Source organism: Convolutriloba macropyga, chromosome 5, assembly GCF_964194025.1.
Source record: "Convolutriloba macropyga chromosome 5, txConMacr16.3, whole genome shotgun sequence".
Classification (NCBI taxonomy): domain Eukaryota; kingdom Metazoa; phylum Xenacoelomorpha; order Acoela; family Convolutidae; genus Convolutriloba; species Convolutriloba macropyga.
The window spans coordinates 64912467-64973466 of NC_134472.1; the positions used below are offsets into that span (position 1 = coordinate 64912467).

The 61000-nt window shown below is 36.2% G+C and overlaps 2 protein-coding genes across 2 annotated transcripts; both read right to left on the bottom strand.

Annotated features, from left to right (window-relative positions):
- Positions 1-9119: 9119 nt before the first annotated feature.
- On the bottom strand, positions 9120-19675 carry LOC142340167 (uncharacterized). The gene is made up of 4 exons (XM_075390671.1): positions 19471-19675; positions 18275-18464; positions 10313-10498; positions 9120-9465 (listed from the first exon to the last, which is right to left on the bottom strand). Exons 1-4 carry the CDS (start codon positions 19543-19545, stop codon positions 9131-9133), a joined length of 786 nt encoding a protein of 261 aa, XP_075246786.1. The 5' UTR covers positions 19546-19675; the 3' UTR covers positions 9120-9130.
- Positions 19676-24020: 4345 nt separating this feature from the next.
- Positions 24021-53374, bottom strand: LOC142339547 (uncharacterized). Its single transcript, XM_075389674.1, has 4 exons — positions 52960-53374; positions 45798-48564; positions 45044-45504; positions 24021-37251 (listed from the first exon to the last, which is right to left on the bottom strand). The coding sequence occupies exons 1-4, from the start codon at positions 53119-53121 to the stop codon at positions 24271-24273; spliced, it is 16371 nt and encodes a 5456-aa protein (XP_075245789.1). The 5' UTR covers positions 53122-53374; the 3' UTR covers positions 24021-24270.
- Positions 53375-61000: the final 7626 nt, after the last annotated feature.

Genomic DNA, 61000 nt, shown 5'->3' on the forward strand with positions numbered 1-61000 from the left:
AATTTTTGTTTTTGACTTTTTGAACCTGAAATAGCCTCAACTTCAAAACTAAAACTGCTTCAGAGGAAATGGATTTTTGCGAAATGCTGGCACAAGTATAGGGGCATGTGTCAGTGAATTACATTGATACAAGAAATCGGAGACCTCATAACCTAACCAAACTTTTGTCTAAAGAAGAAATTAGCGCAATTCGAGAGAAAGATAAGAAATTGCAGAAGCTGTTTGACGATTTTGAAGATATGTACTCTGCGGCATATGAAGCTGGCATCCGCATAGAGCCTGATAAGTTCGGCGGTTTTTGTTTGGTAAACAGAACAGGTAGAGTTATACGGATTGGTGAAATTGTCTCTACTGTTGGATTGCTTGGTAAGAAAAAGAAAGGACAGGAGTTAGATGAGTGGTCGATGATGGAGGGAGAAAAGCTTTTAGTGGGAGTAGCTCGCTGGGCCAACCATTCGTGTCGCCCAAACTGCGACTATTATATGTCAAGTGGTTTCAGAGGGCGAGAGTGCGTGAGACTTCGCGCTCTTCATAAAATCGAAGTTGGAGAAGAGCTACTCACATTTTACAGCAAAAATTATTTCGGTGATGGCAACCGAAATTGCTTGTGTGGTTACAAAGAAACTCATGTAGATGAATCCCTTGAGCGGGAAGATGTGCTAGTTAGTGTTCAGCGACCCAAAAGGCGCAGAAAAGTGAAGACACTCATCAAAATTAGCTGTTCCGATGAACGAGCCAGTCAACTGTCTAGTATGATCAGGTTTTACAACGAGGAGCAAAGTGAATGCTCTGCTGCTGGTATTATATCTGACAATACAAGTCTATCAACATCGGCTTGTGACAGGTTTTTCGAGTCTGATTCTCCAACTGGAGTTGAACCTGATGCTTCTCTTGAGTCAGAGTCTGAAAGTTTCCACGAGGAAGAAGAATCTTTTGTCGAGTCGGAGAGACTATATGATTACTCAGATTACTCATTTTCGTCTGAGGGATCGAGTCAAGAAAACATATCGCAATCAGATACTAGACAGAGAACAAGAACTACTGAAGTATGCGAGGTTACACCTGTTAATCTTGCGGCAAGTTTAGTAGCAATTATTTCTAAACACAACGGTTCAGATTCTTTATTAGCTGATCTTTTGAAACGCGATCAAAAAATTTTTTCTAATCAATCCTTGCCACCATACGCTGTCAAAACTCGCATGCAAAAACTCTGTCTGCAGTACCAGAATGAAAAAAAAACCTAGAAAACGGAGAGCTTATTCTGCTCAATTTCAGATCTCTTCTTCTCGATATCGTACAAAAGTCACTGCAGGAAATTCTAAACTACGCTGAAATTAAATCTTTTACTAATGATATTCACATGCCGGCGCTAAAAGTATCAAATGGCGGCCTGACAATACGATTAATCTTAAATACGGATGGAGCTTTAGTTTGCAAGTCGCCACCTTACTCTGCCTGGCCAGTGTTTTTAGCGGTTGCTGACCTTCCGCCCAAAAAAAGGCAACTATTCCAAAACGTTGTACTTGTTTCACTGTTTGTTGGATCGGGTTATCCTGATTTCGATCTCATTTTCAACCATTTAAAGAAGGAGTTAGAAACACGGGAATTGATTACCTACAATAATCAAGATCTAGTAATTGGATTTGAACCGATTTTATTCATATCTGACCTAGTTGCAAAGTCAAAGGTGCTCAAAATGAAGCAATTTAATGGCTATTACGGATGCACCTTATGTACCCAGCGTGGAGTTCGGTTTAGCGGTGCTCATCATTATCCTCATACGGAGAAGTTTGTTATGCGCTCACCTGAATCTCATCTTTTGAACATCACTGAGCTAGAAAATGGGAGCATTGAGGAGATCCGTGCAAGGCATGGCAGAAAGGTTGATTGTGAGAAGCGAACACAAGGTGTTAAGGGAAGAAGTGTTCTTTTATCAGTTATCCGTAATCAACCTCTATCATCTCCAATCGATCCCATGCATCAGCTGTTTCTTGGTGTTGGTAAAGATCTTCTGTCCTTTTTTTATGAGCAGATGAAATCGGAGCATAAAAGTGAACTAAACAAAGTGTTGTCAGATTTGATCTTACCCATTGAGTTGAAAAATACTGTTCGCAGTTTGGATGTTTTGAGCACTTTTAAGGCGAAGGAGGTCAAAACAGTTTTGCTATACTTGTCTCCAATTCTTTTGTCACCCTATTTGTTAGGAGAGGACAAGAACAGTAATAGACAAGATTTGAATAAACTTGTCTTTGCTCTGCGAACAATTTTTGACTGTAGTGAAAATTCAGAAATTGCCGACGAATTGTTGTGTGAATTCTGTGTAAGCATGCATGAAAAAACGAATAAAATGGATTCCATCAATTTTCATCTTCTTCGTCATCTTGGCTGGCAGGCGAGAAATATTGGACCGCTTTTCGTGACTTCAGCGGCTATGTTTGAATCGGCTAATAGGCTTCTTCTTGCACCTCTCACTGGCACTGTGAACCATTGTGAGTTACTTGTCCAACGGTTCATTCGGGCTAAGTTGGTTCTCAAGATGGGCATTGAAAATGATTGCTTATCCAGCTTGCTTGAGAATTTCCGAGAGTCAAAGGAGTTCGACGATTCCTACAGCTTGAGTGAAACCGAAGAAGTACGGAATTTCCGACAAAATTATCCTGAATTTAGGGTGTTTTGTAGAGACCATGAAAATCTAAACTTGTCATCTGCTGCTTATGGAAGAGGATCTTCTGCTGATTGTTTCGTTGCGACTCATCGAGAGAATTTAATTATTGGTGAAATACTTTTCTTCTTTGCACGCCCAGAAAAAATGGTTATGTTGAAGCAATTCAAGATTTTGAAGAAGATCAAACTAAACCCAGGGATTCCCGATGTCATGCCTTATGGTTTTATTGTCGAGGAAACAGATGAAAAGGTAGAACTTCCCTTGACCAGTGTCTCAACAAAATTTTTGCGCTTCGAATTTAAGAGTGAGTTGTATTTCATCACTTTGATGCAGCACTTTGAACACAACTAAACCTAAGACCAGTTGCGCAAATGAAACTATGTTCCAAGTTTTTGTTAATTTCTCTATAGTTCTTATTTTGTTATTGATTGTCAGTTACTCTGCATAGTTGTTACTCATTTTCAATTTGTAAATTTTTAAAATCCATTCTCGTCTCAGCTAATGGCGTCGGAATTTAAATTGTCTGTTCTGCTGTTTTTATGCACAGAATGTTCCAATTTGTCAAAAAGTCAATCTTTCAATTCTTTCTTTGGCAGAAAAACCGTTCTGAGCACCATTTATATGCGTTGGAGTGAAGAACTTGTACTCTTAGGACCAAAAAATGCAGTCTTTTTTGGCAAACAAAAACAAAAATTCTTCACAATAATTTGGAAAGTTAAGTATTACAATTTTAAAAAAGAATAGAAACTGAAAAAACGCAAACGAACACTCACAACAAACTGAACTTGGCATCGGCTAACACCAGTGTACTTAGTGTGTAGAACAAAAGGAATTATTGCTATAGCTTGCCTAGGAAAAAGTGAGGTTTGCATAAGGAAGTTTTCAATTTTTCGATTATATTGAATTTTTGAGTAAATTATAGGAAAAAAAGGAATTTCATAGGGTCCGAAAGATGCTTTAGTTCAACCCAATTCAGTTTACAGTATCGCTCCAAATGTTAATTGTTAGGCAAAATTTTTTTGCTGCTCTTGCTTGTCTGAATTTCTTGTCCTAATTTTTCAGTTGTTATTATGCAGCAAACACAAATTGTTGTAACCAGAACTGGAAGACTAATCTGTAAGAGGCCCGGTTTGTCAACAGCAGAAAATAGAGAAGCAAAAGCTGAAAATGAACAAAGTTTAAAAGTGGAAGTCAATGAACTCAAAAAGAAAGTCGAAGCATTAAACGAGAGAGTCGAAAAACTTGAGAAGGCGAACATTGAGTTGGTTGACTTGACTAATGACGATAGCTTTGAAACTACGATTTCGGTAAATTCGGATGATTTAATCGAGCTTCCAAATGGTATACGAGAAATTAAATTGGTCAATTGTAGTTAATCTGTTTAGCCCATTGTTCGTGCAGAGCAGATTAAATTTATGGCTTTACTTGTATTAAAAATTCAATCATACCTTAAAACAAGCATTGTTTACTAATTGAGTTTGTTAATCAAGTTTCTGTTGTTTTTGGTGTGAAAACTTCTGCAGCTAACCTAAATCAAGTTTGAGTGTTGCACAAAGGGAATTTTTGCTATAGTTTGCCTAGGAAAAAAGTTAGTATTTCATACGGAAATTTCCTGTTATTTCCGAATAATTTTGATTAAGTGTATTTAGAAATAGATCTTTTTGATGGGGTCAAGGAGTGGTTCAAATCGAGCCAAACTCAGTATAGAGTATCCCCTGTGTATGTAAAGTCTAAATCGCCATGAATTTTTGCTATAGTTTGCCTAGGGAAAAAGTCGTTATTTCATACGAAAATTGCGAATTTCGCGAATAGCGAATTTTAAAAATATGTCTTTTTCATCGGGTCAAGGAGTTCTCCAAATCGAACCAAACTCGGTATGCAGTATCACCAGTGTACGTAAAGTCTACAACAAAAAGCATTTTTGCTATACCTAGCCTAGGAAAAAAGTTAGTTTTTTATTCGGAAAGTTGCAATTATTTCGAATAAATTGCGATTATTGAATTTTAAAAATAAGTCTTTTTCGTCGGATCAGGGAAATGTTCAAATCGAACCAAACTCGGCATGGAGTATCCACTGTGTACTTAGAGTCTAACACAAAACGAATTTTTGTCATAGCTTGTCTAGAAAAAAAGTTCGTATTTCAATCGAAAATATCGACTTATTCGCTTATTCTATTTTCAAAAATAGAGAAATTTTATCGGGTCAAGGAGTTGTCCAAATGGAACCAAACTCGGTATGGAGTATCCCCAGGTTATTTAGAAGCTAAAACAAAAAGAATTTTGGCTATAGCTAGCCTAGGAAAAAAGTTAGTTTTTCATACAGAAAGTTGCAATTATTTCGAATAAATTGCGATTGAATTTTAAAAATAGGTCTTTCGTCGGATCAAGGAGTTGTCCAAATCAAACCAAACTTGGTATGGAGTATCCCCAGGGTAGGTAGACTCTGAGACAAAAAGAATTTTTGGTAGAGATTGTATAGAAAAAAAGTTCGTCTCTTAGTTCAGGATTTTCGCTTATTTGAAAATTTCATTGCAAAACGTCTTTTTTTGCAATGGGGTCTTAGAGTTGTCGAAGGCTAACCAAAAGCAACCCTGGAGTCCCACTTTTTGTGTGGGTCCATGATCAAAAAGAATTTTTGGTTTAGCTTGTATAGAAAAAAAGTTCGTCACTTAGTTGAGGTTTTTCGCTTATTTGAAAATTTTATTTTAAAACGTCTTTTTTTGCAATCGGGTCTTAGAGTTGTCGAAGGCTAACCAAAAGCAACCTTGGAGTCCCAGTTTTGTGTGGGTCCAGGTGCAAAAAGAATTTTTGGTTTAGCTTGTATAGAAAAAAAGTTTGTCACTTAGTTGAGGTTTTTCGCTTATTTGAAAATTTTATTTTAAAACGTCTTTTTTTTCAATTGGATCTTAGAGTTGTCGAAAGCTAACGAAAAGCAACGTAGGAGTCCCACTTTTTGTGTGGGTCGTAGTGCAAAAACAATTTTTGGTTTAACAGTGGGAGAATATTTAACAGTGGGAGAATATTAAAAAAATGTTAACAGTGGGAGAATATTAAAGATCTTGAAAGTTAAACATTTGGAAAGCTATGACTCAAGTATCATAATAAAATTCACGTGTTGTCAATGGGGGACGTCAATTTTTTATCAATAAAGTGTAGGCAAAACAAAGTGTAAAATCGCATTGTCAACAAATTTAGTCCAATAATATTTGTAACACACTGTGTTTGGTGTCTGAGGGATAATACAAATGTGAACACGAAATAAAGTAAAGAAACTTGTAAATATTTTGCAATTTCTCGGGGTCAATAAAATTGATTTTACAGTTATTATGTTCTTAAGCCCTTTTTAGTCAAAAGAGACTATTCATGCGTTTCTAAAAGACATATAACTGTTTTACCTTTTCTTTAGTTGGGTTTTTCGCTTATTTGAAAATTTTATTTTAAAACATCTTTTTTTTCAATCGGATCTTAGAGTTGTCGAAAGCTAACGAAAAGCAACGTAGGAGTCCCACTTTTTGTGATGGTCGTAGTGCAAAAACAATTTTTGGTTTAGCTTGTATAGAAAAAAACTTAGTCTCTTAGTTGGGTTTTTCGCTTATTTGAAAATTTTATTTTAAAACGTCTTTTTTTTCAATTGGATCTTAGAGTTGTCGAAAGCTAACGAAAAGCAACGTAGGAGTCCCACTTTTTGTGTGGGTCGTAGTGCAAAAACAATTTTTGGTTTAGCTTGTATAGAAAAAAAGTTAGTCTCTTAGTTGGGTTTTTCGCTTATTTGAAAATTTTATTTTAAAACATCTTTTTTTTCAATCGGATCTTAGAGTTGTCGAAAGCTAACGAAAAGCAACGTAGGAGTCCCACTTTTTGTGTGGGTCGTAGTGCAAAAACAATTTTTGGTTTAGCTTGTATAGAAAAAAACTTAGTCTCTTAGTTGGGTTTTTCGCTTATTTGAAAATTTTATTTTAAAACATCTTTTTTTTTCAATCGGATCTTAGAGTTGTCGAAAGCTAACGAAAAGCAACGTAGGAGTCCCACTTTTTGTGTGGGTTGTAGTGCAAAAACAATTTTTGGTTTAGCTTGTATAGAAAAAAAAGTTAGTCTCTTAGTTGGGTTTTTCGCTTATTTGAAAATTTTATTTTAAAACGTCTGTTTTTTCAATTGGATCTTAGAGTTGTCGAAAGCTAACGAAAAGCAACGTAGGAGTCCCACTTTTTGTGTGGGTCGTAGTGCAAAAACAATTTTTGGTTTAGCTTGTATAGAAAAAAACTTAGTCTCTTAGTTGGGTTTTTCGCTTATTTGAAAATTTTATTTTAAAACGTCTTTTTTTTTCAATTGGATCTTAGAGTTGTCGAAAGCTAACGAAAAGCAACGTAGGAGTCCCACTTTTTGTGTGGGTCGTAGTGCAAAAACAATTTTTGGTTTAGCTTGTATAGAAAAAAAAGTTAGTCTCTTAGTTGGGTTTTTCGCTTATTTGAAAATTTTATTTTAAAACGTCTGTTTTTTCAATTGGATCTTAGAGTTGTCGAAAGCTAACGAAAAGCAACGTAGGAGTCCCACTTTTTGTGTGGGTCGTAGTGCAAAAACAATTTTTGGTTTAGCTTGTATAGAAAAAAACTTAGTCTCTTAGTTGGGTTTTTCGCTTATTTGAAAATTTTATTTTAAAACGTCTTTTTTTTTTCAATTGGATTTTAGAGTTGTCGAAAGCTAAGTTGTAGGAGTCCCACTTTTTGTGTGGGTCGTAGTGCAAAAACAATTTTTGGTTTAGCTTGTATAGAAAAAAAGTTAGTCTCTTAGTTGTTTTGGAGAGAGCTTTTCGAGCCTAGTTTTTTTAGCTAGCTCTGCTCAATTCTCCTATAGTTGTTTGTTTGTAACTCCGCCGTAGCCGGTCCCCAGCCCGGTTGAGAAAAGGAGGAGGGGAACACACCCAGAACATACTGGAAAATCTCAAAAAGTTGATTTTTTTAATCAACTTGAGACAATTTTCCGACAGTACTTCTATAAAAAGATGTTTAAAAAGTGTATGGTGCAGACTATAGCTCGCCTATGATAAAGTTTCTAGCTCGTCTATGTTGCAGAAGTGGTGCGTCTATGGGACAGTTTTTGGCTCGTCTATGTTGCAGAGTTGGTGCGTCTATGGGGCAGTTTTTGGCTCGTCTATGGGGCAGTTTTTGGCTCGTCTATGGGGCAGACTTTGGCTCGACCGTAAGTACTTGGTGCGTTTATGTTGCTCGTTCAAAAAAATTCCTCGCCTGTGTATGTTTGAACGCACCATACCCCCTGTGTGCGTTCAAAAACGGTCTGCGTCATAAACGAGCACAAACGATAACCTCGACCTGGGCTCACATTTATTTGGGGAACAAGGTGGAAATTTTATGCCAGCCCAACTTTTTTGTCTGAAAAAATATGGGGCATCGGTATATCTCTTTACGTTTTGGACCCTTTCACGTACACTATATCCTAATCACTCAAAACAAGCGTTAAATATTTATTACAAAATCAAATTGATGAAAATTTAACTAAGAAGTCAAACATAAAGCAGCATCACTTGTTATCGACATCGATAATTCTTTAACCTCAAGCCATAAATTTTAACCACTAAAATGTTGTAAACATTGATTGCCACCAAAAACGCAAATCATTCGAAACAAACAAATCAAGCAACCAAAAAAGGCACGTAAAAAACGGATAGATGAATAAATGTTGAATGCTGACTAAGTTTCTAAGAAATGAAAAGACAGTAAAAAGAAGAGCAAAACCAGCGGAACTCACAGTTAGTATCACGCTTTTTGTTATTATGACACTCCGTGGATGTTCGCCTTCAACTGTTAACTTTGTCCTTCAAAAATCTGCATCGCGTGAAAACCCGACTTTAAAAAATTAGTATACAACGGCTTTTACGTAGACAATTTAGTCTACTCATTCGATGCAACTCAAAAGGCTAAAGAAAACACAGCGCTGCTCAAGAAGACACTTTAAAATGGTGGATTGAACTTCAAATATTTGCTTCATACGACCACTCCTTCGTAAGAAAATCTTGACGAGAGCTTTGAAAACAATGAAGACTCTCATCGCTTACTCGGGGTTTATTGAAGGAAGTCAAAGGACAGAATTTTTCATCAACGACCACGGAAGTTTGAGTACACTGGAGGCAGCTGCACAAATAGAAAACTCTTGTCGTTATTTGCGGGCCTATTTTATCCAATAGGCGTTGTGGCCCCAATAGTTATTACACTCAGTGTTGTACTGCAGGATGCTTCGAAAGAGGGATTAGATTGGGTTGACCTGTTGCGGAAACCTCGAACCTGTTGCGGATATTTGATTTTGATTGCATCTTTTAAAATGCTCCGTAAAATTCTCTGGCCATGGTTGCAACTGAAATTATCATGGACCGTTTCACAGCAAATTTTGAGAGAAAATGAGATTCAAAAACGGAGATTAATTTTTAATTGATTATACTTCGTTGGACATGTGATCACCAATCGTAAGCCTGTACCACTAATTTAATGCTTTCCGACAAAATAAATGATGCTGTAAACAGCAAGCGTGGTTTCATTACAAGTTTTTGAGTGTAAGAGGTGGAGTCATAATCAGTTCTGTTTTGTCCTTTCGCCCCACTTGAGCACTGTCTATCCAGACGCATTCTACAACTTCGCCACTGTCCCTTTTCAGAGACACACAAAGTCAGAAAGTTGTCATTTGTGAACAAAGCACCTGTGAATGATTTGTTCATGGGTGGCCAATAGGAACAGGCGAACAGGTAATGGTACCTGCCACACTCTTTTACTTCACATCCGACCTTCTTCACGTCTGGTTCAAGGACCTGTTTTTCATTCTAGTCGCGTGTTAGAATATGACTTATTATAACATAATTATTATTATATGTAGAACTTGACCGAGATGAGACCTTTGTTCGAAATTAAAATAAGAAATCGTCGGTTTTTATCGCTTTTGCCTCACCAAAACGGATCAAAGCCCGGATGTTTTTGTGGCTTTCAATGTTTTTTGTCGATATTAAAGAAAGAAGCTTCGGTTTCAGGAGTAAAAAGTTCTCGGCAAAGGCTATCGTAATCGTCTGCACGCTGATTATATCACGTTGTGGACAATCATGCCTAACCATTACTGACATGCGAAGATTTTATCTTAAAAGACAAGATAGTTTAAAAAACTATCACTCAAAAATCTACTGTTCTGGTTATCGACTGAAAAAAAATGTTATCTCGTTCGACAAAGTTGCATAATTGAACCTTAATCAGAATAATTCCTAGCGATGATACTAGTCAGATCTTGTGAAAATGTTTCCAAACTTGTAAGATTATTTCAAGAATCTTGAAGGATCATGATATGAATCTTTGATAAAATATTAAAACGTACCCTATTGCTTTAAAATTTATCTAAAATGTCCAAAAGCTGGTAGACTCTGATTCACGCAAAAAATGATTGTAAAAAAATCTAAACAGAAGCCGTAAGAGAATCGAATGAATCTCGCAAGAGGACTGAAATATTTGCAAAAATCTTTCGATAAGATGGAAGCTGTGTGCATTCTGCTGTAAAATCTTGTAAGATGACCTGCAAAATACGAGAGTTTTGATATTTTCAGTTTTTCGATCACAAAGGATAACAATGTTCACCGAAGAACAGAAGGAAAAACAGATCCCTGGTCTAATCCATTTGACCAGAAATGCAGCTCCCTGTTCAAATGAGGAGGATTTGTCGGAGCAGTCGTAGTAAGGAGCATCTTGACCTCCAAAACTGTAGGACCGTGTAGCTTTATAGTAGAGGTCAGACAGAATGTCAGTAGCTACTTGCTCGCTACTAGTCGACTCTTGGGTTGTTACAGAGCCTAAAGGAATAATGGTTATTAACCAATTTTCAACTAGCTCCTTAAAGATAAGTTGAATTGTATATTGAGTAGATAAAGTTTGATAAAAAAATGTTGATGTTCTTGAGAAATTTTTAAAACGTTTTAAAGAGGTGATTTCATTTTTTTTCAACTCAGGACAAATTAAGCATAATAAATGTAAACTAGAAAATCACAAGGCTCTACTGCTTGACATGAAATTGCAAATTTTGAAGTTTAAATTGAACAAAATATTTTGTGGAAAATGATCAGAGTTTCTTTTCAAGTTAATTGATTCGATTTTCTTTTGTCTGGAGTATCCGTGGCCTCTTTTGGGCATACGTTTCAACTATATTAATGCTGTTATTCTCTTCATTCAGCATTTGATCGCTACTCCACTTCAAATGTAAAAATTTTGTCAATAAATTTTTTAGACAAAAAATATATTCGAAACTTTCAGATTTCATCAGCAGTTAAACAAATAAAATGCAGGATTTAGGTGCAAAGTTATGCCATTATGTGAAAAAGAACCGCAGGTACTGACGGCAACAGACGTTACAATCAAGGAAATTGAAAATTAGATCGACGCAGGGCTTAATGTGAGCCAATTTCTGAATGCTGATAATAATAGTACTAAAAATTCTAGATACTGAAAATAAGTTTAAAACTTTTTGTTCCGATCCCACTTGTGGGGGGAGGAACTATATACTCAAATGGTTTTTTTTTGTTCAGTCAATTTTGGCCGATCGATATATTCATCGCAGAGAAACGTGAATGGTATCATAAAAAAGCTCGTCCAGCGTAAAATTCAAAATTAAAAAGATTTTTTGATTTTCGTATTTTTCGAGGAGTTATCGAGGTTTAAAGTTTTGTGTGAACATGTGATATTTGTTCACTTTTAGCATGATTTTGTTTAATTTAGAGTAATTTTTGTTCAAATAAAGGCTTTTCTATAAAATTTTTTTTACAAATTTACATTTCATGCTACAAAAAGAAACAATTTTGTGTTACTAGTAGATCAATAAAAAAGGCTAGTTCTGGTCTCGTGAGGAAGTTTATTATAAAAAAACTCGAACTCTATTTGAGAGCTGTTTTTTTGGAAAGTTTTCCCTATTTATTATTGTTTTTTTGGTCACGTACAGACTTGTCATTTTCATATCGAGGTTCCATTAATAACAAACTTCATTTACAGTCAAATGATGCCCAATGAATGAAAAATCATTTTTAAGGCATCGCTCATGTCTTTTATGTCTTCGACTCTGATTTTTCAAAATTTTTATTGAAATGTGATTTTCTTTTTGAGATTTTACTTAATTTTGGTAGTCCTGTTGCAGAGTTTTGACAACTAAAAATTCATTTGGTTTTCTTCTGTGCAATAGATAAACCTATATAGTGCTTTGAGGTGACAGCTAAGGGCTGTCTTGACTTTAAAAAATAATTTTTCAAAAAATTTTCGATTAACCGACATTAAACTAATTTTCATGAATAGTAAGTCAGTCTCAGTAATGACAGCAACCCCTCCTTTTTACTGCCAGCAAAATCTGGTAAGTGGTTTTATCTGCTAACTTTCGGTTTAATGACTTCGATAACACGAGTTTTCGTAATTTTAAAAAAAGTATGTTTTTTGTAATTTTGTTTCCTTTTGAAATATGTTCTCATTATCTTCGTATTGGCAGCTCCAATTTACTTAAAATAGACGTCCAAATGATCCTAAGTAAATTTTTCAGAGAAAAGATTAGGGTTTAAATGGCTTCGACACTTTCTTCTCAAATTTCTGCTGCATTTTTTGGTTTTTGCTTGTGTTTATTGTTATTTTCAAAACCATAGAACTTATTGTGGTGTCTTATTGATAACATATTGATGACCAACATCCATGTTCTCTCATCAAGGCATATAGTATGTTGTTTTTTTACTTCCGTTGAAAGCTCTTGAATTTAATGGCTGTTAAGACTTTAAAAATAATTTTTAATTTAAGAGTTTTTTGGACATTATCCAATCATAAATTAGTTTTCATGAATTGTAAGTCAATCTCAGTAATGACAGGACCTCCATATTTCCTATTGCAACTGAAACGAATCTGGCTAGTGGTTTTATCTTCTAACTATTGGTTTTTTGACATCGCTGCCACCAGTTTACATATTTTTTTATTAATTTTTGGATATTTTTTTAAATTTTGGTTCATAGTGAAATTTTATCACATTATCTTAATATTGATGGTTTTCACTGGCTTAAAAAAGGCGTTCAATGGGTCATAGATAAAATTTTTAGAGAAAAATTTGTGGTTTCAATGGCTGCTTCACTTTCTTGCACTTTTCTGCTGAATTTTTGGTTTTTGCCTGATTTTGTTGTTGTTTTCATAATCATAAGACCTATTTTGATGTCCTACTGAAGACATAAGAATAACAAACATCCTTATGTGCTTATTGAGGCATATTTTTCAACATTTATTGACTTCAGTTGAGAGCTATTGACTATAATGACTGTTACGACATTTAAAAAAATTTTCTGGACACCAACCATTATGAAACTTATTTTCATGAACTGTAAGTCAGTCTCAGTAACGACAGAACCCCATTCTTTTTAATTGGAATTTAAACAATCTGGTAAGCGGTTTATTCATAATTTCAAAAAAAAAATTCGGATTCTCTTTTGTGAATTTGGTTCCTTTTGAAATCTTATCTCGTTTTCCCAATATTGATAGTTCCCATTGGCTTATAGACGAAGTCCAATGGATTATAGATTAAGTTTTCAGAGAGACTCCTATGGTTTAAATGGCTTCGACACTTTTTTACTGAATTTTTGGTTTTTGCATGTATTTGTTGTTAATTTCATAATCATAAGACTTATTGTGATGTTCTTTTGATGACTTATGATTGACAAACATCCTTTCTTTCCCATTGAGGCCTAACTTAGTTTATTTTTATCTCCCGCTAAAAGCTATTGAATTTAACGGCGTTGATATAACGAGTTTTCTAAAAAAAATTTCGCGGTTTTTTTTTATATTTGTTCATACTTTAGCCATTTTGCCAATTAGTTCATCATGTAGTCGTAAAATGCTGAGTGATCTCATAGGCTTCTAACTGAGGGTTGAATGAATGATATGGCTCAATGTACTCAATTTTCAGCGAATAGTATTAAAGTATACAATATTGTTCGTTCTCAAACATTTTTTGAACATTTCAGTTTTTGTTCTTTTCGTCAGCTTGTAATTTCATCTCATCGTTGAGAGGTTTCATCCATTTTCTTGCAATTCAAAAAGTATTTTTCATTGATGTCATGTCGTCGCTCATGCTTTGTTTGTTGGACAATATGCGTTCTCATAAAATTTTGTGTGTTGTCAATATTTGTGTTTCTTTTTCTCTTCTTTTATCACATTCGCTGAAAAAATTTTGTTTTTGCTTATTTTGGCGCTTGTTTTTTTCTCGTAGTCTTTTTATTGGCAGATCTTGCGAGCACTTTAATGAGGCATCGTATTTTGCAATTCAATTAGTAGTTCGGTTTTGTAACGATTTTTTAAAACTCAAACATCTATTTTTAATTATCTCATAATTAGTTTGAAAATTTGAGTAAAAAATGTAGATGATGTCGGGTCGGAACATCATGTGCCAACGCACATTATCGAGCATCCTTGTTTAGATTCTGTTGCATGTGTCAGTAGCAAGTGTAGCGACGTGGATAGAGTTTTCTGAGAAAATGATATGCAATTACAGTAGTTTGCATTGAAAGCAAAATTTCTCACATGGCGTCACCACATGTTAAGAAAAGCGGTGAAATACATTTACCATTTTTTTGACCTCTTAACCTATGAAAACAACCTTTTCTCAATGTTCACAATGATTTGAGGCAAGTAATCCCAGTCCTACAACTATGTGTAAAAATTATGTTGTCAAAATATTTGAAAAGTGTCAAAATATACCACAATATAAGAAAATAACGGTTCTCGCAAATATTATTGTCTTAGTTGTTATTTCAAACTTTTTCTATGAAAATGTAATGAATCTTTCTAGGCCATCAATTTTGCGGACACGGGAGCTGAAAACTGAATTGAAACAGAAAATTCCAGTTAAGCTCTTACTCTTTTAATCTACTTTCGAAATATCAATCGATGTTTGTATTATGACACCGACTCATTACAATACCCTGCTTAAACATTGGATTACAACGCTAAAAATTGAGGACACGACTGGACATAGTTTACCACCAAAGTGGATTGGGGATAAAAGCGGAAGTCTGAGCACAGAGGATATACTCTTTTGAGTCTATTTGTAATTCTCAATTATTCAACCGTAATTTTATTATCAATCCCCCAAAAAATTTGAGGATAAGAGCGGAGAAGCGGAAACCACAAAAAACAACTATTATTATCCGCTCAATTACAACCTTAATTATAAATACATTAAAAATAATTCTGGTATAATTATTGCAAATGTATATTAGATCAGTGAATGTTTTTATGACATCTGTTCCGTACACCAAAGTTCGAATATCACTTCAGGCCCAATTACTTACGTCGTATTAATTATTTTCCATTCGTTCTACTGTCAGGCTAGGTAAAAACTTTACACATTTATTTTACTTCCAGATTTTGATTGTTTCACAGTCATTATGGTTCCAGAAAAAAATTTTTCGCCAGATAACTCATCAAACGTTTTCAAGGCTAACATTTTGAACTTAGGGTTTTAATCCTGCACTTATATACATTCAGCATAACAGCTGATCAACGCTTAATGTCTTTAAAATAGGAAATTTGTCGTTTGACGGAATAGACAAAACTTTGTTTTTGGAACTGATCAGCAGTTTTATAAAAAAAAATTATTACAAGACTTCAGAACAAATAATCCCTATTTAATTAACAACAGATATCGAAGGCAGTAGACATTCGAAGCAGGGAAACGGAAACCCTGGTAATTTTTTTTGCAAATTCCAATTGTTGGCTCAACGGTAATGGGTTTTCTAATTATCTAATTTTAAACATAACCGACTAAACGTCAGAAAAATTGCTCTCGAACGACTAGTGGGAGCTCTAATGAATTGCAGCCTACTTCAGTCGGGGGGAGGGAGGGAGGGAGGGAGGGGGAGCCTAAATGGGACTAAGAAGTTCAATAGTGCGCTTCAAATAACCACATTAGAAGTCATCATATAGGACTATTAAGATTTAAAGTAAAAAATGGCACCAGTTTTGGCGCACTTTTCTTTTGTTCCTTAGTATTAAGTTGCCGCCAATTGAGTTCAGCTGCTTGAAATTGTGATTGAGAGAGAATTTTAGATCACGCAAAGCGCAAAAAGTCAAAGGCGTAAAAGTCACTCGAAAAGTCAAAATTGTCAAGCAAAAATTTTGAATAAAAAAGACACACTCGTTTACAATAATTGCTATGAACTTCGTTCAAGAGCAACTATCAAGGCAGCACCAAGTTTGCACGGTGAACTAGCCTGGTCTATTTCTGTTAGTCAATCGAGAACTAATTTTTCATTAATACAGAAAAATAGAATCATTCTGAAATTCACAAGTTTGTAAGGCATTGCAGGTATATTTTACAGTCAGCAGCGTTCATAGTAATCTAGACCAGGGTTTCATGAGACGATTATCTGAAAGGGGCTGTTGATTGTGGCGCAAAAATTTTTTGTCCCCACATAGCGCCTGGATCTTTTACTCGTAAATGCGATGGAGGCAAGAAAAATTTGTATGAAAGACTGTCAATTGGTTTTGAGCTTTTGACACCTCTTAAGCGGTAAAAAATGAAACTCTCCGCATTTTTTACTGTCTATAGATGCATTTTCTGCAAATGTTCTACACAACTGAGTGAATACTAAAAGTCCAATTATTTTTCAAAAAATTTAATGTTTGTTTTATGAATAGGAATTAAGATTTTAGACACAAGGAACAACTTGTTGATCAACTGCACATTAATTCGACAACATTCGCGAATTTCCCATTGACTTGGGAACTGCAAAACCAAGCTTCGTGGCCAAGTATGAAGAAACATCCAACAACGATGGCGACGTTATTATGCCTTTTTTGCGCCAGGGAAACTTTAACTTTAAAGAAGCACCAAAACAACAAAGAAGAAAGAGAAAAGGGTCTCGCAGAGGTTTTTGTCTTCGTTATTAATTTCTAAATTTTTATGTCATTATTTGTTAAAGACACGGGCATACAAAATTAGGTTTTATTAAATATTCTAGTGAACTGCGAGCTATAATAACGTTTTATATTTTACAAAAGATAAGACTCTTTCTGATAAAGGGGTTGAGGTTTGGATTTCACCACTGACATTTTAGGAAATGAATGGACGCAAATTCCCACCATTAAAAATTAGGGACATAAGAGGAAGTGCGAACACCCGGGTTGATTATCATACAACAATCCCAGTAATCATACAAGGTCATATATGATCCCCGGTAATCATAGAAGGTCATATATGATTTGTATGATATCCTGGCAATCATAAAAGGGTCATACAATTTTTATAAAGATGCTAAAACAGTCATCCCCATTTCGCCATAAGTAAGTTGAATTATGATACCAGTTCAAATTATACCGAACAAGGTGATGAATTTTCTTGCTTATCATACAGGGTTATTAATGATATTATGATATTTATTACTAATTGTTTGAGTGAGTATTTCTTTCAGCAGAAATTTGTCATAATGTTTTTAAATTTGTATGCATTTGTAATTTTGAGGAACTTTTTGCATGAAGCAAAAACCTGGCTTCACTCCCGAGCTTAGTTCATAACTTCTTTAGTAGCTTAATAGATGTTTCCCACAATAGCGCTTATCGTTTAATTGGTGTATTTTCCCTGAATGGTGTCCCTGTTGTCATACAAGGATCATATATGATTTTCTAGTTAATATACAAAAGCATATTTGATTTCCTGGTAAGCATATTTGTATTTGATCACAAATGATTCCCCTGTATTCATACATTGTTCATAAATGGTTTCCTACTATTCATAAAGGTGTCATAATTGTCTTAACTTTTTATGATATTCTGGTTGTCGTACAAGGATCAAATTGATGTCCCGGTAATCATACAGAATCATTGATGATTTCCTAGCAATCATACAAGGATCGTAATAAGAAATAACGTATAATTTGTATGACATCATATATGATCCTTGTATGACTACTAAGAGGTAGCAACCCGGGACAGTGGAATTGCATTTTGAGTCCACTTGTATTTCTCAATTATTGCACACTAAAATCGTCATATTTTTTATTGGAAATGTGGAACCTCGAATTACTTTTATCTGCTCAATTAATTCCATCCTTAATCTAAGATACTTTTTGTATTATTTTTTCAAATGTGACCGAGCTTAGTGAAGTTGCGTTTGAATAGTTTGCCATCGACCAGAGTTCAAATCTCTCCGAAAGGATTAATTAATTGTCATTCTTTCAACGGCTAAGTAAGGCTTTCCACCCTTATTTCACATCTAGTTTATAATTGTTTCACCTTCATTCCACTGGTTCCACTCTTAAAAACTGGTGAACTAAAGATGACAAGAATTTTTCCACTTTTTCCTATCTTTTCGCCAATTTTTAATGACGGACACCCCAACCCGGCTAGTAATCCACCCAATTAGTCCAGAATCGTCTAGATAGATAAGATTAATAGCAATATCATTTTCAGTTATGATTAAAAGACGCCCAACATAGAAAGAAAGAAAGTCATTTTTCAAGTCTGACATGAAAATTTGCCTTTGAGGAAATGAAAATTTGCGGTATAAAATAAAGTTTTGCAGTAAAAAAAATTCTCTTAAAAAACGTTTCATAAAATTTAGCCTGATATCATATCATCTGAATTGGGTTGTTGAGAGGGTAAAGAGGATGAGGAGTGTTGACAAAGTGTTGTGACGTAATTGTATGCCTTTCTCTCTAGGGCCTCATCCCATCTCAAGTCACTCATGCCTCCATTCTTCCTGTGCTTGTTTTGTTCATTCAACACAGACCGCATCATCAAACTGATCGAACACTGTAATAAGAGCAGCAACACAAAGTATTTTATTTCACCTGAACCTAACCTTCAGTCAACAACACTTTCAATCTAACCTTTCAGTACTGATTCGGATAAATTTCAGTCATTAAAAACATCAGTTCTGATTCAGAAAATTTTCAGTCAACCACAACATTAGTACTGATCAGTTAATTTTTAGTAAATTAAAAAATCAGTACTGATTCAGAGAACTTTCAATCAACTACAACATCAGTACTGACTCAGATAACTTTTTATCAACTACAAAATCAGTACTCATTCAGACAGCTTCCGGTCAACTACAACATCAGTATTGATTCAGATAACCTTCAGTCAACTAAAACATCAGTACTGATTCGGAAACAAATTCAGAGCAAATGAAACTTTCAGTCCAGAGTCAGTCTGTATCAGACTTTGAATTAGACAAATTGTTTGAATAAAAAAAACTGAATCAGTTTCCGAAATATGTGGCCTTCGGAAATTTATTTTGGTTCAGTTCTCAGTTTTCAGTGAAAAACACGCTATTCTTCATTAATTCTGTTTTCATTTCCACAAAGACATAATAACTTCGAGTAATCAGAGCAAATTTAGCATAATTTTAGCTTAAATTTTTTCTCGTCTTAAAGGTTATAATGGGAAAGTAAGCATGGTTTAAGGCTCTTTTTCATCTAGTGAACACAAATTTCTCCTCTGAAAATTTTAAAACCAGGATTTACTTATTTCTTATTTGTTTTTCTGACAAGGATGTAAGGAAACGCGTGAGAAGCCAAGAGTTATAAGAAATTTTTTTCCTCTTTAATTTTCCTTAAATGCTATAATCACTCTTTTTTCGAATATTTTCCTTTACGCCTATCTCTTCAACTTAGTGGGTGGATATTATTTGCAGCTCCCGTACCGCAAATGCCATATTTTTACGTAATGATTTTTTATGTAATGACACGTTCTCTGAAACTAGAGGGTGCATAATTTTTTTAACTAAAACAGCTGTTAAAAAATAGTGGTGAACCTGGATTGGCGCGATCAAAATTAAAAGAACGGCGTAGGATAGCAGCATCTTGGTTTCCGATAGTTCTTGGTACATTTTGCACAATCTTAGCTATAGAGCACTGAAGCTATAAGCGCACCCGTAATGTTGCTCACATAAATTAGCCGCAAAGTTACTGAATATTTTTTAAGGTGCAGTAAAAAAAGCGCCTTAGAACAGAACGAGCTAAAACAGAGCGTCTGAACTCAGACTCCAGGAAGTAATTTTTTGCCCTAAACTTAGTTTCCTAATTTAGGGCGTTAAGTTTATGGAAAAAAATTAGACTTAGTTAGAAATCTAACTGTGGACACTTGAGTCAATCGCTATAAATAATCGACTTTTGGTTTATATCAACTGAGGTTTGGTTTATATCAACTGCTGTATGTTTTAAAGCAGAAAGTTTTTCTTTCAATAATCTGCAAAATTGTACTGTCAACTTCAATCTCAAATGAAGTTCAACTCTTTCGTACACTTTGCTTCTCTAAAGACGTTAGAAAAAATCTTAGTCTTCTTCTCCTCTTGTCCGGCACGCGGGCACAAACGCCCTCTTGTCAGAGCATCAAGTTCATAAGGCGACAAATATTTTGTTCTTACATATACTTAGTAGAATTTAATGTGTGGTCTAATTTATGCAACTTTGTATTCACGCCGAGAGTTGAATTAAAAAAACATCTTTCTCTTTGTCCTTCAAATATTAATCAACAACTTTGCTCCGCCACGGATTCCGGTAACTTCTTGATAGTGATAATAACCGACGATATGGTATTATTAATGGATGATTTTGTTGCAATAACTTACCGGTTAAATGCTCCGTTAATGCCCCATTATCACTACGAAATCTGCTTTTTCATTAGACTACAAGTTTATCACAATCTATTATATGAACAGTGTTGTTAATCGAGTTCTACAAAATCAATATCTAATCACCGCAAAAGCGTAATAAAAATATGCAATTGTTAAAATCGCAATGGGAGCTGTTTAAAAATATTACAGTACGGTTGTTATCGCCCTCAAGAAATTATTTAACTACCTGGCTTCGTTCCTGAGATTGATAACTTCTCGATGGCGGGAACAATCAAATGTATATATGGAGAAGTTATCAATCTGCGCAAAGACAATGAGTTCCTAATTAATATTATCACACGGTTGTTGTCGCGACCGAGAAGTAATCAAACTCCGAGGCGAAGTCGAGGTGTTATGATAATTTCGAGGGCGATAACAACCGTGTGGTAATTTTTTTACTCAACACCTGTTGCGACCAATTCAAAATTGAACCGAGTCGAAATTATACCACATTGCAGCAAGAATTCAAATGTTAGACTACAAGTTTATCAAACTGTTTCCATCATTAGACTACGATTTTATCACCACTCTTTTATCGCCTACTTAGTGTTAAAAGTTTAAAAGAGTGTGATAAACTCGTAGTCTAATGCTGAAGTGTTTTTCCAGTGTCCATCGGGCATTAAAATTTATCACATTGGCAGTTTATTTAACTGATATTATCGCAACAAGTGTTGATTAAAAATTTTCGGAAGGGCAAAAACAACCGCGTTGTTTCAGATTAAATCTCGTTTCGATTATTGCAGTTCCATAATTACAGTTGATTAGATAATCTTGTTTCAATTTTCTTAAAAAGAACTGATGTAAAAGATAGAGAACGAGATAGTTACAGAAAATATCTCATGTTGCACTTAGAGAAACGCAAACCCGACTCGACGATTGGACGCTGAAAATTCCCCTGACTTTGATTAATTTGAAAACTGCAGTATTAAAAGGCAGCCGAAAATAAGAACAATTTTACGTAGCTGTCGCTCCCCCTACTACGTCTTACCAAATTGATTACTCCCAACTATTATTTCAAAGTACCATAAATGAGGCCAAGAAACTAGGACTGTATGAAAATTATAAAAACGGCATGAAAAATTTCTTTGAGTTTTTTTTCAATTCGAGGGATGATCCACTGTAATGAACTCACTAAAACCCAGAAATAGAACTACAACACAATTGAACAGAATTACAAAATAAGATTTGAACAAATTTGCATAAAACTAACTAGAAAACTAGATTACTAAATCAAACTAGATAAAACTAAAAATGATAGAGAACTGGAGAAAACAGAAAGAATATAAAAGACATTAGATTTAACAAAAAAGTAATAGACAGAACAAAAATAGATAAGATAAAACTTCAGCAATTTCAGTTGCAAACCTTGTGATTAAAATTATGTAAAAGAAGGAACAGATCCTAAGATCAATTTGCAAATAATATTTTTCGACAAAAAGTTGCAAAGGCACGTTCAGGTGCTGCAAGTAGTAGTCAGCTTTTTTTAATTTTTAAACTTAACTCTTCACCGTTTTAGGCCGCTTTCTTTGAAGTTCTTGGACATTAGTCAATTCGAAAAAAAAATCGCCTATAAAGCAGGCGTGCGCGTTATAAATTATAATTACATTGCTTCTGATAAATATTTATTTCATCTAACACGAACTGATTTAATTCTATTGTATTTCAACTGATAAAATTTTTTACGAACTCCAATTCAGGCTACTTGCTATCTGATAATGGCTTGTAAGACATTTTAAAAGAAATTTGCAATATATTACACCAAATAATTCTAATATGGCTAAGCGTGAATGTCTGATGTTTCATAGGGACTCCAACTTGATGTGATTAATTAAGACTAAGCATGCAAGTCAAATGCACCTTCGAACGCTCAAGAAGCAGGGAAAAAATACACTAATACGTTTGAAACTGACCCATGCAATTCCGTTAAGGTTGTATTGAATTTACAGAAGTCGGAAATTTTATGTCCGTTAATGGTGCAGCAAGTAGGAAATTAATTAGTTGTTCAAAGAACAGAATGAGTATCAATTAGAAACCTGAATTGATTGAATAGTTTTAAAGGTCAGTTTGGAGGGGTACACTCAAGAGTACAGAAAACACACACCTGATTGTTATAAATGAGTGTCAGATTACCCTTCTTTGATAGTTCCCGTCAGTTCATTATTAACTCATTGACGAGATAAAAAACATTAACCGACTAACGTCGGACAAACAGCCCTCGAACAACAGGCGGGGAAACAAACAAGAGGGGGCTGTAGCAAAGAAAAGCTTTTCCTTATGGTTTCAAACAACTCCCGCTAAGGAGAGATTTCAAACCGCGATCCCATGAGTCACATCCTGAAGCACTTACCACTCGGCTAACAAGCGCTTATGATCTCCGAGCTTATAATCGCTTTTTCTTAAGCAACGCAGACTAAGTTTCTTAAGCAACGCAGACTAAGTTTCTTAAAAAGTCAAGAAAAGAAATTGAAGGCATTTTCTCGACGAAAAAGGTCAATAACGAAAAAAACAGCCAGTAGAACACCGGAAACGACTAAAGACAACAAAAATAACATTTAACTAACCCTGCCTATTTAAGAAATAAAAACAGCCCAATTTTAGTTAGGGATGCTCGTAGGTGTCAGGCGTAGGTAGGTGGGAGGGGTGGGTTTGTGCGGGTAGGTTAGCGGGGGGTTACGCATATAGGGTGTATAAGGCAAGATGGGTGAGAGGATAGCTAAGAAAGGAGTGCGGTAGTTAAATTGTAAAATTCTCAAAATGACCATTTTACCTCGAGTATTATCAGTTCCTAGTCACTATACATTACAGAATAAACCACTTAAAAGTCCAATGTTCGCAATTTTTCTTTACTACTTTCTTCTGAACAACTTGCTTCCGGTAAGAAACCTATGTAATCCATTACTTCGTTTCGTGCCGTAAAAAACGCTTGCAAAAATTGCTTCAAAAATCGTTTGAGAGCAATTAAGAAGACTGGGAAAAGATTTTACCGCTTTAGCGCCTATTTTGTCACCTGTCTCAAAATGGTTCGATTGTTTTGCGTTCAATATTGGAGTAACCTATTCGTTATTTTGTTTGCTCTGGCCCAAAAACATACGCAAAAAATTGTCAATTTCCCGCTTGATATAGAAAATTGAGGTTATTCAAACGAAAAATCAAAGTTTCAGAGAATATTTAGTAATTGCTTTTCTTGACTCAAAAATTTACACATATTTTTTCTAATCAATCAAAGCTGGTTGGCAAAAAATATATTGAAGAATGGCAAAAGAATTTACTTGAAGAAAGTTTGAAGTAAATTTGCTTCTTCAACTAGACTGCTATTGACTGATGCAACTAAATTCCAAATACTCTGATAGCCTTAATTTTAAAGCATGATCGTGGAAAATAGTAACAAAATCGAGTACATTTTGCTAGCAATCTGACACTGGCCACGTAATGTTAATCTCTACCCCGAGTGCTTGAATAGAACCAACGCATTTTCAGACGTTTCCTAGACATTTAACTTAATCAGCCCAATTCTTGTGGAGAAAAAAATTCGAAACTTATGTAATACGTTAGTTTTCCTCCTTGCTTAATATGCAAAATAATACTATGACTATGCATTGATTGGAAACCTTTGCTGTACCAGTACTTCATAAAAAAAAATGCTCGGTTCCTTGTCTCTCAAATAAAATATAGCAATGATGGAAAACAAATATCTATGCTACTTGAATTAAAGCAGCTACAAAAATAAAACATTCTTCAAGCTCTAATTTTTTTGTACAAATTGCAGTTTGTTTTCAATTTAAGTATAAAAGACGAATTCACGATATTAACAGTACAATTGAGTGAAAATAATTCATTCATTGCTCATATATAAACATAAGTTAGAGATCAGTGATTCGCTAAACTATTATTTTGTGAAGCTAAACAGAGATATCCAGCAGCTCTATTTAAACATTTGTGTCAAGTAGGTCTCTCGTTAGAATGTTCTAGATGTAAGAAGAGTTCAGATCTCAAGCACGAAAAGCTAACAAAGTAGTCTTCACTTAAGAGATATAGCAACAAAAGAAGCGTCAAAAACAACATGGACAGCATCAAAAGTTTTCTAAACCAGTGAAATATTATGCTACATGTAGGCCTGGAAGCTAGAGAAGTTCTAGATTGTTCTGCAGTTCCAGATTTCGAGACACTGTGGGCGTTGTTTTGTTTCCCAATTCCTACGGCCGAAACTTGAAGCCTGCCATCGCCAAGATTATCATCACAGGTTCTCTCATCAGCCTGATTACAAAGAGGGTCCTCACTTCTCTGCCAATTTTCTCTATTTAATAGGTCGCTGTCAGAATTTTGTGGCCTTCTGACAAAAGGTGGCGGAATCGAACTGGGAGCGTCACTTTCAGAAGTGTAACCCGATTCACCGTTTGAATTCTTAACCGGGGTTTGATTTCTTAGCAATATTGGACTCTGCACTCCGTTGTTGATCTCGTTTTCAATCATGTCACAAATGGGATCCCTTTCTGATGATTTTTTACAACGCCTTTTCACTGATGATCCGGACCGACTGGTTCCACGCTTGCTTTGTTGACGTTCCAATTTTTTCAATGCTGTCACGACCGAATTCCGCTCAGACGAATCCGAGGATGAAGCGAGCTCGGTTGACATTTGGCGGGTTTCGAGGAACTCGTTAGGGTCCAATCCAAACTCTGGCTCGAAATACATTTCACTTTTTCTGGTTGCTGATAACAATTGTGTTCCGCTCCTTGTTTCACATCGATTTTCTAAATTTAGCAAGTCTTCACTGTTGTTGATTTTTACACTTCGAACAAAAGCAGCTTTGTGTAGAGCGTTGTTTCTGGGTTTTACCGGAGCCGTCAAAATCAGACTTCGGCCTAAAGTTTCTGCGACTATTATTTTGTAGTCATCTTCTTTGTCTTTCGTTTCTTCGTCCTTTATTGTAGGCAGCGGGATTTCGTACGCAATTGGAGCTGAATACGACGAACTCTTGAACGGCGATGAGTGAAAACTGGGCACGATAGACAAGTACTGTTCTGTTACAGCGGGTGTTTCGCAATCAAATTCATTTGCACCTTGCTCAAGGTCATCAATTTCAGTGGACGAAAAACTTAGCATAGGATGATGTTGGTCAACTTCACTCGAGGGAAGTGAGAAGTTCAATTTGTAGTCTGATAGATTGAAGGAATCCTGGGAAGATGAGGTTGTGATGGACGGGAAGGATGTCTGTGTTAGTTTGTTGGTGGTTCCCAAATTGTCCGGAAGTTGAAGCGAATTTGGATCGTTCATATTGTCAAGAGATTTCGGAGACTCTTTCCTTTCAGATGGCAGCGGCTCCAGTAGATATCCGCTGTTTGTTGATTCCAAGTTATGCGTGTCGATTGACGATGATGGACAGTCTAGCGGACTTCTAGCAGTTGCAGCAGAATTTTGGTCGCCCAAGTTGGCATAAGAATTCAACTTTTCCGTGCTTTTTTCATGACTGTCAACTTTAATTTGCGGAGCATTTTGACGAACTGAAAACGAATCAGTTTCAAGATCGTTGTTAGGATGATCTCCAGAACTGTCCATGCCAATTTGTTCTGTCTTGAAAAACCCTCCTGTGGCAAGATGTTTGTCTGCATCAGTTGGATATGAGTCAATCAATTGGTCACAAGGTTGTTTTCCAGACTTATTGTCATCCAGTGGACTTACTGCATGTTCAGGATCGACAGGTTCCTCGAGTTCTGTCGGTTCCAAATCATCGTCGTCCGTCACGAATTCTTGATTTTCAGATGTACTTGTTTCTTCTAATTGTGATTGATCGTTATCTAGTGATAGAGGTTCTGAAGGTATTTCACACTTGGCACTCATAAAAGCACTTTCTAATTCATCTCCGTCATCGTTTCTAGCTTCCGAAAGATCGCCAAAATGAGATTCCTCATCCTTATTCACTTCTTTGAGTGAAATGAAATTTGACTCTGAATAGCCATTTTGTGAAACTTCGTCTGATTTCGGAATGCTCTGACCTTCACTATCGAGAACTTTTGTACCCGATTCTGCACTTTGACTTCTACCAATTTCAGACCCATCTGTTACAGTTATCAACTTTTTGGTATCTGCGTTGCCGTCTTCCACTTCGCACGGTTCAAAATTGACATCTTGTACATTGTTTGCTTTATCTTTGAGCTCCAATTTGACGTCTGATCTTGACTCATACTCTCTCCGTGTAGCTAGAGTCGATTCGTCATCAACATGAGAACAGCGAGAAGTCAGTCGTTCCTTTCTCGTCTTCAGATCTCCAAGAATCAGCTCATCTTCAATTCTGTTCTCACTTGGTTGAGGGTTATGACGTTCTTTGTCTATTTCTAACCTCAGTTTCGAGATGATCTCAGCAGAATCAGATCTTCCTTCACAGTTTTCAGTTTCCATTTCAGGGTCACAGTCTGAAGTTGCTGTGCTGTCTCTTGGTGGCATTTCATAATCTTCGCCAGCTTTTCCATCTGAGGGATTTCCAGATTCAGCATCTTCCGAAGTCTTGCAATCATTGCGATAATCTAAGATCTGTTTCACATCCAATGGGCCCTCTAATAGATCTGAAGTTCCCTGCTCTTCTACAGAATCAGAAGGCAAATTTTCATCCTCAGAGATGCAGACACTTTCTCCAGATGGCTCGAATGTTCCCGGATGATTAGTGCTATTGACCTCTGAAGAACAGCTATTCATCTCTGCCGTCCTATCATTTTCCAAATTTGAGGTCAAGTTGTCTGTTTCCAGCTCGTGAGAATATTCGGCTTCTTCGGACCTGTTGACATTTGGATAACCAATTTCATCAGAAGAAGAGTTCTCATTAACTTCATCTGAACTTTGATGGACGTCAAGGAATTTATTCCTAGAATTCAAATTGACAGTTATCGCTGGATTCTTTTCGTCGCCAACGTCTGAATTATCTCTGCCGTCGGATGAAACCTCTACATGCTTGACATCATTCGGTTCATCCCGTTTCTTCTCAGCAACTAAGTTAGAATTCAGGTCAGTTGGCAACTGACAAGCATCACGTTCAGAATCACTCCATTTTTCACTTATTTCCCCAATTTCTAATTGATGATTTTGCTCAGCATCCCTTCCACTAGCGTCTGATAAAATCACCAAGTCAATCGCTTCGTGAGATATCATTATATCATCCGTTTTTGTTGATTGCGAACTATCAACCCTGAGCTCCGAACATGTTCCATTAGTCTCTAAATCATTGAAATCTATTTCGTTTGTATTAGTTGTGTTCACATCATCAAATCGCTCAAGATCGATGTCCAGAACACTACCCACATACGACAATTCCGCGCCATCTTTTTCAGAACGTCGTGTCATTTCAACATCCTCGTTAGATTCTGATACTTTGTTGCCTGCACCGCGGGATCCCTTTCTCATTCTCGCTTGTTTTTCGACCAAATCTGCTTGCTGAAAAAGAATTTCGTCTTCAATGCTTTGATTTTGTACGACCGTTATTCTTGAGTCATCGGTAAGATCGTCGTGAACTTTTGTCGTGTCACTTGAATTGTCCTCTTTATTCAACCCGAACGAACTCGGACTGTCATTGTCTACAAACTGGCCCTTTTCAGTATAGTCCATTGCTTCGTCAAGATCATCTCCCGTCGACTTTGTGGAAGATTTCCTACAACCAAATCTTGATAGTTCATGGTCTGAATCACTGTGGTGCAAGGCCGGATCATCTGTATTGAATGACTGATCAGTAGGTACGTCAAACCTTTGAATTTCATTACCCGCATGGTCTGTGATTTCAGGGACTCCGTTGATATTAAAGTTTTCGACTGGTTTTAAGGAGTTTGGGTCAACAACGTTGCCTGCAGGGTCCTGATCTTGCAAACATTTTGTTGGTTGCTCATAGCTATTTTCAAAATCATCGGTGTTGTCTTTGGCTTCTTTGGTTTCAGCTTCCTCTCCAGTAAGTTGACCTGAGCAACTTCCAGCAAATAAAGGATTAGATTCTCCAACGCCTTCATTGACTAATTTTGAATCCACATCAAGCTCGACCCTAGATAGAAATTCACTTCCGTTTTCATCATGATTTGATTCTTGTTCTTCAGTTTCACTCGGAGTTTCAGTGTTAGTTAAAAGATCGTCGATTTCATTCATATATGACAATTTATTCACTGTTTCTCGATTCCTTTTGACCAAATTTAGATCACTCGACGCCGATTCTTGAATTTCAGATTTCAACATCAATGGCTCGGTTGAAACGCCCGACTCGTTTTTCAGTTTGTCGAAATTCATCACGTTTGAATAATCTTGAGACCTGGGTACATTACTCTCACTTTCGTCGGCGAAATGACTCTCACTGTATTTCGTGTCGTGTGGCGGAATCAATTTCTCAGGCACTGCCAATCTTTCTTCGTTCTGATCTTTTTCAGTTTCAACAGTTGCGACATTTGATCCAGTTTGTCCTTTCAAGTTAGCATCCTCTTTATTGACATCTGTTACCGTTTCACCAGCAGAAGTTGTAGGTTCTATTTGTTCAGTCATTTTCTTTGGTTTTGGTGAGCCCTTTTCAGTTTCGTCAACTGCAGCAAGATCTGGGTTCTGCATATTTGCCGAGTTAGCTTCAGATGTAAAAGCTTGGTCTTCAGATTCTTTTTCAGTTGATAATTCTTCTGTCAAATTTGGATCAATTTCTCTAGCATGAAAGTCCTGACTACCTTTAGTACGAGAATCTGCACGTGCACCTTTGTGCTCTTCGCCTTTTAAGTCCAGAGATGAGATTTGAATGAAGGAGCTCAGGGGATCTGAACTTAGACTCGAACGACCATTGCTAATTGCACTTTTTGTCAAGTCACTTTCAGGTTCAAGTTGACAGACCAAAGACGGCTCTGAGCGGAATAGACGCTGGATAGTCGCATTCTTGTTTCCTGTTTTAAATGCATCCGCGAATAAAGGAGGGGTACTAACAAACTTTTGCTCAAAAAGATGACTACTTATTTCAATTCCAATGTTATTATGGTGAACACGATCCGCATCGCCAGAGAACGAAGTCCGAAATGCATCTTGAACTGGGAATTGAATCTGGTCCAAGGGAGATCTAAACCCACCAGTGACATTTGGACCAATTATCGACATCGGCGGTGTTAGGCCAGTGGTTTCGGGTTGACTCGCTATCATTTGGAGTCCTTCACTTGTTTGAGGTTGAGATTGAGATACAGAAGTGTATGGCTTCTCACGTTCAGTGTTGCTGCAAAAGTTGTCAAAATTTACATCAGCTGTTAAATCATTCGGGTTGTCGTCGTTGGCGGCTAAATTAGTCAGACTGATGTTTGAGAAACGATTATCGTTGTTGTGCAATTTGTTGTTTATTTCTCTGTGACTATCATCAATATCGTCAGTGACTTTGTTGGCAAGCTCTAACTTGGTGCAATTTGAGCTATCTGATGCAGTTTGTTGTAAGCTATCATCATTTGCAATGCAAACTGTTCCACTTTCCATATCCTCACCTGTGACGTCATTGGGATTTGTATTAAGCGAGAAGAAACCCGAATCATATTTGCTGTTAAGTGAGTTGAAATCAGGGTTAAAATGATTGTCGTTTGAAACTATACTTTCTGCCATGTTTGATTCATTGAACGAAAAATTACAGTCATTTTCAGTTGAAAGATGCCATGAAGCCTTTGAAAGATTCGAATTTTGAGAAACTTGTTCAGAAATGCCAGGGACACAAAACAATTCAGGTTTTGATTGTTTCAATAATTTCTCCGAATAACTTGTAATTGATAAATTTTGATTTCCTAATGATTCTTTGCCAGCATTTGACTGCTCGTCCGTTGAATTAAGAGACGAGATTTTAGTTTCAGTCTTGTCTGATTTGCCTTCTATGTTTAACGCCTCATCATTAATGTCAGCTTTTTGATGAGAATTTTCAGTTGCTTCAAGACTTGAGATTTTTGAAGATTCGCCACCGTTATTAACGTCAGTCAGGTTGTCAGTAACTGCGCTTTTGTGAAGCACTTTTTCCGAATAATCATCAACAGTTGAAATATTTTCGTTATCTATTTGAGAAACGTCTTCAGTGTCATTTCGGTTGGTTGCATGATCTTTTTCATAATCTGGCGAGATTTCAATTTGATGCTCTGTTACATTGATACCAGTAATCTTTGCGTCTTCGTCTATTGGTACTTTGTGCCATTCGGCAATGGTTGATGCACAAAATTTCTCTTTAATTTCTTCGTCAGAGTAACTTGTCATTTCGGGAATTAAGCTTGTAGTAACGCTAAATGGTACCGGAGCAAGGTTTTCAAAACTCAGCGTCGGTGAATTTTCTTCACTTTTAGATTGTTGCCTCGCGTGTTTGAATTCATCTTCCATTTCCCGGTAATCCTCATCTAGTTTTAACTCAAGGTTGATGTCATCTTGATCGGCTGATTTTATTTCATCCCCACCATCTACTTTCCTATCAATCTCAGTTTTCGCGCTCTCATTTGAAATCTTCGATAGGCTTTCAACATTTTCCCGATGTTCAGTGCCCAAAGCAGGCACTTCGCTTTTTCCAGAAACGTTTAGTTCCGACCCATTTGTTTTGCTTTTTTGAACTGGCGCAGTTAGTGTATTTTGATGACAATCTTTATGCGCGAAACTATCGATATTCTTTACTCGATCGCTGCATGAATCATTTAACTTCTTTTCGGTTGGGTACAATTCTGAAAGGCAATCTTCACCCATTGTCAAATTTACATTATCATTGTGTTCACTTGATTTGTTGTGAGTCTCTCCTATGACATTTTGACGATCAGGCGCTTTCTCTATATAATAATCGACTGCAATTTTGTTTGAAATGTCTGTGGGCAATTGATCAGAAACAACAACCACACCAGCTTTTGCCGTTGAGGTCTTTTCATTTGAATCGTCAGCGGAAGAAACGGTACTGTCATTCAGGCCAATTGGAACACCAGTGAATTCTAGTTCAAGGTTGGACTGATCACTCTCATTTGCAGCAGAGACAGTCTTAGATGGTGAGAAATTAGATAGAGGTTCTTTTCTATGAGCAGACAAGCTTAAGTCAGCCGTGCATTCTGTGCTCTGATCAGGCAACGTATGCCATTCAGCGTTGACGAAATGTTCAAACTTTTCTGTGCTTTCTTCCTCTGAGAAACTTGTCAATTCAGGAATTGAAACCGCAGGCTTTCCAAAGAATTGGGGAATGGCCGAATCGGTCAGGGATTCGGGACTTTCGCTCAGAAACGGCATCCCGGAGTCGTGTATTATACCGCGAGCTTCGTGGTCCTGTTCAAACTCAAGTCCAAGTGTAACATCTGGAGCATCTGTATACTTCTCTTGATTCTCTGGCTTGTCATTTGATTCCCGTTTCAAGTTGATATCTGCACCCTCCTTGTAAGCGGTAAAGAGTTGCTCCTCTTTTGCGTTAGAATCAGAAAAATTTCCTGCTTTAACAACTACATGTGTTTCAGAGCAATCGTTCAGGCTATTTGTTGCCGTTGACGACTCTTCATTTGAATTGTCGAAGGGAGAAACAGTATAGTCCTTCTGGGCAATTGGAAAACTAGCTAATTCTGGTTGAACGTTAGGTATATCACTCTCAGAACTGTTTTCACGAGGAGATAAATCTAAGTTACACGTGTCATTTGAAGAAGCGTTGTCAGCCATATGCCAAGAAGCCTTCACAATTGATACAGATGCATCAATTAATTCTTCATCTCTGGAAGATGCAATTTCAGGGTCTTCACTTGAGAGCTTTTCATCAGACAGTGTAGTTTCAGTGCCATAATTTAAACACAACCTCAGGTCAAATTCACCAACCGGGCTCAACTGATGCTCCATTTCAGACACGTGGTTCATATTCTGGATCTGAGCACCTCCCATTCCAGATGTGGGAAATAGCACTGATGTATCTTGCAAACTTGGGTCTGATGGCAAACTACTTCTAGGTTCATTTGACCCTGCTGTTTCAGATAAGATTGCTTCTTCTTTAAGTGAGCTATCGTGCAATCTGTGCCATGCGGTGTCAACAATATTAACCAACGTTTCATCATTTTCTGTCTCGGTGCCAATACTCAGAATTGGGTCCACATTTTGTTCGTTCGACGCCACTGTATCTTCGGGTTTGTAAGGCAAGTTTTCACTCATTGTCACGTTTGATTTCTCGGTTAGGCTAGGTTCTTGCGAAGATTTTTCTTGCATGCTCTGCCACGATTCGTCCTCAACTAATAGCTCAGTATTTTCTGCCTTCTGTTCATTGACAATATCCGGTACCGGCATATAGTGAGATGTTAAATCTTTATTCATGTCAGAATCTTTATCGGAACATTCTCTCTGCTCACTTTTCTGGACTGTAGAAGCCTCAATCAAACCAAGCTGATCAGAACGTGGCTCCTCAATTCTAGACTCAATGATACCTCTATGGTGTACAGTTGCTTCCAACTCGCTTACATCAGGCAATTGGGTATCAGACATGGTTTCCGATTTCTCGACCTTTTGATCGCTATTGCCACTTTCAGGCTGTTCGGTTTCTCCCGCAACAACTTGAGTGTCATTACGTTGACCTTCACCGCCAGTCCCTGACTCTTTAACAAGCAGAGAAGTAGGTTCCTCTAGTGGCGATGATGACTCTTCCGCTGCTGACATTAGACTTGATAGTAAGATCGGACACGATGTATGGGCGATACTATTTTCAGGCAGATGGAACCATGCTGCATTGACGGACAAATTACTGTTTTCATCAACACATTCATCGTTTACTTCAAAATCAGGAGCTCTAGTAACGGCTTCTTCTGCGGGAGTGATTGCAGGTTCAAGATTATCACAAACCACTGATGTCTTGTCAAGATTGGTTCTCTCGCGTGTTTCGTCGGAGTGCATTAAACCAGAGGCATCATCGTTAGGTTCCACCGCACTTGAAGCTCCAGTCGTCTCCGAAACCTCTTCGTCCTCCACCGCAACATCTGAGTTTGAATCATCACGCTTCTCAATTTGTTCTTCGCTTTCAGAGACCTCTTCACGTGTACTGCTCTCGAGTTCGTTCAACCTCTGGTGTCGAGTTTCTTGGGTTTCGTTGAGCAATTGAATAGCTGGGCAATCATTCGTTACTTCGGGGAAAACCAAATTCTGCCCTCTATCTTGTACATTTTCAGCAGCCCAATTTTCCCATTCCTCCGATGCTACGTGAACTTTGCTTGCTGAGTTTGACGTTACTTGGCAGGACTCGAAAACATTTGGTTCTATGCAATCAAGCAACTGAAATGTATCGTTAGAAAAAGTCTCAGACCGTGATATGGATAGAATAGGTTCAGGGTCGCAGGATGTTATAATCGGGTGAGTATTTGGCTGATCGATTTCCTTGACCAGGATATGCGAATTGGTTACTTGAATTCTATTAGCGCAACTGGACATTAGTGCTGTATCGTCAGTTTCTGATGCAACTTTGCAGTCAATTGAAGTTTTGTCAAACGTCTTTTCGAAAGATGCAAAGTCCTTCTCTACAACTTTTCCGAAGGTTTGTAACCCCGCTTGTAGACTATTACGAGAAGCAGAACATACTGGGGACAGTTGGGTGGGTGTTCGGACGTCTACGGGCGCAGATTCAATTGATGAGCTCAAATGAATTTTACTAGACTGTTCGTAAGAAGGGGTGTTGATTATAGTAGGATCATGACTGACAGCCAATTGCGGAGAAGCAGCACTGTTTGGCACTAATTGCAGAGCCTTTTCAAAAGTAATAGGGGGGTCAATAGTTTGAGGTTGATTAAAGCTATGAGATGATTGACTTAGGGGTGTGTTGGGATATGGGTTGATGGATGATGGCACTATATTGTACGGGATGCTTGCCAAAATTTTAGGCGAAATATCTAACGAAATGATGCCTGGAGAATTGACATTTCCATCGCAAAAATGCTGGTCAGAAACTTCCAAAATAGGCAAAATTGGTGTCGCACAGTCGGGCATGGTTTTGAGCAAGTTGTCAGAGTCGGTGGACTCAAAAGTTACGGCATCTAATAGTTTAGCTTGATCTATAGGTGGAACATTAATGCACCTTTCCGCTTTTCTAACTATGAGCGAACCTTCAGTTCGAGGTCTAGATCCTGCAGACACAATTTCAGAAGTATTAACTCTGTTCAAATTCTTTACACAATTCGACATTGAGCCAGCTCCGATCTGAACTGGAAAGCCTTCGCTCAAAGAACATTCTGCTAACTCGATTGTCAATTTTTCATTTTCTTTGACAGTCATATATTTAGGGTTGACATGGGTTGCTGAAATTTTTGCTACAGAAATCGTCGATCCATCATTCCCAACACTTAACATCGGGGGAACTTTCGCTGCTTCGACTTCTTTCACAATTATTTCACTTCTTGTTACTTCAAAAGGACCGCTCGACTTCATCAATTGGGAATTCGGATCGTTCAATTGGTTGCCTTCTTCAGAATTGCAAATAGCTTTACTCAAAATAGCATCATTACTGACCAATTTCAGGTGCTGATTCGAATTAATTTCACTCTTTCCCACAAATTTCAGTGAAACATTAGGAGTAACTTCGGCCATTGCGGTTTTAAAATCCATCTTATTTGACTTCAACACTGGAGAGACTCCAGCTGTTTGGATTTGACTTTCGCCCTTCAATTTACTCGTGTCGTAAACGAGACAACTGTTCTCCATGCTGCCGACATTTTCTCCGTTCTCAACTATGCTATGCTGACCAAAGAGTTCTTGGTCACAAAATGGCGACGAGGCATCAAATTTGGGAAGATTTATGGAAGCACTGCTTTTAACAACTAGAGCACCTTCAATTGGTATTTTTGGATTGTCTATTGGTCTTACTTCGATCACTGTTCCATTCTCTGGTGTTTCGTCCAGTTTTCTGTCATCACCAGCAACTTCTTTTGCGCTTTCATCCTGATCCGCACTGAAGCACTGACAATGGCTAGCTTCGGCACAGCAATCAACACACGTGACTGCAAATTTACATCCTTTGCTGAATTTTAGATCTGACGTAACCAAACTAGCCTTGCATACATTTACCACGTTGGTCTCGCGTGAACATTTGTCTTGGTCAAATTCAGAGTTGATCGCAGTTTTTAGAACAGGAGCATCAATCTCTTTGACTAAAATGGAGCCGTCTTCAATTTCGCTCTTACATATAGAATCGCTTGCACGGACAATTCCCAAACTAGTAAATGTCTCTTCAGGACCCAGCGTTGGATTTTCCTTACTTGGAAAGTCACTTTCTTTCGTGTTTTCCGCAATTGAATTCCAAATGTTTTCTAATTTTTCTGAGGCCGATTCCTCAACTGGTTTTTGTTCCGATACTTGCCTCAATTCAGAACCACAATTGAGTGACAATTCGGGACTCTTTCCTCGCTCGTCCACTGGAAAACCCCTTTGATCACCGTTTAGTGAGTCCAAGTGCCTTGAACTTAGGTCGTAACCATCAGCTGATTTATCAGTTGAAGAGAGAACATGCGTTATGACATCGGAATCACTCTTAAAGTCCGCGTCCTTCCAAAGCGAATCACGGCCGCTTGCTGACATGAAAATGGAGCTTGGATTGCTGCGCACTCTTCTCAGAGTAAACTCAAATCCATCTGTTTGAGAAATCGTTGAGTCTTGCATCTTGCCAACTCCGTTTTCTGCTGCTTCTTGCGCAGACGAACCATGAATGCGGTTGCAGCTCCTGCTTTGAACCCTTTTCAACTTCTCTTCGAGGGACACGAATTCAGACTTCACCATGGGATTGCAACTGCCAGCAACATAATCACCGAATTTTGTTGAGTCAAAACATTTTCGTGGATCTTCCTGACTTTCGTTTGTGGAATTGTCTATATTTGTTCGATCATTCATCAGTACAGTCATAATTTTGCCATCACTGATAATGTTCTTCTGGTGAAGAACGGCTTCCGTTTTTGACATCTCAGAACTTCCCAGTAACACGTCACAATTTGCATCAAACAATTTTATTTCCGAGTCTTTGGTACCTTTTTTATCCGCTAAGCTATGAGATAAAAAATTTTCTTCCAAATCCATATTCTCGCTGTATGTGTTCTCATTGTCGTCTTGCAAAGAACCAAAACTCTGCATTTCAGCCAGTTCTAAATTCGATATATTAGTCAACAGCTTTGGTTTGACCACTCTGTTACTAAGCGTATCAGACGGCTCAGAACTTAACTTTTCAGCTCTTACTGTTGACCATTGGTTCACATAGTTGTGGCCATTTGTATTAGTGACGTCACTCAACAGATTATGATGCAAATGACCTTGAGCGGTGAAAATGTTTTCATGCACAGCAGCAGAATCACGATCGCAATTAAAAGAATCACGCGTGTATTGAACTTCATTGTGATCAGCGCATGGCGGCACGTTTTCGGACACACTGGCATTTGCACTCCATACTGCGTTTTCGGTGATTGCAGCAGATTTATCGTTATTTTCTTTTAAACTTTCAATTTGGAGATTAGAGTAATGCGGCAGAGTCGTACCCGAACCAATTTGATTTGCGTTTATAATTTCATTCGTCTGGTTACCTTCACTTCGCGAGAAGTTCTCGGGTCTAAAAATTATCTCAGCTTCCTTACCCAGAACTTCTTGGATTGTCGCATCATTCTGACTTGTAACGATTTTTCCAAATTTATTAGGTTCATTTACATCAACAGAGCTTAGAGATTCGTTGTGAGATTCAAAGTTTAGAGATTCGTTGTGAAAAACAATCGATGTCGCATCATTTAATGAATTGCGGTCATCGGAAGGGTCAAAAAGAGATGAAGAGTCCAATTGGTGAGAGGAGAGACCACCCGATGACGAAGTTGAAGGAGCAGTGGTTATGGTCACCGATACGTCAGCCTCTGAATGGTCAGTATCTATTCCACTCTGATTGTCAGTAGCAATCACGTCATTGTCTTCTTTTAAAAGCTGCTTCACTTTATCAGTCCAGGCCGGTTGAACTTTCTAAAAAAGGAAAAGGGCTGTATATTACCTCAGGCGCACACGTTAGTCAAAACGATATAAAATAGCACCACCTATTCTGCCTAAAAAGAACACCCTAGCAGAAGAACTTAACGCGAACTTAAATTAAACATAGCCGGCAAAAGTCGGACCACTTGTCCTCGAACAACCGGCGAACGGTTGGCTTCGGTAGTAGCCAGCTGGTGCTAAGGGATGGTATAGTCAGTCCCATAGACTTGAAATATCAATGTTTTCTCCATTAGGGGGGGGGGGGGGTTAGGGTTGGGGCAGCTGCACGAAGGGGGGTTTAAATTGCCAGCTGGAGGGGTGTGGACCAGGGGGCATCGTTTTCTCAACACAGTTTCAATGAATCGCATACTTTGTTTGAGAGCAATTAAACAAATAGCCGGCAGATTGAAAGAAACAAACTGCTAATTACATGTAGTTTCAAATACCAATGGAAAGAATCAGAACTCAAAAAACTAAGTAGTAGTGCAATAGTCTGTCCCTAAATACAAAATACGCAAACATGCGAAAAACGCAAAGACAATTGAGCATCAATGTGGTCATTTGAATGTCAACGTCTTTTTCCATTAAGCTTTCATTCATCAATTTTTTCTACATGTTTCAAAATTGAACTTTGAATTCTAACCTGTGGCTTTCGAAACGTTCGCTTATTTCAGTTTATGGGGCACACAATAAAAGACTCAATTCCAGGTTGAAGGAAGAACAAGTAGTCACAATTCAATAATGTGAATAAATAAACATAGATGTCAGATTGCCGGAATAGCTGCGAAACAGACTTGAGTATAAAAATAGAAACAGATACAGATATAAGTTGAAAAAAAGTAGGCGTTGCTCAAAAACCTATGTAACAAACATTCAGCGATATACCAACAAAACTTGTAAATATTCAATCCGCAGAAGCCGTTTTTATCAAGACCTTTATTACACATATGAGTTCCTTCGTCCTTAAACCAATTCAAATTAAACTTAGTTTAAAGTTCAAAAGTCATTTATTTGAGGTAAGTCACGTATGACCAAAATTTATTCACGCAAACGATCTTAAAACCTTTGACATAGAGAGTGAGAAATGTCTTCACGCGCGCAAAATGCCGTTAGTGAGAGGAAGAAGTCATTCAGTAAATATGACTTTTTCAGCTTTGCTGTGTGCACAAATGTAAAATTAAAAGAGCGTCAGACGACGAAACAAAAAAATAATCAAGAGCACCTCAATATAGCTCCGCTCAGCTAACAGCTATAAAAACAAATTAGTTAGGACGGCAATATTTATAATTATATTTAGGAAAAATAACTAAAATTTCTATACAATTTTTTTAATATAAACTATAGACCATTGTCACACAATGTTTTCTCGAACGACAGACGCACACTTGGCTCTAATGTAGTCGATCAGCGGCTTTAAAAGGGGCTTCACTTTATGCGCTTTTTTATTTACCTTTTTAAGTACACTCGTCAAGCAACTTGTTCAGCTGCATGAACATGTGGCTAAGAGAGTAATCTCTTGGCTGAGCAAAAAATCAAGAAAACACGCGTGAAAAACGTGACATGAAAATTCATAACAGCCAAGCAAAATTTTGCGTTAGAGGTACATACGACTACACTAAAGGAGTCATGCATACTTCGTATTAAAACTAACTTTTTGATATTACTTTGAGCAAACAGGCTGTTTTTCTGAATGTCTCCTTAGTTTACCTTTTCTTTTTCGGTCCAAATGAGCTGCTTCTCACACACTTTTTAGAACTTAAAAAATAACTTCTATTTTTAGAGGAAATTTGAAGCAATTAGAACTTAAAAAATAACTTCTATTTTTAGAGGAAATTTGAAGCAATTATTTTAAATGTATGTTAAAAGTGTGACTTTTTAAACGTAAAAATGTTTACTTGACCAATTTTGCGCAGTTGTTCTTGAACATCCTTTTTTCTCGAGTAACTTTTTCATACATGACTTTACGTGATCTAAATTACCCTCATTCGGACATAACGTGTGTTGTTAACATAAAACCGATTGTAAGCGACGATGTACCGAAGCCGCTAAAGGTTAGTGGGTAAGGTTTCAGACTGCTTTCCGGGAGGTTGAGGGCTTGAAGCCCTCAGTGTCAATTTTCTAGCACACATAAAAATTTTGAGCTATCTCCTCTAAATGAATATTCTCCACTTGTTCAAAAGCAATTCATCCCACGTTAGTCAGTTTATTTTGTTTTGAAATAGACAATCAGTCTTTCGAAAGTAATTAAATGCTCTCGAACCAAGTTTGATTAAATCATTGAAAAATGTCTTTTTCATGCGAAGTTCGTGCTTGCATGTTCTCTTCTTGAGCATTCTTTCCGTATCACTTCTCGAATGACTTTCTCTTCCGGCTTGACTTCAAGCGCGCAAATGCCGTTAGTTCGCGAAGTCACTCAAAAAATTTTGACTTTCAGCTTTGTGTGAATAAACGTAAAATTCAAAAAACAGCATCAGACGACGGAACAAAAAAATCAAGAGCAGCCCAAAATAGCTCCTTAGCTTAGAGCTATAACAAACAAATTAGTTCAGACGGCAATATTTACAGTAACATTTATGAAAAATAACTAAATTATAGAAGTCTCTTAGAAGTAATGGTAAAGGGTATTTTCACAAAACCTAAGGGTATTTTAACAAACTGCTAATTAAATGTAGTCTCAAATACCAATGGAAAGAATCAGAACTCGTAAAACTAAGTAGATGTGCAATAGTCTGTCCTAATTACAAAATACGCAAACATGCGAAAAACGCAAAGACAATTGAGCATCAATGTGGTCATTTGAATGTCAACGTCTTTTTCCATTAAGCTTTCATTCATCAATTTTTTCCACATGTTTCAAAATTGAACTTTGAACAAACGTTCGCTTATTTCAGTCTATGGGACACACTATAAAAGACTCAATTCCAGGTTTAAGGAAGAACAAGTAGTCACAATTCAATAATGTGAATAAATAAACATAGATGTCAGATTGCCGGAATAGCTGCGAAAAAGACTTGAGTATAATTTAGATAGAAATAGATACAGATAAAAGTTGAAAAAATGTAGGCGTTCCTCAAAAATCTATGTAACAAACATTCAGCGATATATCAACAAAACTTGTAAAAATTCAATCCGCAGAAGCCTTTTTTATCAAGACCTTTATACATATGAGTTCGTTTGTCCTTAAACTAATTCAAATTAAACTTAGTTTAAAGTTCAAAGTCATTAATTTGATGTAACTCACGCATGACCAAAATTTATTCACGCAAACGATCTTAAAACCTTTGATATAGAGAGTGAGAAATGACTTCACGGGCGAAAATGCCGTTAGGACAATATGACTTTTTCAGCTTTGCTGTGTGCACACATGTAAAAATAAAAGAGCGTCAGACGACGAAACAAAAAAGCACCGCAAAATAACTCCGCTCAGCTAACAGCTATACGTGGCTGAGAGAGCGCTTTGTGCACAAATGTAAAATTGAAAGAGCGTCAGACGACGAAAAAAAAAGCACCGCAAAATAGCTCCGCTCAGCTAACAGCTATAAGTGGCTGAGAGAGTAATCTCCAGGCTGACCGAAAAACCAAGAAAACACGAGTGAAAAACGTGACTAGTAAAGTCACAACAGCCAAGCAAAATTTTGCGTTAGAAGTACAAACGACTACAAAAAATGAGTCATGCATACTTCGTATTAAAACTACCTTTTTGATATTACTTTGAGCAAATAAGCTGTGTTTTTCTGAATGTGTCCCTAGTTTACCATTTTTTTCAGTCCAAATGAGCTGCTTCTCACACACTTTTTACAACTTAAAAAATAACCTCTATTATTCATTTTCGAGGAAATTTGAAGCAATTACTTAATGTATGCTAAAAGTCTGACCTTTTTATGCAAAAATGTTTGCTTGAGCATATGTTCTTGAACATCCTTTTTTCTCGAGTAATTATTTCATACAAGACTTTACGTGATATAAATTACCCTTATTCCCACATGAAGTGTGTTCTTAACACAAAAGCTATTGTAAGCGACGATGTAGCAAAGCCACTAAAAGTTAGTGGGTAAGGTTTCAGACTGCTTTCCGGGAGGTTGAGGGCTCAAATCCCTCAGAGTCAGTTTTCTTTCTAGCACATAAAAACTTTAAGCTTACAGCTATAAAATCAAATTAGTTAGGAGGGCAACATTCACAGGTACATTTAAGAAAAATAACTCAAACAACATTATAGAAGTCTCTTGGAGATAATGGTAAATAGCATTTTTATGATAAAACCCAAGGGTATTTTTAACTATATTTGATTGTATAACTATATTTGATTGTATAACTATTTGTTTTGACTATGTACTGTTAAACTTCTCTCAAAGAATATCTAAAAAGAGTGATATATCCTGTTCCGACTTTCTTTCTTATTAATGTAAGCAAAATTGAATGAGAGAAAGAAGAACAGTAATTTTGAGAGAGCCAAAAATCACCAAACAAATATTCACGCGAATCTTGCAATATAAACTATAGACCATTGACAGACAATGTTTTCTCGAACGACAGACGGACACTCGGCTATAACTAAGTCAATCAGCGGTGAGCGCGGTTTATTAGCGGGCAGCAGGTTTTAAAAGGGGCTTCAATTTATGCACTTTTTATTTTACTTTTTAAGTAAACTCGTCAAGCAACTTGAGTTCAGCTGCATGAAAATGTGGCTGAGAGCGTAATTTCCTGGCTGAGAGAAAAAATCAAGAAGTCACGCGTGATAAACGTGACTTGAAAAGTCACAACAGCCAAGCAAAAATTTTGCATAAGCACATACGACTACAATAATTGAGTCATACATGCTTCGTATTAAAACTAACTTCCTGATATTACTTTCGGCAAACAAGCTGCGTTTTTCTTAATGTCTCTTTAGTTTATGTATTTTTTAAAAAATAACTTCTATTTTTAATTGTTATAGGAAATTTGAAGCAATTATTTTAAATGTATGTTAAATGTGTGTATTATTTATGCAAAATTTTTGCTTGACCAATTTTGCGCCGTTGTTCTCGAACATCCTTTTTTCTCGAGTAATTTTTTCATACTTGACTTTACGTGATCCAAATTGCCCTCATTCGGACATTAAGTTTGTTCTTATTCCAAATTAATTGCTCTAGTTTATTACTCCGGAGGTCATGTGTTCAAACCCCACCTTGGGACTTTTTGCAGATTAGGTTACAGCCCCTTCTGAATTAAATCGACCCAATTCGGTTCCAAGGCAATTTGTCCGACAATTGTCGGTTTATGCTTTTAATGGAAAACAATCAACGATACAAAAAGTAAAATGAAATGAAATGCATTAGGACAATTCCTTGCGACAAAAAAACTAGACTACTGCCAGGAGTTCTTTTTGGCTAGCGGTGAAATACAATTGCATTCCGTAGAATATTGATAGAAACAGATGCGAAATCAGTTGATAAAATTATCAAATCATGTCATGAAATCTAACAGGCAAATTGCCAGAAAAAAGCCGCAATAGCTTCGTAGATCTGGAGTCTAAAAAGATAAAAGAAGATAGACTAAAAGAAAAATTTATTCTTTTCATTAAGGACCGAGATTTTAAATTTTGATTAAGAATTTGTATAACTTATTGCTGTTTCTATTAGCTGCTCTTAAATACCACTAAATTTTGACCTTGTATCTTAATTAATAAAGTAAAGAATTAAGAATTAAAGTAAAGAAACGTCAATTTTAGAGTGAGGAACTCATTTTTGAGAGTCAGGTAAATCACGTGTGACCAAAAATGACGCCACGCACGCAATTCAGTTAAAATTGCATGAACAAATGAACAAAAAGCAGATTTGAAGTGATTGTGATCGTCATATGATCGTAACAAAAATCTTGACGAAATAAAAAAAAAACATCGCAGGACAAGTCCTGACGTACAATTCAAAGAGTTTTCATTGAATAAACAAAGAAAACTAGACCTAGAAGGGACTATGAGTGAATTGGAAAAATCTGATTAAAAAAACAGAAAATCAATGTCAAAACGCCGCATGTGAACAAAAAACCACTAGCGAGAAAAGGAAATTTGGTTCAAACAAAAAACTAGGCCTAGAATGAACTATGAATGGATTGGGAAAGCAATTTAGAAAAAAATCCAATCCAAAAAATCGAAAAAAACAGTAAAAAACAAGGTGAAATTGCCGCGTGTGAAAAAAAAACCAGTAGCGAGAAAGCGAATTTTTCAAACAACGTTTTCTCACTACTTTAAAACTAGAACGAAAAAATTTTCAGGCCGCAAAACCACTCGTTTTTTTGCTCCACTTCCTGTTTCGGCGTGACCAAAATCACTACTCCTATTTGGCCCCAAAAATGAAAATGTGTGAACAGATCTTAAAAAAAGACTGTGCCCCAATACAATTCAAATCCTTTGTAAATTGTAAAAAACAATAGAAGGCCAATAATAGCCTCAACTAGGGCTTCCCGGCTGTTAAAAAAAACTTTCTGCGGTAAATTGATCTTGCTCATTTAAGTTTATTCTAGATACACCTTTTAGGAACCTACATAAGTTCTAATTAAACTAACTTTAATCAAACTTTTAAAGCGGAAAAGTCATTTTGTTGAGTGATTTGAGTCACCATTTTGAAAAATTAACATCCAACCAAGCAAATGAGCTTGAGATTCTTACCCGCAAATGAAACGTTTTCAAAACTCGTTTTACAATTCATTCAAAAGATGAAACCATAAAAACAGAAGTTTGACCCTTTTTTTACAATTTACAGAAATCGTTCATCATTTCAAACTTTTTAAGCCAGTCTCAACTAACGTGTTTTTGTTACAAAGAAATTTAATCAGCATACTGACATACACTTAATAGATTGCATTGATAATAAAAGATGTCATGAGATACCCGCCGAAAATGTCAGAAAAAAAGAACATATCTTCCAGTTTCTTCTTAAAATTTGTACGCTTGATACAAAATCAACATTCTCTCGGTTGTTGACTTTCAATTAAAAGTTGAACATACGGAAATTGAAGACCACATTACCTTTGAAACACCCAGTTAAATTTAGATGAAATGGTTTCAGTCAAAATAACACTTGCCGCACACAATCAAGCTCTTGTGAATGCAATTCTAATAATTGAAAAACAGCCGGCAGATAGCAAGATTCTCAATGAAGAGAATGACACCGAATGTTATTTATTAAAAATATTTTTGCTAATAATTATTGATGTCTATAACTGAATAACTGATTTGGACTTGTGTACTGTAAAGCTATCCAACCCCTCAAGGGGATTACCTGGTCCTCAGTTGACCTCAACGCTTCCACACTTCGATGAAAATCAACTTGAGAGAAAAAATCATTTTGGGACTGAAGTAAGTCACGCGTGACCAAACAGGTATTCACGTGGGTGAACGACAACTTATTCCAATAGGTGAGAAAAAAGGATGTCACGCATGCAAATCAGGCAAGAAAAAGCACGACGAAACAAAGGCTGAGCGAGCGGTGACATCTTAGTCGTCACTAAAGTCTCGAGGGCAAAAGTCTTGTTTTGCACATCCAACATTTGACACCTAAGTTAAATTACAAAACCAATTTTCTTTGACTATAAAGATTTATCAGTTTCTAGAAACGGGAAGGCATATATTCATTTGCATAATTTGATTCGTTTATTGTTTAGTAGCTGAAATAACTGGAGCTATTATTGGCTTTCTTTTAGTCTTTTCAAATGAGGTCACTATTTTTTTTTAAAAAAAGACTAAAGTCAATCAAAGCTCAGTTCTGCTATCACAGATATTGATAAAACTGTAATTTTCTAAGATACTCACTTTATCAAAATCTGATTTGTACACCGTCAAATTGTTCGTAGATTTTGGTCCTGATTTCGCAACAGACAAAGTCTTTTTCAGACGCTGTAGAATTGACGTATGTGATATTTTCGTGGTCTTTGATTCTTTCTTGATTTGTGACTTCGCTCTGCTCCCTCGAACAGAAGAACTAATGACATTCTCAGCAGATGAAGAAAACACACGGTTCTTGTCTCGCGTTTGAGCAACAAAATCATGCCTCGACTCGGGCAAAAATCTGTGACTGCCTTTTCGTGACGTCATTATCACCAACAGCTCACTGTCGGAATAACAAGTATCTTCATATTTTAGCTCACTGTGATCTTTGTGTAATTCTCTGCACTCGTCATTTTTCAACTGCAAATTGAAGTTGCCGACGGTGTTTTGAGACGAGTTGAAACACCTCTGAGAATCAAGTTCAATGCCACCACTTAGCGCAGCTTCTAAACGGTGCGATCAATTCAAACTCTATCAAGACTCAAAACGTGAAAAAAACCCGTTTACACTACTCAAACGAGCTAATTTAAACAAGATAGGACTGGAATTATAAACAAAACCGTCGCGATCGTTTAGAGTCACTCAAATCATAGTAGCTCATACAAGAGTTAAGAGAAAAAATACAACAGCTACTGCATACAGCCTAAGATTGAATGTGCCGTAAAAGCTGAAAGAAAAATGTTATCATCTAGATCCCAAAAAAACTTTTGTCGTTCGGTCGTTCGTTGCCAAAACTAACCTCTCATGGGCGTGTCTGAAACGGTTGACTTGCATCTCAACTCCTGACTTGATATTGTCAAACAGGGATATTGTTCCTGCCTCATTTGAAGCGCAAAATCCAGTTGAAGCAAGGGTCTAGATTCGTTAGTCAGGAACAGAATGCCACACGAACCAATGTGATTACAAGTTGAATGTAAATCTGTATATGTTTTTGAGGATATGTAGTCAATATTATTAACGAAGTCTAGTTTAGCAGCATTTTCAGCATTAAGGTTTTGAAAATCTTGATGTCCTGTTTCGAACCTGTCGACTTTAGAAGCTACAGAAGGTTGGCAAGATATTGAAAGATCAGAACAATTATTTGAATTCGCTTTTTCTGATCCATTTTTCGTAAAATCTAAATGCGGTGGGACTGAGTATGTACTGCTGCTCGTCACAACAGGTAACTCCACTCTTGTTTCACATTCACCTGCTGTTTGAGATAGAGCGTTGTGCATTGGAATGTCGCCCTGTGTAAACATATTGGGACAGCTAGCCAACTTTTTCAAATTTTCCGATGCTAATTCTTCGATTTCATCCAATGAACAGACAGATAAAGATTTGTTATTCCTTCTCTTGGTTACTTTTGGGTAATAAAAATTGATTTCAGAAAATTTAGCAGCATTTTCACTTTGCACCATTGGGTCAGATCTCGTGGGTTTCTCAGAACCCGATGAATTTTCGAGTTGAGTTGAGATTGGTTCCACGAAAAGCGACACTTCAGAGGGCTCGATGACGTCATTTGAGTCAGCAATAGCACCATTTTTAAAGCCAATGAGAGTAGCATTAGACGTTTTCTTTAATCCTTTTGAAAGTCGCTTAACCCGCTCTGGAACCCAATTAACTTCACCAACTTCATTCACTTTTGCAATTAAAAGATCTTCCTCGAACCAGTCATCAGTTTCACGTGCAGCAATGCCAGCTTCTGTATCATTTGGATCTTCTATCCCCAGATCGAAGTCACTAGCCAAACCTTTCTTCCTGGCTCTTTTTGTGTCAATCCAAGGCTCTTTGGAAGGTTTGCGCACTAACTCTTTGACCAAAACTTCATTGCCTTTGGAATCGAGACGAATTACGATTATTTCCTCTTCAATTAATTCAACTTCTTTTGTTATTTTCCGTCTTTTCTTTTTCGTTCGTCGCTTTAGAGAGTCATAATTGCCTTCGGAAGCCGAGGTGAGGTAACTATCCGACATTTGAGACAAATTTGAAGCCGAGGAAACATCAGTTGCAAGAGAAATGGTTGATTTTGGGATTTCGAGTGCCAAGCACTTTGAGAAACCACTTTGCGCAGGTAGAGTAGGTTTTTTATCAACTTTACACACATCGACTTCTGGTTTTGCATTCATAAGGAGAAGAATGATTTCCTCTTGGACAGTTCCAAAACACTTTCGCTGCAGCTCTCGCTCTATAGCAGTTGTTGATCTGGCTCTCCGCACTGGACTGTCCAGAACTGACTGGATATCTTCGTCAATGTATTTGAATTCACCTTCATTGTCGCATTGATTCAAGGTCGATTCTGAATCAGCATGGTTCGAAAATCTTACTTTACAGCTACTGCGTGGGAAAGTGTCAAATCTTTTCGATGGAATTTCATCTAATTTGAAATTGTCGACAAATTTGAATCTTTCTTCTTCGGTTAAAGTTTTCGTGTTCGCTTCAAATGATGTGTCTGCAAGCGATGCTTCGGCTAAGGTGAGCGTCGAGCAGCTTTGATCAATTTCAAGTGAATGATTGCTTTGATCGTGTGGGTTTTCTACAATTTCGATAGTCGAGGTATTTTCTGGTAGCTTTTCGAGTAGTCCAGTTTCAGCATCATCTTCGACTTCTTTTATCACGGCGTCACGTTTCGAGTCTTTGAGAGGTTTCGGGGGTTCCTTAACAACCGTTTCTCGGACAATCTCCTCTTTTCCATCCACTCCAATTCTGATGTAAATAATTTCCTCTTCGATCATTTCTCGTTCTAATTTGGAAACTTTTTTGCTCTTTTTCTTCTTTTTCTTTTTCTTATCGCTTCCACTGTTGCTCTTTGTCACACTTGAATCATTGTATTCCTCGTTGCTTTTGTCGTTTGTGTGTTTAGCTAATGGAGTGCTCATATCATGGTCAATATTTACAGCAGACGTTTGTTCTTGAGAAACGTCCAAACTCATGGTTGAAACTGTCGATACACTATCTTCGAAATGAGCAATGGTCTGCATGCTTATACTGTCAATTGGAACACTTGATGAAATGACTATTTTGTGGTCAATTCCCTTTACAATAGAAGCCGATGAGGAATCGAACAGCCCACTACTGTCCAAAGATATTTCTGACGAAACCTCGTGATGGTATATAACTTTCCCTACAGGACTAAAAAGCTTAGATTTGCTGTCACTCACTGAAGAAGTTACATTTCCAGAAGCAGCTGTATTTATAGCAAATGTTTCTGGTAAAATAGTGTTCCTTCTCTGGTTCACAGAGTAAAAGTTTCGAGGTAGGCTCTTGTGAATGTAAGTAGTTCGTCCAGGTTTGCTATGAGATTTAACTTTGCTGTCCGCAGCTGTATTTGTTCTAGGCTTGATGAATTTCTTGCGACGAGGAGTCAGATCTGAGAATTCGTCAAGAAAAGCGAGTGGTGCTTCGTTATCATCTGAGTCTGAGAGCAATTCCGGCTCCGCCAAAAAAGTCTTACGTTTTTGTGTCCAACTGGAATTGGCAATTGACAAACTGTCCAATAGACGTTGTGGTCGCCTTTTGGACAATTTCTAAAAAAATTTACAAGTGAAATTTTCTTTGTCAGAATTTGACTATGGTCAATTATAAAATTAAGACCAACTTCCGCTCAAACACAGTCGATTTTTCAACAAAGTCCATACACATGCATAATCACATCACCCATTAAGAAAACTGAAAGCGATACAGCTTCTATCCCTTAAATCGGAGCAACTGAAAACAATTTTGCATAAAAATTGACTAGAGAAGTACTAGCTCATCCAACCATCACCTCTACTATTTCATATGCTCAGCACATTAGATATAGCATATCGTTTGCAAACCTGTACACTTAATGCGGAATATACATGCACGGCCACATTATTGATTTTTTTGGGTGGGGGGGGGGGGGTTCAAATTTAGTTTAAAAACAAACAATCATTTTATCTCTGGGGGGTGTTGTATTTTAAGGGATGTTTTATAAGTTTACAAATTTAAGAAATCTCGCATGATTCTGAGCGCCCCGCAGAATTCTCGCAAATTAAAACTTAGGATACAGTGATTCAAATCAATGCAAAGCACTAGACTATAAAAATTGTTGCATTTAAGCAAAAATAATTAAGAAGACTGCAGGATCAGTATAAACGAGACGGCTTGCATTGTTCTCTGCGTGGCACAGAAAGTTCCACATTCAATTAAGGGCACCCAAGGCATCATATTATAGCAGGTGGTAGACTGCCGGACATGTTAACAATCGTGCAAAATTCGAATAATCGGGCTGCAAGGAAAATTTTTTGGCTACAAAAAGTAACCGCTTTTCAACTTGTGAAAAACTGTGTGCTTTTCTCTTTTTACAGAAAATTAAAAACTGGACACTATCTGGTATAATTGCAAGTTTTCGGAAACGAAAAAACTTAGACGATAAAAAGCAGACAAAAAGAAGATGAAAAACCCTTATCGGAATGTCTTATATTCTCAAAAAAACTGAAAACACTACATGGTTTTCTGGTACAAAAAATCCAAAGAAACTATTTTTTCTGGAATATGATTGTGCCGCAGTTCTATTCACAGTCGGAAACATTAGGAAAAGCAACTTTCGACCGTGACTTTTTGAAAAAATGATGTCTTTCAGTTTTTTTTCAATAAATCTATCACAATAATTCCATCGGAAAAAACAAACGATTAATCTTAGTTATGCTACTCATCCCAATTATCAAAATAATCCTTTGAATACGAGAGAAAATTACTAGTATGAAAAACCTAAACAAATTGGCCGCAGAAAAAGGAAAAGAAAAACCAGGATGACCAAATTTGATCTTTGTTGATTAACAAAGATCAACTAAAGTTGATCTTTATTGATGCCACGGTTGCTTTCTGAATATTAAAAAAATCCAAATTAGGAAATTTCCCTCCCCAACAGGATTCTTATCAGTAAATAATGTCATGAATTTTTACATCTTTTGCCTGTGTACTCGCTTCAACTAAGATCAACCAAGATTTTTACTTTTATATCGATCATTTTTTAAAAAATCAAGTTTTGAAGTTCGATCTTCATAATCTTAGCACTCTATGTTTTTTTTAAAGTTCACAACAATTTACTCTATCGAAGTAAACCTCTGAAATTGTCAGAGAACCAGTTCTCAATTGAAAATTGTGAAAATATGCGAGGCTGGCTTTATTCAGTCAATTTTTCACTTTTTGTAAAAAGAAAAACACAATTCAGTAACGACTTACCCAGTAGCACTGTAACCAGGAGCACTGTACCCAGTAATTCTTTAGAGTTTACTAAAAAAAATAACAATTTTTACTAATTGACAAAAAAAATTGCTTTTTCCCAAATTTTTATAAGAAACCGTCTCCATGTATTCTACTGATTGCAAAACATTGTACGGGCCACTTTTCTTCTGTATCGAAAAAACAATTATGAGAAATTGAATCTTAAGGAAATTTAGAGCTCTCCAAATAGCAAAAAAAATAAGTTTGAATATAAAAAACTAAGAGAAAAAAAGATTCGCTTCGAACTTGTAGAGGTTTTTTTGCAAATAATTTTTTTTATTTCCCGCAATCAAACAATTGAGATTCTGCGAAACCTTGGAGACGACAAACAGTTTAGTGAAACGAAAATCGAAACAACAAAGATCATTAATAAAAAATATAGATTGAAATACCTTTTTTGTACTCCTTATATTATCAGAAGAGATAGACCGAATCTCCTCAAGATTAATGAAATACGACCTTCAGAGTTAGAGAGTTAATGAATCACAGGACTGAAAATGAACTGATCTTTTCCAGTCTTTGGACGCTCCTGTAAAATCAAAAACCAAATTGTTTTTTTTATTTTGAGACTCATCAGATAAAGAACATAGTTTTCTTTTGAAAGAAGATAAAGTAAATTCGATTTATTTCCAATTAAGACAAACATTAAAAAATTACTTCTGTAAAAATACTCTTACCTAGGAAAGTGAAAAGGACAAAACGCAAAATTAACTGGTTACCAATGTCCTCAACGGTACCTATTGAGTGCTTTTAAACACAGATCAACGTTCCTTTACATGCAGACATATTTAGATGCAGCGTAAAAAGTGTCCGAAAATTTTAGAAATTAAAAATTACTAAATACAACAAACTGCGTTTCTAATTATTTTCAAAAACAAAATTGTGTTCTTAAATTTAGCTGGTAACCCGCGTACAAGAAAACGAATTTGACGATTTTGCTCACGAAACATCAAAAATGATCATTTCAATATTCATTTGATTCCAAAACGTGTTTTAAATCTCGCTGATAACACTTCTGCGAGATTTTGAACAATTAATTGTCCATTATGATCATGAAAAATCACAAATGACCCCTCCAAATCTTCAAAAAAGTTCAATTCAAATTTTAGTGTCAGTTTAACAATTATCAATACAGCTGCCTCAAAAAGTCTACATCAAGTTTTGCAGACAAAATCATGACTGAGATGAACGGTGAGGAGCCTTGAAAAAAGATGAGATGTCATAAAGAAAACTTTTTTGTATGTGTGTTTGTATTTATGTGTTTGTGTGTCTGTGCGTGCGCTTGTGTGGGTGTACGTATGAGTGTGTGACTGAAGTTTGTGGTATGCGTTTGTAATAGAGAGGGAAATAGAGCAAGTCAGAGATTTGGTTCCTTTAAATGTTAGATACAAGTAGAGGCAGATTGCCAAAACTGTCAGAAATCATGAAAATAAAAACAATCGGCACCATTTGCTACAAATTTCTGCTTTGTTAGTCCAAAACTCAAAGTGTTAGTTTTCAAATCTCCCTGATGACACATGTGCCAGATTTCAAATATTAATTGTCCCATTATGCTCATGAAATATTAAAATTGACAAATTTTTTGGAAAAAATTCAGAAAGGTACATATCAAACTTTAGTGTAAAAGTTAAATTTACCAATAGAATTGTCTCAAAACGTCCACATGCAGTTTTTTTTAGAACAGAAGACAAAAAAACAGAAGACTTAATTGAAACTTGAGCATTGTCCACTAGTCAAAAAGAGAAAAGGAAAGTTTTTTTGGTGTTGGTGGTTTTTTGTGTAATATATGGGGTGTGTGTGTTGGTTTGTATGATTTTTCTGTGTCTGTGTTTCAAATTATACTACCCTAATCATTCTAGAATGTGGTGTAAAATTTTTGTTTTTGTCTGCCTAAAAAGACGTTATATTTTGTGGTTCAAGCAATACAAGTATTTTTTTTTCAAGTGCATATAAGTTGCTTTCGGATACTCTCAACGGTTTATCAGACAAAATTTGAGAGTTGTTTTTGTAACATAGAGAGGTCTGTTGGAACTTTCTGTTGTACGCAAAGACTCAAATGAGCCATCTCGTTTTCTAATATAGCTTGACTTGTTCCTAGGTTTTTTGATAATCTCTAGTCAAACGCTGGCATACATTTGAAATTCATTTTGACTCGATGAAACTACCGCTAGAAAAGAACCAAACAAAATTCGTCTCAAAAATCTGCATCGCAGAAAATATGGGACTAAAAATTGTTTTGCAAACATTGTTTTGATTGACAGTTCCTACTAACAGGCACGATTATACTACAGTTGATTAAAGTCAGAATTAATTAATGTTGAATAAAAACAAAATGGAAACTTAATCTCAAACAAAACTTTAGTAGAACGCAAAAGAGACAGAACGCAAAAGCCAGCAGACAAGCACTTACCAGTGATCAATTCAGCTCCTAAAAGTATAACAATTATTGCACAACCTCATTACGAATATTTGATTTGCGTTTTGTACAGAATTCTCGTTTATCTCACATCAAATAACCCATATCAATATCATTAACCCCACAATCATTATTCATCGCAGTTAAGTCAATAGGCTCAGATTCTTCAATTACATCTACATTTCAAAAAAAATAATGAGGATCAGAGAATATTTTCTGCTTTGCTGACATATGGTATAGTATATTGAATACTCACGTCATGGCTACTCTCTTCTAGTCCGAAGTGAATATCGGGTGACTCTTTTCTATCACAAGATGTTCGTCTACTGGCATCTTTCTTTGCTTTATTGCTGTGTTCAGTTGATGTTGGCTGTTGTTTCTGCAAAAAAGCGAGCACCTTTGATGCCAGTTTAGGCATCCCACACTAGCTATGTAGCTTCATTTGCTCGTGTAACGTTCGAATTGGTATTAAATAACTTTCTTAGTTTCATCTTGACTTGAACGGATTTGCAAAAATAGAGCACTCACTTCATCTCATTCAGATTCACTGTTACAGGGTTAATTGTTTACAATAATTGATGGCCCGCTAGACCATAAGACTCTGAATCAAGTAAACATTGAACTTCCTCTGCATTTCATGTATGCGTCAACTTAGCAAACAGTCCAGAAGCTTACTCGTCACATAATAACTTGTATTGTTTTTGCAACCTTCATTGATTAAAGACCTATTAAAGAAAGATTGTTCTTTCTTTCAGAAGTGGTATGTATTTACAAATACATTCAAAGCATACTTTAAAAAAGCGCAACACCATTCTAGAGGGGCCCTCCTCTCAGCACGAGGCCTGCAAAAATGGAAGACCCAAAAAACCACAGCAACAATGAAATTTGAAGCCATGCAAAACCTCAATGGGATGAAATGATTATAGCTTCAATTTTTTTTTGCAACAAGTAAACTAAAATTATAACCATACGGTTAAATATACCTGAAACAAAAAAGCGAACAGCAAATCCGATACATTTATGGAAGGAAAAATTTCTGTTTTAATTCTACCTATGACACTATTTACTTCTGAACACTTCAACTAGACGTCTTTTATTATTATGCCTCGGCTTAGAAGAAATGTCTACAGTAAAGAACTTCGTCTTGTCAGTAATATGAGTTAATAACAGTTCAGGTATTTACCCTTAGAAATAATACCCTTAGAAATAATACCCTTAGAAATACTTCGTGCGTGAAGTTCAATTGAATTATTGAAAAAGCTCGTTTCAAAAAATTATTTTGTAAATGATGGTAGGTCGAAAGTAGTTGTGGTAGTAGTAGTAGTGGCAGTAGGGAAGAATTTATTTTCAATTAAAATGAATTCAATTCAATTTTGAGACAAAACAATAAACAAAGAGTTTCACGAAATATTGTTTTATGTTAAACATAAATTTTTTCGTTTATTAAATTTGGATTCATGACGATGTCTTTTATCGCTTAAAAGTTTACTCTGAATTTCCACCTTTTCGGTAAGGGTTTAAAACACTTCAATCTTTTAATTAGATAAAAAAGTAATTTTCGGATAAAGTAACCTGAGTATTGCTAACTAGTATTTTAATGTAAGCTCCTGGTTTCCGCACTCATCGTCCGTGTTAAGCAATGGTTTCCGTTGTTCTATATGGATTGCTTCGAGAGTTATGAGCTTTTTCGGCACATTGCACTGATCAACTATACGCCACTCAACAGTTGAGGTGCCACAACATCCGCTTAAGTTCTGAACAACAAGCGAGTCTATTTTTTGATGCTCCGCCTCCGCGTGGTCATATGTCAGCAAGTTTGCCCGAAATATGTGCAACTGCATCCCCTACAAGTTATTTCGTATACAACGTGCGATTTTAGATGACAATGAAAACTAGACTTTATTGATGGTAAGCAGGTTTCTAGTTTTCCTCTTGTGTAGGTCACTCTAACATCCGCAATTTTTGCAATTTTTCTTTACTGCCTATTATTTTATATATAGTTTGTCTCACAATTTTTGAAGACCAATCATATGGATACTGATTTTAGGTGGATCATGTAAAAACCAGTAAACAGTTCTGTGAACCATGTTTCTTATGCTGAAGCGGTTCATAGCAGCGAAAATTGAGCATTTTTCCGTTATATTTTAGTTTCTGATCCCAGTGACTGTAATTTGATTATCGCTGCTCACAATCACGTTGATATCAAAAATGCCAAATTTCTATCGTCGTTCACTTGTTCTACGTTGAAAACCGGATTTTTAAGTATTGAAGGGGCAAATTTTAACAAGTTTTTCGGGTCACCACAAACTTTGCCAATAATGTCAAACGCAATTTTCTCAAAATTTGTTTCCCTCAACTTCCCTCGTTGGTTGTTGATTGCTGTAGTACGTAAAAAACCAAACAACGTCATGAACATTGGCATATTCCTCTTTTATTTTTTGGCATTTTGCAAGAAACCATTTCTTGCATAACCCACATTCTTCTTCTTGGCCTAGGTTTCCCTCTCTGGTTGCAGGTTCTACAGTTCTCGTTTTGATCACATTTGGAGAGATCTTAACAAAGCTCTGATGTTTACCTTGATGCCTAAAACGATTTCATGCTCACGTTTGTCACAAATACAGCTAACGATGCACCCATATCAAATTATGTGATTCGACATACCAGAATTAGTTAAGTTTTAAATGAGTATTTGTAACTGTTAGCCTTAAAAATTTTCCATTGTGGGCACTGGAAATTTCTGGAGCCGTGCAGCTGGGTTTGATTTGCCTAAGAGCAACTTTTATAGCTTCTCTTACCAGCACATTGGTACGTATAGTTTTACGTCAATAGATAATATTTGCTCGTCATCATCAAAGAAAGGTGACTTCAAATCTTTTCTATCATCTTGTGAGGTTTTCAAAGTTTGTGTTTGTTTATTTCCGGAAAAACAACGCCAAAAATCAAATCAAAATTTTAGAACTGCAACCAGTAATTGAAAGAAAAGGCAGAGAGTTTGAACTTTTTGGCTCCTTTTTGCTAAACCACAATACCTGGATGGGAGGTAGATAAGTCAAAAACAAATGTAAACAGTTTAAAAATCATCTTATTCCACTGTGCATCAGTTTCATTCAACCTGGCAAATAAAACACTCGAAGTTCGAACATTTCATTTTTTTAAATCAAATTCAATTTTAATTGGCGGTTCTTTTCTCTTGTTCTCTAGCTTCGACAAAAGTCTGTCTTTTGAGAGCAGTTTGCCCGGTTTCTTTTCTCCTACTCGCTGCGCATCTTTGCACTCCTAAGCAGCGCAAAAATGTCTCAGAGAGTTCCGTGGGACAACTTGTAACCGAGACTAATAAAACTTTGAGTGTTATTGTGCGGGAGGGCAGGCTAGTGACGTGATTAGTATTGTAATAATTCAACATTTTGACGCGGTTCCTGGAGCCTAAGCATATTGCTCTAAATTTACAATTCAATGCGTTTTTTCAGAGGCTCATTTTTCCGTCCATTAGGTGAATCAAACCCCCTTTTCCCTTATATAATGAGAAAAACTCTACCAGAAAACGACAAGGCAAACAACTAGCATTAAAAAAATTACTGCTACAAACTTCGTTTAAGAGCAATTAATATTGTTTTACGTTCGCTCATATCTGTATTTCAGAATCAGTTAAAATATAGTGATGCGCTATGTTGCTTGTGTACTATAAAGATATAACGACCCCAGGGGAGGGGATGTTAAGTGCTTAAATTGATCATATAGGGCTTATCAATTATGCATAATGTTTTAACAACTGTTAAAATCGGTATTTAATTCAGAAGCTGAATGTTTTCGTAAGTGCCTGTATCTTGGGGATTGCGTTGAAATTATAGACACCATCAATTACAAGTTCAAAAATCAGAAATCAGCATCTGTTTAACTTTTCCAACTTTTCGAATATTCAACTGTCTTGGAAAAGTTCAAACTGATAAATCATTCAATTGAACAAAATGTTCGGAGCTAGCGAAAAATGGACGCTCGAATCTAGAACCGAAATTTTTGCTCATTAAAGTACTTTAGTCAGCAAAAAATTTCAGTTTTAATTCTCGTAAAGTGTCATTGCAATTGCGTCAAAAGTAATTATAAATGTGTGAAAACCTCAAAATGTCATAACAAGAAATTCATTTCTTTTTCGTGTCATTAACCTCATCGATCTGATTCACAAATCAATCGAACAATCCTATGTAAATAATACAAATCATCAAATTAGTCCAGAATTAATCAATTTAATCAAGCAAAAGAAAAAGATAAGGAGGCAACTAAAAAGTGCAAAGGATGACACTTTCTATCGATTGAGAAGGGAAATCAATTTCTTGCAAAGAGAAATCAGAAGAGCATTCAAACGTTCGAATGAAAGACTAAACAGAAAGCTAATTGAAGCAGAGAAACAAGCAGGAAATAAAGGGTTCTGGAAAGCAATTAACACCATCACCAGCGATAAACAACAACCAGCGGGTCACATTTGAAAATAACTTTTAAGACAAAATTGCTGTAACTGACCATGAAAAATGTGAAATATTTAAAAACCTACTGAGTGAGACAATGAATGAACACCAATACGAGAATGAAGATTTACAGAGACATTTTCTCGAGACAGAACAGAAGACAAAACTTTTGTTAGAAGCCGATCCAAATGAAACAACTGAAGACATTTTCTTAAGCGTTGAAGAGTTCACGGGCCAGACAAAATAAGCTGTCAACTACTGAAGGCGCTACCAAAAAACATTAAAGCTTTCATAAGCTTAATTATTTCCTGCTCAATTAACAATTTTTACGTGCCATGCCTTTGGAAATATTCACAAGTAACAATGCTTCCAAAACCTCAAAAAGACAGGAAAAAAGCAGAAAATTACAGACCAATTAGCCTTACCAATTGCATTGCAAAGGTCTGTGAAACTTTTGTTAAACATATCATCCTGAACCACTATGAAGCAAACAAATTCTCTGGACCCCTACAAAGTGCTTACAGAGCAAATAGTCGCACAACCGATAATCTCTTTGTTTTGACTCAGCATATAAGTGAAGCATACCAGTGGTCAGAAATGGTGGAACCCGTCTGCCTCGATGTAGAAAAAGTTTTTGATGCAGTCTGGAGATTAGGATTGATTGACAAACTTAACAAAATTAGAATACAGAAGAAAATTATAAAATGGGTGAATTTTTTCCTCTCACAAAGAAACGTTAACATAAAAATCAAAAATACATGAAGCGAGAATTTCTCACCAATTGCAGGAGTCCCCCAGGGTAGCGTTGTCGAATCTAACTCACCAACCATAAGAAACATTAAGATATGACTGTCAAAACACTACATCAAGCGAGCACAAAAGAACAAAATTGAAGCAATTTTACGCATAACAGAAAAAATGGCAATGTCCAAAGAACAACTGTAAAAGCACATTGCACCTCTTCTGATTGGTTCGGCAACCTTAGAATCAAACCTATTCTTGTGATTTACTGATTTAAAAATCAGAGATCACCGACTGAGACCAAAAGGATCCTTTGAATCAAATTCAGGATCAAGCCTAAGGTCAGGAGGCTTCTTCGATCCTTTCGAATCAGAAGTAGCCCGCCGTTTCAAGGGCTTCAAAACACGCTCCTGACGCTTCCAAGCTCTATAAGCCTCCGACAGTCCATCCGGTAACAAACCCTCAAACAGAGGAAGCTTCTTTCGGGCAATCTTCCGGGGATCCCTGGCTCCGTCGCCGAAGCTTTTGAGAGGAATCAACCAAATCATGCCGCGAGCATAATTTTTCATTAGATCAGGATCACCACACTTGTTTAAAAGAAAATATCAAAATGTTTTTTACTTACCTTCTTCTATTGTAAAAGATTCTATGTCACATTATGTACTAAATAGTACTTCGTTTTGAAAAAACCGTTTCTGAAATTATAACTATTCCTTTTTTTGTGCATAGGAGATTTTTCTTGCTTTTCTTCTGCACATAATTTCTTATGATTTACTAATGCAAATTCTGGAATAAGTTGCTTAGGAGCGGAAACAGGGCAGTAATTTTTCCTTTGAATTATTAAATATAGTAGACATAATAGTGCACAATAATTTCCTCAAATAACACATAACACAAAATTACGTCCTTCAAAAATATGATGTGTTCTAAATATTGTTCCTATAGTTCTTTTGTCTTTTACAACTTCACATATATTAAAATTGAGTAATCTATGAAAACTCTTCATTTGGTTTTTGTTTGTGGAGTGTCAAATTTTGTTTGATAACAGGAGAAATAAATAATTGGGAATTGGACCTAAAAGAAAGCTGTTAGGTCCAGCTGATTTATAATGTCCAGCTGATTTATGATCTCTTGTTTTTGTTGAGCAACTTTATCTCTGTGTATTTTAGTAGTGTAGTGTTTATTCTTTCGGTAAAATTTTGAAAAAAATTATTTTTATTTTTTAAATTTAAAATGAAGTTAATTGAATTAATGCTTTATAAAAATTGATGTTTATTAATATACCTGTAAAATAGTTTCACTGATTGAGTAAGTCTTTTTGAAATTTGTAAAGTTAGGCTGAGAATTGCTTTTGTTCAAGCTAGATCGGACAAGTTATTTTTCTCGAGACGTTAGCTTCTTAAACTGTATATCTGATATTCTTTCACTAGAGCCATTGAGGAGAGAACACAAAACTTCCTGATCAAATGATAAAATGGGAAAAGGAATGTTACTTCTTATTTATTAATAACGGAAATAATGTGTGTTTTACATGTAATTATTTGCAATTTTTTGTATAATAATTATTGTAAAAAAAGGAATGCAGCTGAGTGAAGCGTCCGCTGGATTCCTATAATTACCATTACTCATGAGATGTTTCGATGCAGTAAAAATTGAACTCATGATATCCTTTATAATGTTCTTTGAGAAGGTAGAATGATCTAAACCCTGTTTTTACAGTCGTGTATAGCAGCCATGAGTTTATTCATCAGGGAATAGGAGCAAGTTGTTGGCAAACTACTTATGTTTAAAGTTGATAACTAACTCAGCTTTATCTTGCTAAACAATTCATTAATTGATATAGCAGCATAGTTTCATTTGGAACCACACATCCGAGTCTTCGCTCTAACCCAAACGCAATCAGGTTATAAATTTATTGGGGGGACTCTGTGGCACCCCCTTTTGATTAAATTTTAATTGAATCTGGTGGCAACAGAAACTGATGAAATTTCAGCGGAGCTTCTTAAGTTAACAAACAATTACTACAGTTGACAACTTGGAATCTCCATCTGGTCCAAAGTTTTATTATTATAGTTATAATTATTGATTGAAACTAGCAAATTTCAATTGGTTTTGTTTCATATTCTTATGTGAGATTTTTTATCTTATGTAAAATTGTAAACTATTGTTATCTAAGTAAGAGAAACTAAACCCAAGTCCGTATATTGGTTTTAAGACAACATAAACAAAATCAAACACTTTCAATTTACTTTGCTTTGATTTTAAAAAATCCAATAGAATTAAATTTATCCTTCTTAATGGCATTGGTGCATTACTAAAGGTGACAACTCAATTTGTGATTTCTGGGTATATATGTTGGTTTAATACAATTTCTAATGTTTTTGCATTCATTACACTTTCAAATGTTTTTGCAGAGAATGCCTTACTCATTAATTTACAGAAAAAACCATCTAGTTGATCATCGTAAGCTTTTTTCTTCATTAAATTTTCTATTCATTTTGCATAGAATGCATTACTCAACAACTTATAGAAAAAAAACACCTAATTGGTCACCTTTAACTTTTTTTAAGTATTACTCTTAATATGATTGAGGTAATTTGTTTTGCTCATAACTAATCTTTTTAGGGACAATTATATCTTCAAATTTTAGCCCATTATTTAAATATCAACCCAACATTCCCCGTTCAGTTCCATAGATGCTTATTTTCGTTTCGTGCTAACATTAAATTTGTGTATGGTTTATACTTTTTAGGTTTATTATTTATTCGATAATGTGTGATTTTTTTGTATTAGCACCTGTGTTTTCTGGGAAGAAAGGGAATACTTCAGTCTATTGATTTATATGAGTTTTCCATATTTGAAAAAAAAAATTTTTGCTGTACATTGGTCGTCAGTAGACCTAATTGAACTAACTTCCTACTCTTAGTTCATACTCTAAAATATAAAATCACCCGTAGGTAAATCTTCAACCACATAAGATAGACGCAATGAAATGAAGTCATAGTATAATAGATAGTCTTTTTCAATGTTCTTTTGTTTAACTAATCTGATCATCTTTATCGTAATCTTCAATTAAGTCTTCACAATCTTCACACA

What these genes read in the sequence shown, in the direction of transcription:
- LOC142340167 (XM_075390671.1), bottom strand. Translation starts at nt 19,545, where the DNA reads ATGTACCAAGAACTATCGGAAACCAAGATGCTGCTATCCTACGCCGTT. An exon ending in TTCAGATGATATGATATCAG is followed by an intron (nt 10,499 to 18,274) that starts GCTAAATTTTAT and finishes TTATTCCTTTAG; the next exon opens with GCTCTGTAACAACCCAAGAG. An exon ending in GGTCAAATGGATTAGACCAG is followed by an intron (nt 9,466 to 10,312) that starts GGATCTGTTTTT and finishes TCCTTGAACCAG; the next exon opens with ACGTGAAGAAGGTCGGATGT.
- LOC142339547 (XM_075389674.1), bottom strand. Translation starts at nt 53,121, where the DNA reads ATGCCTAAACTGGCATCAAAGGTGCTCGCTTTTTTGCAGAAACAACAG. An exon ending in TAGAAGAGAGTAGCCATGAC is followed by an intron (nt 48,565 to 52,959) that starts GTGAGTATTCAA and finishes AAATTTTTTTAG; the next exon opens with AAATTGTCCAAAAGGCGACC. An exon ending in TTCAGACACGCCCATGAGAG is followed by an intron (nt 45,505 to 45,797) that starts GTTAGTTTTGGC and finishes CGCACCGTTTAG; the next exon opens with AAGCTGCGCTAAGTGGTGGC.